A 65,160-nucleotide genomic window follows, 5' to 3' on the forward strand; every position below is an offset into this window, starting at 1 on the left:
TTCCTCTAACAACATCAGAGCAAGAACCCCGTTGCGTCCCGAGAGGGCCGTAACACCTCTAGAGACAAGGGAGTTAAGTTTAGGCTGCACAATGAAACTTCTATAGACAATTTTATAACTGCTGCTGATAATGTCAACTGGGAGTCCGAGTTAGGTAACATAGGGGACATCAACCTAGCAGTGCAATCTTTTCTTAAAAAAACTCAGCCTTTATAACACCCACTGTCCTATGCTTACAAAACAAGTCACAACCAAAAGGCTTAACAATCCTTGGCTTAAATCCTTTAATAAAAAACATGACCTTGAGAAGAAGTATAGGTTAGGAATTGTCTCCAAAGAATTCTCAAAGAATTACTCGTTATTGCTATCTAAAATAATTAGACGAGCCAAAACTAAATACTAAGAGGATAAATTTACCCAAATAAAGAGCAATATTAAAAAAACTTAAAACACAATTTTACAAATATTGGGATCTAAGAAAATTTTAAATAACAAACCAACACTCCTGTCCAATAACTATGGTCAGCTTTCAGCCTCTGATTCTGATATTGAGTTCAAAAATAATAATAATAATAATAATAATTTTTATTTAGGTAAAGGTACATACATAAAGAGATTTTACAAAGTTTGTTGGCTTTATAGATAGAGCTAGTACATACAATGCCTAAAGCCACTATTACGCAAAGCGTTTCAAGCAGGAAAAAACACTAATGACTAAAGCTTAAAACTAATGGGTAAAAAGAATAAAATGTGTTGAGTACAAATAAAAATAGAGGTAAAAGAGGGGGGGAACATTGTTGAAAAAGCAGCACAAATACAATTACAAATTATTACAGAAAATTACATTCAAACAGCGTTGATTTGAAAAAAAACAAAAAAACAAAACATACATGGGTTGACAACAGAGGGGTAAGGTAGGTTACAGGGAATTTATTAGGTATAGCTTCGTTTTTATCTTAAACTAGTTGAGAGGTACAGTCTTTAACATGGTTGGGAAGGTCATTCCACATTCTGGGCCCCTTGATTTGTAGAGCATTTCTGGTTTGATTAAGTCGTACTCTAGGAATATCAAAACTGTATTTATTTCTGGTGTGGTGTTCATGGGTTCTGTTACAACCTTCTATGAAGCTTTTGAGATCAGGATTGGCATTATAGTTTAGCGTTTTATATATGTATAATACACACGAGAGAATGTGCAGTGACTTAATGTCTAACATATTCAGAGATTTGAGTAGGGGTACCGAGTGATGTCTGGGGCCAGAATTGGATATTGTCCTAATAGCAGCTTTGTGTTGAGTAATTAGAGGACGAAAGTGATTTTGGGTAGTAGAACCCCAAGCACAAATACCATAGTTGAAATATGGATAGATAAGGGAGTAATAGAGAGTCACCAGGGCAGGGCGTGGTACATAATATCTGATCTTAGAAAGAATGCCCACAGTTTTTGAAACTTTTTTTGATATGTTTAGAATGTGTCCCTGGGAATTCAGCTTGGGGTCAATGAGAATGCCAAGGAATTTGCCATCTAATTTGTTACAAATTTGGGTATTGTTTATTTTGAGATTTATTTGATTAGAGGATTTATTGCCAAACAGAATATAGAAAGTTTTGTCAATGTTAAGGGTGAGTTTGTTGGCAGTTAGCCACAGATGGACTTTATTTAGCTCAGTATTTACTGTGGCATTTAGAGCAATAGGTTCTTCTCTTCCATTATGTCATCCCTTGCAAATGATATTCCATCTTCCAGTACTGATGTTAAGGACTATCTTACAGGTAACTATTCACAATCTCTGTACCTAAAGCCTACTAATTCCACTGACGTTAATGAGAATTCTTTCCCTTAAAACCAAGTCTAGTTCTCTTGAGGAGATACCAACTTTAATCTACAAAAAAGCCTCCAGATCTTTAGCCCCTGCTATTGCATTGCTCTTCAACAAGTCACTTGAACTCCAAACCTTTCCAGATATTCTAAAAAAAAGCGAGAGTGACGCCTGTCCACAAATGTGGTGATCTCACAGATGTTAGCAACTACAGACCTATATCAATCCTGCCTAACTTGTCAAAAATATTTGAAAAACTAATCTACAAGCAGCTTTACTCTTATCTTGCCAAACACGATATACTTAGCTCTTGTCAATATGGCTTCAGACCCAAAAAAAGCACTAACGATGCACTTATTAGTATGATTAACTTGATTCATGCAGCTCTTGACAAAAATGAGTTCCCTGTTGGGATATTTGTGGACCTGCGTAAGGCTTTTGACACTGTCAACCACCAAAACCTTCTTCTTAAATTACATCATTATGGAGTCAGAGGACACTCCCTGCAATACCTCAAATCTTACCTTACTGACAGGCTCCAGTATGTTTCTGTGAATAATTCAATTTCTCCCACCCTACCCATCAACATCGGTGTTCCTCACGGCAGCATACTTGGCCCTCTCCTCTTTCTCATCTACATTAATGACCTTCCAAATGCCTCCCAACACCTCAAACCAATTATATTTCCTGACGACACAACCCTTCATTTACTCCAGTCCTGACCCCCTTGCTCTAAATGCCACAGTAAATACTGAGCTAAATAATATCCATCTCTGGCTAACGGCCAACAAATTCACCCTTAACATTGACAAAACTTTCTATATTTTGTTTGGCAATAAATCCTCAAATTAAATAAATCTCAGGATTAACAATACCCAAATTTGTAACAAAGTAGATTGCAAATTCCTTGGTGTTCTCATTGACCGCAAGCTGAATTTCCAGGGACACATTCTAAATATATCAAAAAAAGTTTCAAAAACTGTTGGCATTCTTTCTAAGATCAGATATTATGTACCTCACCCTGCCCTGGTGACACTGTTATTCTCTCAATTATCCTTATCTCAACTATGGTATTTGTGCTTGGGGTTCTACTACCTAAAATCATTTACGTCCTATAATTACTCAACACAAAGCTGCTATTAGGACAATATCTCACTCTGGCCCTAGACATCACTCGGTACCCCTACTCAAATCTCTGAATATGTTAGATATTAAGTCCCTGCACATCCTCTCATGTGTATTTTATATATATAAAACGCTGAACTGTAATGTCAGTCCTGACCGTAAAAGCTTCCTAGAAGGTTGTAACAGATCCCATGAGCACCACACCAGAAACAAATACCTATTTGATATTCCAAGAGTACGAATTAGTCAAACTAGAAATGCTTTACAAATCAAGGTACCTCGAATGTGGAATGACCTTCCCAATTATGTTAAAGACTGTACCTCTCCCAACCAGTTTAAGATAAAAACTAAGTACTACCTAATTAACTCAATGTAACCTATCTCACCCCCAAAATGTCAACCCATGTCTTCTACTTTAAACAATGCTGTTTTGTTGACCAAATTGTATTTTTATTTTTTCTGCCATGTTCCTCCCCCTCCGCCCTTTTTCCATTCTTTTCTTATTTTTTCTCAACACAATTTATACTTTAATCTCAATTAGTATTAAGTTTTAGTCTTAGTGTTTTTCCTGCCCGAAACGCTTTGCGTAATAGTGGCTTTAGGCATTGTATGTACTAGCTCTATCTATAAAGGGCAGCATACTTGGCCCTCTCCTCTTTCTCATCTACATTAATGACCTTCCAAATGCCTCCCAACACCTCAAACCAATTATATTTCCTGACGACACAACCTTCATTTACTCCAGTCCTGACCCCCTTGCTCTAAATACCACAGTAAATACTGAGCTTAATAAAGTCCATCTTTGACTAACTGGCAACAAACTCACCCTTAACATTGACAAAATTTTCTATATTCTGTTTGGCAATAAATCCTCTAATCAAATAAATCTCAGAATAAACAATACCCAAATTTGTAACAAAATAGATGGCAAATTCCTTGGCGTTCTCATTGACCACAAGCTGAATTTCCAGGGACACATTCTAAATATATCGAAAAAAGTTTCAAAAACTGTTGGCATTCTTTCTAACATCAGATATTATGTACCCCGCCCTGCCCTGGTGACACTCTATTACTCCCTCATTTATCCATATCTCAACTATGGTGTTTATGCATGGGTTCTACTACCCAAAATCATTTACGTCCTCTAATTACTCAACACAAAGCTGCTATTAGGACAATATCCAACTCTGGCCCCAGACATCACTCAGTACCCCTACTCAAATCTCTGAATATGTTAGATATTAAGTCACTGCACATTCTCTCATGTGTACTATACATATATAAAACGCTGAACTGTAATGCCAATCCTGACCTCAAAAGCTTCATTGAAGGTTGTAACAGATCCCATGAGCACCACACCAGAAACAAATACAGTTTTGGTATTCCAAGAGTACGACTTAATCAAACTAGAAATGCTCTACAAATCAAGGGACCCAGGATGTGGAATGACCTTCCCAAGCATGTTAAAGACTGTACCTCTCTCAACCAGTTTAAGATAAAAACGAAGCAGTACCTAATAAATTCCCTGTAACCTACCTTATCCCTCTATTGTCAACCCATGTCTGTTTTCTTAAACAACGCTGTTTGTCGACCTATTTGTATTTGTGCTGCTTTTTCAGCCATGTTTCCCCCATTTTTATTTTTATTTGTTCTCAACACATTTTATTCTTTATCCTCAATTAGTATTAAGTTTTAGTCATTAATGTTTTTCCTGCCCGAAACGCTTTGTGTAATAGTGGCTTTAGGCATTGTATGTACTAGCTCTATCTATTAATCCAACAATCTTTGTAAAATCTCTTGTATGTATGTACCTTACCTAAATAAACATTTATTTATTTATTTATTTATTTATTATATTATTTTATAAATCCATCACCTTTTGTATCTTACCTTGTATGTATGTACCTTACCTGAATAAAAATTTATTATTATTTATTATTATTAATATCACAAATGCAATTCACAAATTGCATTTGTGAATTGCAATTTCTCAAATATTAACTGGGAATCTGAATTCAATAATACACAGGATATAAATTCATTAGCTAACCTCTTCCTTTCCAAAACTCTAAGCCTCTTCAACACTCATTGTCTCCTTCTCACCAAGCAATTAACTGGCAAAAGATTAAAAAGTCCCTGGCTCACAAGTGGCATATTCAAAGCAATCAACTAGAAACATGAATATGAAAAAAACTTAGGATTGGCCTAGTTACAAAGGAAGTAGTTAAGAGGTATTCATCAGTGCTTACCTGTATCAAAAGAAAAACAAAACTTTCCTATTATGAGAGTAGATTCAAAGAAGCAAAAGGCAACATGAAAAGCACATGGAGAGCCATCTCTAACATCCTAGGATCTAAACAACATTCACACAAGCTGCAGATAAAACTCTTCAAGCATGGTTATACACCGTCAACTGATTTAGAAACAGCAAAAAAATTTAATAGCTTCTTTTCATCGGTTGGTACTAACCTTGCCAGAAAAATCCCACAGACTTAGACACATACCACACATCTTTCAGGCAGCTACCCAAACTCTCTTCTCCTCTCATCAGTCAGCCCGACAGATGTGTCCATCATTCACACACTAAAAACCAAAGCTAGGACCATTAGTGAAATACCATCTGTGGTATTCAAGCCCTTGCGCCCCCATAGCTCTGCTGTTCAACGAACCTCTGGAGTGACATACCTTCTCTGATATCCTTGAAAAAGCAAGAGTAACGCCAGTTCCTAAAGGAGGCTATCCAGCAGACATATGACCTCTGCTTTGCAACAAAGCGGAGATGTTTCTGAAAAGGGGGACAAAGAAACATTTGCGCAGCGCCTTCCGCGGACTGCGCGGGAAGTTCTGGGAGCTTATAAATTGGGGTGGAACGAGAGGCTCTGCCTCGACCACTTGGTCCGGGAGACATCTCCCGTCACGCAGGGTGCAGTTGCGCCTCCACAGATCTCCAGTATCATCTTTTGATACTGGTAATGGCTCGAAAGGGCCACCACTTACGGGCTATTCATGCCCGTGCCACCTCTTGGGTGGCTTAATCTTCATCAATCAATCAATCTTGACCAGATCACCATCTGGTCACCATTTGGTCCGGGAGATATCTCCCGTCACGCAGGGTGCAGTCGCACCTCCACAGATCTCCAGTATCATCTATTGATACTGGTGATGGCTCAAAAGGGCCACCACTTACGAGCTATTCATGCCTGTGCCACCTTTTGGGTTGCTTCATCTTCATATTAACACATTCATAAGGGAGACATCTCCCGTCATGCAGGGTGCATTCGCACCTCCACAGATCTCCAGTATCAGCTCTTGATACTGGTAATGGCTTAAAAGGGCCACCACTTACGGGCTATTCATGCCCGTGCCACCTTTTGGGTGGCTTAATCTTCATCAATCATCAATCAATCGAGGCTCTGCCTCACTCTTACCGCCAATGCAGCTGCACTCGAAACTCGCCTCCCGACGTCGGACTACGCACGAGATGGACATCACGCCAGCTACCTCGGTCCCAGACCTCTCTCTATTGGACGTTATGGGACCCTCGACCTCCCAGACTGATTCGACAGGGGCTTCCTGCCCCACACTTCTAACACCAAGGTAAAAGTGAGGTTTTCTGTTTAAATTTAGTCAGGACCATCCCCAGTGTTGGCGTGTGCCCAGCGCCATCCCCCAGCGGTCTGTGCGTACCGCCTTAGCTAGTTCCCTTGGCCTCCTGCTGTCTCCGCTTGGGGAAGCAGAGACGCCCTTTGGGCCCGCGCCGGGCTCCGCCATGCTGTGCTTCCTGGGTTCGCTTTGCCTAGGGCCGGCGCCCTTGGCAACGACGCCAAGTGGCCAGGCGGTGGCGGCTCTCCGCCCTTGGGCCCACGCCACGTCGGCGTCGACACGTGGCCAGGTTCCGGGCCTGTTCTTGGGGCCCACGCCCTGGTCGTGATGCCCACGTGGCAAGACGCTCCTTGGAGCGCACGCCCTGGGCCGGGTTAAGCCCTTCCTGTCCGCCTCTGCCACGGGCCGGCGTGTGCTGGGCCCTGTCCTTAGCGGACTGCACCCGGCGTGGAATGTACATGCGCACGTATGCACGTACGTACTGTACGTGCCCTGGGGCCCCTAGCAGCATCCCGGGCACGGGTGTCGCCCTGCCTGGGCCCTGTGTGCCGCCCGGCGTCGCCATGCGGCCGGCTGTTGTGGTCCCTGCCGGTGGTCTCGCAGCCGACGGGCCGGCTGGTGGTGTCCCAGCCGAACATGTCCCCTGGGGGCCAAGCCCTGACTTCGGCTCAGCTGATGTTCTTGACGGTCTGGCGGATGTGTGTCCCGCCGATGACCCGTGACCTTATAATTTTGGTTGTTATTTTAATTACTCGTTGTGGCCATTCATCAATTATTCTAACACGCTATTTTAACCAGCTATTTATGGTTACTATTTACCCATTATGTTATGATGCCGATGACCCAGCAGCTGATGGCCCAGCTGGTGGTGTCCCAGCCGAGCACGTCCCCTGGGGGCCAAGCCCAGCTACTGACGTCGGCTCAGCTGATGATCCTGTCGGTCTGGCGGATGTGTCTCCCGTCGATGACCCATGACCTTATAATTATTCATCTATTATATACTTGTTATATTTAATTATTCGTTTGTGGCTTTTAATTAATTATGCAAACACGCTATTTTAACCAGTTATTTATGGTTAATAATTACCCATTATGTTATGCTGACGATGACCCAGCAGCTGATGGCCCAGCTGGTGGTGTTCCAGCTGAGTATGTCCCCTGAGGGCCAACCTCGCCCGCTGAAGTTCCGGCTGAAGTGGCCCCAGATGATGATCCAGCAGCTGTTGGCCCAGCTGCCGTGGGGCCCGACCCAGCGGCTGATGTCCCGGCTGAGGTGGTCCCAGGCCGTTCGTTCCAGACCTTAAGTCTGGCCAGTGTTGCCCAGCATCATTTAGTTATTTATGGCTAATAATTACCCATTATGTTATGCTGCCGATGACCCAGGACCTGATGGCATAGCTGGTGGTGTTCCAGCTGGGTATGTCCCCTGGGGGCCAAACCTGCCCGCTGAAGTCCCGGCTGATGTGGGCCCAGATGATGATCCAGCAGCTGTTGGCCCAGCTGCCGTGGGGCCCGACCCAGCGGCTGATGTCTTGGCTGATGTGGCCTCAGGCCGTTTGTTCCAGACTTAAGCCTGGCCGGTGTTGCCCGGCATTATTTAGTTATTTATGGCTAATAATTAACCATTATGTTATGCTGCCGATGTCCCAGCAGCTGCTGGCACAGCTGGTGGTGTTCCAGCTGAGCATGTCCCCTGGGGGCCAACCCCACCCGCTGATGTTCCGCCCGATGTGGCCCCAGACGACGATCCGGCAGCTGATGGCCCCGCTGCCATGGGATGCGACCCGTGGCAGATTATGAAGTTGCTGAAATGGTCCCTGCCGATGGGCCAGCTTGTGGTGTTACAGCTGAGCACGTCCCCTGGGGGCCGAGCCCGGCTGCTGATGTTGTCTCAGCCAATGCTACGGCAGCTCATGGCCTGTCCCGGATGCTGATGTCCTGGCGGATGTGTTCCCCGCCGATGATCCAGCAGCCGAAGGCTCAGCTGGCGGTGTTCCAGCTGAGCATGCCCTTATAATTATTCATCGCGGGTACGGTAAGTTTCAGCTATTGGTCAGTGCCACAGGTTCAGGATCCATCGTCGACGTCCCTCAAAAATTTATTACCATACTTTACGCCTGGAATTTGCTGCACATTTATGTTGCTTACTACTGGTTACATTTATGTTGTTTACATTTTCGGGGTAAATGTTTATACATAGGCTAAATGTTTACATTTAGCCTACCATAATTTAATCTACATTTGATGTTGTCTACATTTGATGTTGTGATGTTATTTGATGTTGTGTCCATCATACACTCACTAAAAACCAAAGCTGGGAACATCAGTGAAATACCATCCATTGTATACAAGAGTGCCTCCCACGCCTTTGCGCCACCTATAGCTCTGCTGTTCAGCAAATCCCTTGAGTGTCATACCTTCCCTGATATCCTTAAAAATGGAAGAGTAACGCCAGTTCATAAAGGAGGTAATCCGGCAGACATAAACAATTATAGACCAATATCAAACCTACCCATACTATCAAAAATATTTGAAAAAATTCTACAAACAGCTTTACTCCTACTTTGTAAAATTCGACATTCTTAGCCCCTGTCAGTTTGGCTTCCGCTCCCAAAAGAGTACCAACGATGCAATTATTAGTCTCCTTGATATAATTTACTCAGCCCTTGACAAAAATGAGTTTCCGATTGGACTCTTCATTGACCTGAGAAAGGCCTTTGGTACTGTTAATCACAATTACCTCTTACATAAACTCCATCATTGTGGAATCCGAGGCCTTGCCCTGGACTATATCCAATCCTATCTTAGTGATAGACACCAATGTGTAGCCATCAATAATATAACCTCTCCCACTCTACCAATAACCGCTGGAATGCCACAGGGCAGCCTTTTGGGACCTCTCCTATTTCTTATATACATCAATGAGCTGCGTAATGTCTCTAACATTCTGAAACCTATTCTGTTTGCTGATGATACTATCCTCATCTACTCTAACCCTAACCCACATACACTAAATAATGTTGTTAAGGGGGCATTAGGTTGGTGTTGGAAAAGTTGTTCAATGTCAACCAATAATATTTGACTAGTTGTATATGAAAAGTGCTGAAATTGTCCCAAGTTTCAGTACTGCAGCGTAAATAGAAAGGGAGATTTTGTTTTGTTTTTTTTCAACGTTTTTTACACATTTTCAAGTCTACACTTCAGAACACACGTTTCAGATATAATTATTCTGTGACAATTTTCTGACACATTAGCATATAATAAAGGACCTTGAGATAAAGAATTTTCAAAACATCTTTAGTTTTCCTAATACAAATGTTCAAAGTTCCCCCCAAAAATTATGCAAATATGGCATGTTTATTGCTATTATAAAATCAATAAATGAACTTAGAGAAAAATGAAATCTCACTAATGTAGAGAGATGCCCTCCACATATACTGTGTAAGTTTGATGTAAATTGAATAAAAAATGAATCAGTTTTGTAAACATTTGTGTCAATTGAAAAAAAAACAAAAATAATAAAGTCTAAGGTTCTAAAATCTGTGGCTGAGGTTGACATCAACCAATTTTCTCCAAAATTGGCATCCTTACAGATAGGCTTACGTACAATCAGGTGTGTAAATTTGATGCAAATCGTTAAAAAAAAGTGAAAAAAAAAAAATTTGAAAAAAAAAAATACTTTTTTTTCTCTTAAATTTGTTTTCCAATTAAACTAATTATAATATTTGTTTAATATATGCTATTGTGATAGCAAAGAGTCATAGCTATGATTTCAGTTGACACTTTTGATTGATAATCGATTTTGACCATTTTGGCATAATTTTCACGACTACTTTAATATTTTTTTTCTCCCTTCCTATTTATGCTACGATGCTGAAACTTGGACCAGATGAAACACTTTTCATATAAAACTTGTCAAAAAAGTTTGATTGAAATCGAACGAGTTTTCATTTATTGCATTTTTGGAACCTAATGCCCCCTTAATAATGAACTAAAAAAAGTCCACTTATGGATGTCAACCAACAAACTAACACTTAACATAGAAAGTGTTAGTTTTGTGAAAGTGTTACATAGAAAGTGTAGTAGGTCATAGATGACCTACTACATCTTATTTGGAAGCAAATCTACAAATGCAATTCAGCTTCAGATAGACAATGTAAACATTAGCAATAAAAATGATGGAAAGTTTCTTGGCCTATTCCTAGACAAGAGACTCAACTTCAGCACCCACATACAACACATAACTAAGAAAGTTTCTAAAACAGTTGGTAAACTCTCCAAAATCAGATATTATGTACCTAACTCAGCTCTCATCTCTCTATATTATGCACTAATCTATCCCTATCTTAATTATGGTATCTGTGCATGGGGTTCAACCACTCCAAACCACCTCAAGTCCATCATCACCCAGCAAAAATCTGCTATCAGAATAATATCAAATTCTGCCTTCAGACAACACTCAGCCCCCTTGTTTAACTCCCTAAACATGCTGAACATAATCTCACTTCACAAATTCTCTTGTGTCAACTACATTTACAAAACCCTGTTCCTAAATGCAAATCCTGCTTTGAAACTCTCCCTGGACAGATGTAATAGGACCCATTATCACAACACCAGAAATAAATATCTCTTTGATATCCCCAGAGTCAAACTTAATCTGTGTAAACACTCTATGCAAATAAAGGGACCCAGTCTATGGAACTCACTCCCTATTGAATTGAAAAGCTGTCCAACTTTTGCGTCATTCAAAAACAATACTGAAAAGTACCTAATTTCATCTTCATAGTTTTTTACCTTCTGCTTTAAAATTGCACTGTATCTATTGCTACCCAATCTCCAATCTTTATGTACCCAATCTGAACATCTTTATCATTGTGATCATTGCTGTCTTCTTATATGTGCTGTCAATCTGCTGTATGGTGTCTATTAATCTTGTTTAAATTACCAATCAAGCTGTCAATGTAATCAATCAGAGCTTTAATATACCAATGTGCTTTAATATACTTACTAATCTCTCTCATCTCATTTTTTTCTTGCAATGTATTTGTTATCATTTTATTAATTCTGATAGAATTTATCTACTTAAAATTATCTGTTAGATTAAGGACCTGCCCGAAACGCTGCGCGTACTAGTGGCTTTACAAGAGTGTAATTACTGTACTATGTATCCTCACAAACCCAATGTACCTTCTTGTATATAAATAAATAAATAAATAAATAAATGATGTGCTGCTCATGTTGCATGTTTATGTTATTTTGCTGTGTTTACAGTTTTGTTGTTTAACTTTAGCTTTGCCTTTAAGTTATTAACTAAGGTCAGCAAGGATGTGCTAGTTGCAGTGTTACGGGCCCTTGCCTCTTGCTCCAGGTTTCCTGACCCTGCATTTTGATTAGTTTCCCCAGAAATTTATATCTGTATTCTACGCTTAGCTCTTGATACATATGTATGTTACTTACTACTAGTTACATTTATGTTGTTTAACTCTGCTTGTTGCCTCAAAGCTACTAAGTCAGGTCAACTAGGATGTGCCAGTTGCTGTGTTACGGGCCTCATGCCCCTTGCATCAAGATTATACAACCTACTGTTTTACTTTACAGATTTTACATTCATGGTTGTTAGCTTTCGCTTCTCGCCAGTAACTTATTAAGTAAAGTCAGCTGGGATGTGCTAGTTGCAGTATTATGCCCCCCCCCCTGGCCTCTTGCTTAAGATTAATCTGGCCCTGCATGGAGGATTAGTTCCCTCAGCATTCTCCGCATTTTACGTTTCGTCTTACTGAATAGTTATTTTACTTATTCCTGGTTTAAATTACGTGTGTATAACTTACGCTTCTCCTTGTACGCTACTCAGGAAATCAGCCGGGATGCGCGGTTGTGGTGTCACGGGCCACATGCCTCTTGCTAAGTTTATCTGGCCTTGTTACGCTTAGTTCCCTCAGTCAAAACACATCAATGAAATCAAAAGCACAACTTTTGCTTCGCCATTAGGTTAATAAGAAAAATCAGCTACAGCGTGCTAGTTGCAGTGTTACGGGCCTTTGTCTCACGCTTTAAGATTTCTGGCCCTGCATTTACGATTAGTTTCCTGAAATTTATTACTGTATATTATGTTTAGCCCTTGCTGCTTATGTTATTTACTAGAGGTCCGTTTGTAGCCTACCATTTAGGGCCTAAATGTTTACATGCCGGCCCTAATGTAATGTACGCTGCTAACGTCCCAGTTCCATGGTTGATTCCCGGCAGCCGATGTACCGGCCGGTGGCGCTGCTGTTCCAGCCGCTGCTTTCCCAGCTGCTGATGCCACGGGTCATGAAGCCCAGCTGAAGCATTCCACCTGACGTTGTGCCTATCAATTTATCACTCTTTTCAGCCTTAGTGTAATTTATGGTATTCCCAGCTTCATGACTAGTTCCCGTTATTCTCTACTGACGGTTATATTCCAGTCTTTAGCCTAAATTGTCTTGCAGCCGGACTTCTACTTACCACCGAAGTCTTCCCTAGTAGCCAGTTGCCGCTATTTCCTATCTCCATCAGGTGTTGATGACCCAGCTGCTGATGTCCAGCTGCAGGTGTCCCAGCGGCGATGCTCCAGCCGCTGATGTTCCGGGGCACGATTTTGCAGTTCAACATTCGGCAACGGTCGTTAAGTTAATCCATTATTTGCCCAATTTTGACTATTGCTGCTTGCGTTATACACGTTAAGTTAATGTGGGTTTAGGGTTAAGGTACTACCATCGCTGCATGCTTCTTTAACTTATAAAACTCTTGCTCATTGTATTTGAGTTCACTAAGCCAGCTAGGTTGGGCTAGTTCAAATCAAAATCAAAATCAAAATGTTTATTTAGGTAAGGTACATACATAAAAGAGATTTTACAAAGAGTGATGGATTTATAGATAGAGCTAGTACATACAATGCCTAAAGCCACTATTACGCAAAGCGTTTCGGGCATAAAAACTTAAATGACTAAAGCTTAATACTAATTGAGCATAAAGAGTAAAATGAAACATGGAATGAAAACATGGCTGAAAAAGCAGCACAAATACAATTCTGTCGACAAACAGCGCTCTTTAAAAAAAAAACAGACATTGGTTGACAATAGAAGGGTAAGGCCGGTTACAGGGAATTTATTAGGTAAGCTTCGTTTTTATCTTAAACTGGTTGAGAGAGGTACAGTCTTTAACATGGTTGGGAAGGTCATTCCACAATCTGGGTCCCTTGATTTGTAGAGCATTTCTAGTTTGATTAAGTCGTACTCTAGGAATATCAAAACTGTATTTATTTCTGGTGTGGTGCTCATGGGTTCTGTTACAACTTTCTATGAAGCTTTTGAGGTCAGGATTGGCATTACAGTTTAGCGTTTTATATATGTATAATACACATGAGAGAATGTGCAGTGACTTAATGTCTAACATATTCAGAGATTTGAGTAGGGGGTACCGAGTGATGTCTGGGGCCAGAGTTGGATATTGTCCTAATAGCAGCTTTGTGTTGAGTAATTAGAGGACGTAAATGATTTTGGGTAGTAGAACCCCAAGCACAAATACCATAGTTGAGGTATGGATAGACGAGGGAGTAATAGAGAGTCACCAGGGCAGGGCGTGGTACATAATATCTGATCTTAGAAAGAATGCCAACAATTTTTGAAACTTTTTTTGATATATTTAGAATGTGGCCCTGGAAATTCAGCTTGTGGTCAATGAGAATACCAAGGAATTTGCCATCTAATTTGTTACAAATTAGGGTATTGTTTATTTTGAGATTTATTTGATTAGAGGATTTATTGCCAAACAGAATATAGAAAGTTTTGTCAATGTTAAGGGTGAGTTTGTTGGCAGTTAGCCAAAGATGGACTTTATTTAGCTCAGTATTTACTGTGGCATTTAGAGCAAGGGGGTCAGGACTGGAGTAAATGAAGGTTGTGTCGTCAGCAAATAGAATTGGTTTGAGGTGTTGGGAGGCATTTGGAAGGTCATTAATGTAGATGAGAAAGAGGAGAGGGCCAAGTATGCTGCCCTGAGGAACACCAATGTTGATGGGTAGGGTGGGAGAAATTGAATTATTCACAGAAACATACTGGAGCCTGTCAGTAAGGTAGGATTTGAGGTATTGCAGGGAGTGTCCTCTGACTCCATAATGATGTAATTTAAGAAGAAGGTTTTGGTGGTTGACAGCGTCAAAAGCTTTACGCAGGTCCACAAATAACCCAACTGGGAACTCATTTTTATCAAGAGCTGTATGAATCGAGTTAAGCATACTAATAAGTGCATCGTTAGTGCTTTTTTTGGGTCTGAAGCCATATTGGCAAGGGCTAAGTATATTGAGTTTGGCTAGATCACCAGTCTCCGTGGTGTAGTGGTAAAACACTCGCCTGGCGTTCCGCGAGCGCTATGTCATGGATTCGTATCCTGGCCGGGGAGGATTTACTGGGCGCAATTCCTTAACTGTAGCCTCTGTTTAACGCAACAGTAAAATGTGTACTTAGATGAAAAAACGATTCTTCGCGGCGGGGGTCGTATTCCAGGGACCTGCCCGAAACGCTACGCGTACTAGTGGCTGTACAAGAATGTAACAACTCTTGTATATATCTCAAAAAAAAAAAAAAAAGATAAGAGTAAAGCTGCTTATAGATTAGTTTTTCAAAAAATTTTGACAAGTTTGGGAGGATTGATATAGGTCTGTAGTTGTTAACATCTGTGGGATCACCACATTTGTGGACAGGCGTCACTCGCTTTTTTTTAGAACATCTGGAAAGGTTTGGAGTTCAAGTGACTTGTTGAAGAGCAATGCAATAGCAGGGGCTAAAGATCTGGAGGCTTTTTTGTAAATTAAAGTTGGCATCTCCTCAAGGGCACCAGACTTGGTTTTAAGGGAAAGGATTATCTCATTGACGTCAGTGGAATTAATAGGCTTAATAGTTGCTGTGTTACAGGCCTCATGCCTCTTGCTTCAGGTTCCCTGGGTTAACATTTACCACTAGCCTGCAACAATTTATTTCTACATTGGTTACTTGTCATGTTGCATGTTTATTTTACTTTTGCTGTGTTTACAGTGCGTTTGTTTAACTTTTGCTCTGACATTAAGTCATTAAGTAGAGTCAGCTGGGATGTTCTAGTTGCAGTGTTGCGGGCCCCTGTCTCCTGCTTTAAAATTTCCTGGCACTGCATTTATGCTTAGTTTCCTCTGAAATTTATTACTGTATATTACGTTTAGCTCTTGCATGATTATGTTAATTACTACTGGTTATGTTATGTCGTTTATCATTTATGGCCTAAATGTTTACATTTAGCCTACCACAATTTAATTCTACAATTGATGCATTGCTCATGTTGCATATCGTTTTATTTTGCGGTGGTTACAGTTGTCGTTTCACTTGCTTGCCATTTAAGTTATTAAGTAAGTCAGCGAGGAGGCGCTAGTTGCGGTGTTACGGCCCTTGCCTCTTGCATTAAGATTTTCTGGCATTGCAATTATGTTCGTTTCCCCAGGAATTTATTACCGTGTTTTACGCTTAGCTCTTGCTGCATAATTATGTTACTCACCGCTGGTTACATTTACGTTGTTTACTCTGCTAATTGCCTCTATACTACTAAGTACAGTCAGCTAGGATCGCGGAGTACCGGTTGCGGAGTACGGGCCTCATGCTTCTTGCTTTAAGTTCATTCACGTACTGTTCAATTTACTTTCTGGTTTCACATTTATGGTTGTTTAACTTTTGCTTATTGCTACATGCGGGCCTAGTTTACTCAGCAGTTCATCCCGTCAGTGTGGTCGGCGGGCAGGTGGGGGCCAATCATCCTAAGACCCAGCTGCTGATGCTCAGGCTGGTGTAGTCCCTGCTGATGACCCTGCAGCTGATGGACCGTCGAATATGGTTCCCGCCGACGATCTAGCAGCCGAGGGCTCAGCTGTCGGTGTTCCAGCTGAGCATGCCCCAGTCGCCCTCCTTATTTTATATATGAATTCTTTTTTCTTTTACATTTTGTCGTTCTTTGTATTCCTTTCTAATTTATGTATTATATATTGTTTTGTGTTGTTTCTCGGGGCCAGACCCAGCTGCTGATGTGCCGGCTGGCGTGGTCCACGCCGATGATCCAGCAGCTGATGGCCCAACTGGTAATGTTACGGCCGGTGATCGAGGCTCCAACTGCTGATGTTCCGGCTGACGAGATTCCAGCCGATGATCCAGCAGCTGAGGCTCCAGAAGGTAGTACCCACCCGAGGATGTCCCAGCTGCTGAAGCTGATACCTGCGGTGTCCAACCAACGATGCTGCAGCTGAAATGGTCCAGCTGCCGAGCCTGCAGATGGCGTGTCCCAGCGGAGGATTTTCACGGGGAAGAAGGGAAGATCACATTTCCTCTCCATTCTTAATATTAATTTCTTTACAGTTCTGATTTGTCTTATTTGTGCATAACTGGTTTAGCAGTTCCACGCCCCCTTACCATCCTCTTACATTGGCCTGTTGGCGTTATTTAGTATTTACCCGCTGCATAGCGATATGAGCATCGTCGTACTTTATTGCAGTCATTTGGGGCCACCTCCAGTCCACTGTCAGCTCTGTGTTTATTATTGACTTATGATTGGTCTTATTATTAGTAGTTGCTGTGCTGGAGCTTACTAACTACTGAACGCCGTCTTTCACTTTTTCTCTTAGTTCCTGCTGAGGAGGCGTCCGATTATTCCAGGAGTTAGGACTTATTGTATCTGGCAGTACCATTGCTAGGTTTCTAAGTTACTCCCCACTCAGTTATGCTTGGGACTTTATTCAAGTCTACCATACCTGCCTTTCGCAACAGGTGCCGCATCCAGTTAACCCCACTCTTGCAGCCTAAGCTGCCACCAGTACGCGGATGGTGTGGGTACTCCACAACGGTGCCTTTGCCTTACATGTTACCACTGCATGCCAGCTTCTGCCCACCCTTACTGCCTTAATACTTCCAGATCCACGATAGAACGCGTACGAGGAAAACCATGAATGATCGAGGACCACGTGGTGGGGCCCAAGAGACGGACCACGGAACTCATGCCACTGTGAGAGGTATCCTGGGAGACGACCTACATGCTTCTAAGCTGCCTTCCCCCCCCCCCCACATCCGTGGGGCTCGCCACAGCGACAACGACCGACACGGGGTCGACCCTGGGAAGTCGGCCTCTGTGTGGACAGCGTTCACTTTCCCACACCCGCCCTGGGGCCAGCCTTCCAGGACTGGTCTCTGTGAGGGCGGGCTCCAGCGACGATGATATACACGGTATCGACCAGTCATTTGCCATGGTGGAAAGCGCTCCCTACATGGGGTACAAACCCTGCAGTATGTACTTCTCCCAGGGTCACTGACGGTGGGCTATCCCGCCTCTCTACGCCCCATGGCTTGTCAAGATGGCGCTCCATCGGCCCACCAAGGAAGCTGTCGCAGTTAGCAGCAACTGCCTGTAGACCCGGAATGGTATCTTTTTCAGTCAGGGGCACCTGACTGTTTTTTAACGGCCTCTCCGGGCATACGGGCACGGTTACGGCCACGGTAGCGAGCTGGCATGGTCCTACTTATAGCAGCCAGCTCCCGCTCTGCCACCTCCCCTCCACATCCGTGGGGCTCGCCGCAGCGACAACGACCGACACGGGGTCGACCTTGTACATCCTACGTCAGGCGGGATGGTGTTGCTCTTCCACTTTGAGGCCGCCTCGCGGCCAGCGGGCCTCGCCCTTCAGGGGAGGGGGGGAGGGGATGAACCGGCCAGATGGCCTGCGGTGGGGTGCAGCGCCGGTCCCCAAGTGTCCCGCTATCCGCAGCTAATACTTTGCCCAGTCTAGGTGCTAGTAAGCCCTACCTTTAGTCAGGAAACCCTTCTACTTATTCCTGGTCAGCCTCCGTTAAGTGTTATGTGGCCTATTCACTTGGTTGAACATTTGTGTTTTGACTGTTATAACTAGTTTTATATAATTACATTACAATGACATTAGGTTTCTGCAGAACGTGTTTACCATGTCACTAGGCTAAGCTTACTCACTTAATACGGGTGTACATTTTAAGTTAAATATTAGTACTCAGTAGACATGGATATGTTACATTTGTTCCTACTTATATACATTTACATGTTCTGCAGAATTTAATTTACCATCTCCAATTTGTAATGAATAAGCCCCAAACTGTTGACGTCTTTTTTCCCCTGACCAAAAAATGACCTCTGCTTTGCAACAAAGCGGAGATGTTTCTGAAAAGGAGGACAAAGAAACATTTGCGCAGCTCCTTCCGCGGACTGCGCGGGAAGTTCTGGGAGCTTATAAATTGGGGTGGAACGAGAGGCTCTGCCTCACTCTTACCGCCAATACAGCTGCACTCGAAACTCCCACCAGCCTTCCCTTCATGCGTGGCAGTTCCCTGTCATGTTTGTGCCAGTATCCCTCCAGTCTTTCCCTCAGCAAGCGCGGAGGGGGGGGGGGGGGGAGGGGGGGTGCAGCGCCGGTCCCCAAGTGTCCCGCTGTCCGCAGCTAATACTTTGCCCAGTCTAGGTGCTAGTAAGCCCTACCTTTAGTCAGGAAACCCTTCTACTTATCCCTGGTCGGTCTCCGTTAAGTGTTATGTGGCCTATTCACTTGATTGAACATTTGTGTCCTGACTGTTATAACTAGTTTTATATAATTACATTACATTGACATTAGGTAATAAATAAATGTTTATTTAGGTAAGGTACATACATACAAGAGATTTTACAAAGTTTGTAGGATTAATAGATAGAGCTAGTACATACAATGCCTAAAGACACTATTACGCAAAGCGTTTCGGACAGGAAAAACATTAATGACTAAAGCTTAATACTAATGGGTATAAAGAATAAAATGTGTTGAGAACAAATAAAAATAAAGGTAAAAGAGGGGGGAACATGGCTGAAAAAGCAGCACAAATACAAATTATTACAGACAGTTACAGTCAAACAGCGTTGTTTTTAAAAAAACAGACATGGGTTGACAACAGAGGGGTAAGGTAGGTTACAGGGAATTTATTAGGTACTGCTTCGTTTTTATCTTAAACTGGTTGAGAGAGGTACAGTCTTAAACATGGTTGGGAAGGTCACTCCACATTCTGGGTCCCTTGATTTGTAGAGCATTTCTAGTTTGATTAAGTCGCACTCTTGGAATATCAAAACTGTATTTATTTCTGGTGTGGTGCTCATGGGTTCTGTTACAACCTTCAATGAAGCTTTTGAGGTCAGGATTGGCATTACAGTTCAGCGTTTTATATATGTATAATACACATGACAGAATGTGCAGTGACTTAATATCTAACATATTCAGAGATTTGAGTAGGGGTACCGAGTGATGTCTAGGGCTAGAGTTGTATATTGTCCTAATAGCAGCTTTGTGCTGAGTAATTAGAGGACGTAAATGATTTTGGATAGTAGAACCCCAAGCACAAATACCATAGTTGAGATATGGATAGATGAGGGAGTAATAGAGAGTCACCAGGGCAGGGCGGGGTACATAATATCTGATCTTAGAAAGAATGCCAACAGTTTTTGAAACTTTTTTGATATATTTAGAATGTGTCCCTGGAAATTCAGCTTGCGGTCAATGAGAACGCCAAGGAACTTGCCATCTAATTTGTTACATATTACAAAGGTTACAAACGTTTCTGCAGAACGTGTTTACCATGTCACTAGTCTAAGCTTACTCACTTAAGACCGTAAATATACGACGGGCTTGGCTAACGGGTTCCGCAACCGCGCCGTAAATAGCCGAATTAATATCTAACATATTCAGAGATTTGAGTAGGGGTACCGAGTGATGTCTAGGGCTAGAGTTGTATATTGTCCTAATAGCAGCTTTGTGCTGAGTAATTAGAGGACGTAAATGATTTTGGATAGTAGAACCCCAAGCACAAATACCATAGTTGAGATATGGATAGATGAGGGAGTAATAGAGAGTCACCAGGGCAGGGCGGGGTACATAATATCTGATCTTAGAAAGAATGCCAACAGTTTTTGAAACTTTTTTGATATATTTAGAATGTGTCCCTGGAAATTCAGCTTGCGGTCAATGAGAACGCCAAGGAACTTGCCATCTAATTTGTTACATATTACAAAGGTTACAAACGTTTCTGCAGAACGTGTTTACCATGTCACTAGTCTAAGCTTACTCACTTAAGACCGTAAATATACGACGGGCTTGGCTAACGGGTTCCGCAACCGCGCCGTAAATAGCCGGCCGATCTAAAAAAAACATATAAAATCAAATTCTTATTCGATCGATTTGGGGTTAGTATGAAAATGTTTGCCATTAAATTTCCGTTTTCTCTAATAGGCACCTGGCCTATTTGAGAAAACGGCATTGTATTGTAACTTAGAGGAGAGACTATTGAGTTGTTGACACAACGAGGGTAATCGCCCACTTCACACACTCTTGGTGTGGGCCGCGATCATGATTCTACATTTATATGCATATGTCTGTTTAGGGAATGTTATTGCGAGGTCAGTGATATAAAATATAACGCTGTAGGACTAATGTGGAGCTGACAACAAACAAAAGAGTATGAACATTTTGTTGCTGTTTGGGCGTCACGGCGAGTGATCTACGTTTTATTTATTTCGTGGTGGGATAGATAATGCTTTGGTGACATGAGAGAAGTGGCTGAGAAGTGCGTTCTGGCTACTAGGTACTCATATATATATATATATATATATATATATATATATATATATATATATATATATGTCGTACCTAGTAGCCGGAACTCACTTCTCAGCCTACTATGCAAGGCCAAATTTGCCTAGTAAGCCAAGTTTTCATGAATTAATTGTTTTTCGACTACCTAACCTACCTAACCTAACCTAACCTAACTTTTTCGGCTACCTAACCAAACCTAACCTATAAAGATAGGTTAGGGTAGGTTAGGTAGGGTTGGTTAGGTTCGGTCATATATCTACGTTAATTTTAACTCCAATAAAAAAAAATTGACCTCATACATAATGAAATGGGTAGCTTTATCATTTCATAAGAAAAAAATTAGAAAAAATATATTAATTCAGGAAAACTTGGCTTATTAGGCAAATCGGGCCTTGAATAGTAGGCCAAAAAGTGAGTTCTGGCTACTAGGTACGACATATATATATATATATATATATATATATATATATAAACATATGTCGTACCTAGTAGCCAGAACGCATTTTTTGGCCAACTATGCAAGGCCCGATTTGCCTAATAGTCTGAGTGATTTTCTTTATTTTCAATAAATTGTTTCGAATTAGTTTATTTGAATTATTATTCTTATATTATATTAGGAACATAAGTTATTGACTTATTTGTGTTAGTTTAGGTTAGGTTAGGTTAGGTAAGGCTGGTTAAGTTCGGTCATATATCTATATTAGTTTTAACTCAAATTTCAACGAATTAATTTATATATATTGAAATGGTCAGATTTATCATTTCATAAGAAAAAAAAATTAGAAAAAATATATAAATGCTGGAAAACTTTGCTTATTAGGCAAATCGGGCCTTGCATAGTAGGCTGAGTATGACGTTCTGGCTACTAAGTACAACACACATATATATATATATACATATATATATTAGTATATTTTGGTAGCAGTCTTTCCTGTAGACATATATTATTAAATATGACCGAAAAAGTAAGATTAATAATTCTAACACGAATTTTCTCAATCTTTCGTACATTACGCTTCACTGTTGGAGGTAAATCAAAAATCACTTCTCCAAAATTCATTTTTATTTCTAGTCTGACGCGACACGGGCGCGTTTCGTAAAACTTATTACATTTTCAAAGACTTCACAAATACACAACTGATTAGAACTTACGTATCTCTGCTATTATATCTACATTTGAGTGAGGTGGGAGGGATGATGTGGCATATAGTGATGTGGCATTAACACAAGACAGAACATGAGGGGATATTAATAGGGTATTAAAAGTATCAACACAAGACAGAACAGAAACAATGGGTATTGAATAGAAGTGTTTGTAGAAAGCCTATTGGTCCATATTTCTTGATGCTTCTATATTGGAGCGGAGTCTTGAGGTGGGTAGAATATAGTTGTGCAATAATTGGCTGTTGATTGCTGGTGTTGACTTCTTGATGTGTAGTGCCTCGCAAACGTCAAGCCGCCTGCTATCGCTGTATCTATCGATGATTTCTGTGTTGTTTACTAGGATTTCTCTGGCGATGGTTTGGTTATGGGAAGAGATTATATGTTCCTTAATGGAGCCCTGTTGCTTATGCATCGTTAAACGCCTAGAAAGAGATGTTGTTGTCTTGCCTATATACTGGGTTTTTTGGAGCTTACAGTCCCCAAGTGGGCATTTGAAGGCATAGACGACGTTAGTCTCTTTTAAAGCGTTCTGTTTTGTGTCTGGAGAGTTTCTCATGAGTAGGCTGGCCGTTTTTCTGGTTTTATAGTAAATCGTCAGTTGTATCCTCTGATTTTTGTCTGTAGGGATAACGTTTCTATTAACAATATCTTTCAGGACCCTTTCCTCCGTTTTATGAGCTGTGGAAAAGAAGTTCCTGTAAAATAGTCTAATAGGGGGTATAGGTGTTGTGTTAGTTGTCTCTTCAGAGGTTGCATGGCTTTTCACTTTCCTTCTTATGATGCCTTCGATGAAACCATTGGAGAAGCCGTTATTGACTAGAACCTGCCTTACCCTACAGAGTTCTTCGTCGACTTGCTTCCATTCTGAGCTGTGGCTGAGAGCACGGTCGACGTATGCGTTAACAACACTCCTCTTGTACCTGTCAGGGCAGTCGCTGTTGGCATTTAGGCACATTCCTATGTTTGTTTCCTTAGTGTAGACTGCAGTGTGGAAACCTCCGCCCTTTTCCATGACTGTTACATCTAGAAAAGGTAGCTTCCCATCCTTTTCCGTCTCGTAAGTGAAACGCAGCACGGAACTCTGCTCAAATGCCTCCTTCAGCTCCTGCAGATGTCTGACATCAGGTACCTGTGTAAAAATGTCGTCAACATACCTGCAGTATATGGCCGGTTTCAAGTTCATGTCGACTAAGACTTTTTGCTCGATGGTACCCATGTAGAAGTTTGCAAACAGGACACCTAGGGGAGAACCCATGGCGACCCCATCTACTTGCTTATACAAGTGCCCATCCGGGCTCAAGAAGGGTGCCTCTTTAGTACAAGCTTGGAGTAGTTTCCTCAGAATACTTTCTGGCATGTCAAGAGGAGTACAGGCTGGATCACGATACACTCTGTCGGCTATCATTCCGATTGTCTCGTCCACAGGTACGTTGGTAAACAGCGATTCTACGTCCAACGAGGCTCTTATCCCTGTGGCCCAGGGATAAGAGCCAGGGACTACAGCCGAATTAAAAGCAAAGGTCAACAAACTGATCGAAACTGTGAACGCCAAGAAATCCGGACTCCACCTGCCAAAGATCATTGGGGAATATAAACCTGGATATGCGTATGGAAATGTCAAGACGCACAAGCCTGGAAACCCACTTCGGCCAATCATTAGCCAGATACCCACACCCACGTACAGACTGGCGAAGCGACTCAACGGCCTGCTGACTCCTTATGTTCCTTGCGCCTTCAGCCTGAAGTCTCCAAAGGAATTTGTGGACTTACTGCGGGGCACACGGGCCACAGGGATAAGAGCCTCGTTGGACGTAGAATCGCTGTTTACCAACGTACCTGTGGACGAGACAATCGGAATGATAGCCGACAGAGTGTATCGTGATCCAGCCTGTACTCCTCTTGACATGCCAGAAAGTATTCTGAGGAAACTACTCCAAGCTTGTACTAAAGAGGCACCCTTCTTGTGCCCGGATGGGCACATGTATAAGCAAGTAGATGGGGTCGCCATGGGTTCTCCCCTAGGTGTCCTGTTTGCAAACTTCTACATGGGTACCATCGAGCAAAAAGTCTTAGTCGACATGAACTTGAAACCGGCCATATACTGCAGGTATGTTGACGACATTTTTACACAGGTACCTGATGTCAGACATCTGCAGGAGCTGAAGGAGGCATTTGAGCAGAGTTCCGTGCTGCGTTTCACTTACGAGACGGAAAAGGATGGGAAGCTGCCTTTTCTAGATGTAACAGTCATGGAAAAGGGCGGAGGTTTCCACACTGCAGTCTACACTAAGGAAACAAACATAGGAATGTGCCTAAATGCCAACAGCGACTGCCCTGACAGGTACAAGAGGAGTGTTGTTAACGCATACGTCGACCGTGCTCTCAGCCACAGCTCAGAATGGAAGCAAGTCGACGAAGAACTCTGTAGGGTAAGGCAGGTTCTAGTCAATAACGGCTTCTCCAATGGTTTCATCGAAGACATCATAAGAAGGAAAGTGAAAAGCCATGCAACCTCTGAAGAGACAACTAACACAACACCTATACCCCCTATTAGACTATTTTACAGGAACTTCTTTTCCACAGCTCATAAAACGGAGGAAAGGGTCCTGAAAGATATTGTTAATAGAAACGTTATCCCTACAGACAAAAACCAGAGGATACAACTGACGATTTACTATAAAACCAGAAAAACGGCCAGCCTACTCATGAGAAACTCTCCAGACACAAAACAGAACGCTTTAAAAGAGACTAACGTCGTCTATGTCTTCAAATGCCCACTTGGGGACTGTAAGCTCCAAAAAACCCAGTATATAGGCAAGACAACAACATCTCTTTCTAGGCGTTTAACGATGCATAAGCAACAGGGCTCCATTAAGGAACATATAATCTCTTCCCATAACCAAACCATCGCCAGAGAAATCCTAGTAAACAACACAGAAATCATCGATAGATACAGCGATAGCAGGCGGCTTGACGTTTGCGAGGCACTACACATCAAGAAGTCAACACCAGCAATCAACAGCCAATTATTGCACAACTATATTCTACCCACCTCAAGACTCCGCTCCAATATAGAAGCATCAAGAAATATGGACCAATAGGCTTTCTACAAACACTTCTATTCAATACCCATTGTTTCTGTTCTGTCTTGTGTTGATACTTTTAATACCCTATTAATATCCCCTCATGTTCTGTCTTGTGTTAATGCCACATCACTATATGCCACATCATCCCTCCCACCTCACTCAAATGTAGATATAATAGCAGAGATACGTAAGTTCTAATCAGTTGTGTATTTGTGAAGTCTTTGAAAATGTAATAAGTTTTACGAAACGCGCCCGTGTCGCGTCAGACTAGAAATAAAAATGAATTTTGGAGAAGTGATTTTTGATTTACCTCCAACAGTGAAGCGTAATGTACGAAAGATTGAGAAAATTCGTGTTAGAATTATTAATCTTACTTTTTCGGTCATATTTAATAATATATGTCTACATATATATATATATATATATATATATATATATATATATATATATATATATATATATATATATATATATATATATATATATATATATATATATATATATATATATATATATATATATATATATATATATATATATATATATATATATATATATATATATATATATATATATATATATATATATGTGTGTGTGTGTGTGTATATCACGAAAATAAACACGTGATTAAGAATGTGACAATGTCAGACCACGAAGGAAAAATGAAACAGGAAATTTCCTTAAGTACTTTCGTATATTAAATACATCTTCACCTTCTGAAGATATATTTAATATACGAAAGTACTTAAGGAAATTTCCTGTTTCATTTTTCCTTCGTGGTCTGACATTGTCATATATATATATATATATATTATTAAATATGACCGAAAAAGTAAGATTAATAATTCTAACACGAATTTTCTCGATCTTTCGTACATTTCTTTTCGCTGTTGGTGGTAATTCAAAAATCAATTCTACAAAATTCATTTTTATTTGTAGTCTGACGCGACACTTGAGCGCGTTTCGTAAAACTTATTACATTTTCAAAGGCTTTAGTTTACACACACACACACAACTTTAACTGAATAGAGCTTAAACATCTTTCGAGTTTTTATACCTACATTTATGTGAAGTGACATGTTACAATAGTTTTGGATGAGGTGAAAATAAACTTTTAACACAAGACAGAACACGAAACAATGAAATACAAACAGGTATTAAAGGTAGGTGACTGCAGAAGGCCTATTTTTATTGGCCCATATTTCTTGATGCTTCTATATTGGAGCGGAGTCTTGAAGTGGGTAGAATATAGTTGTGCATTAATTGGCTATTGATTGCTGGTGTTGACTTCTTGATGTGTAGTGCCTCGCAGACGTCGAGCCGCCTGCTATCGCTGTATCTATCGATGATTTCTGTGTTGTTTACTAGGATTTCTCTGGCGATGGTTTGGTTATAGGAAGAGATTATGTGTTCATTAATGGAGCCCTGTTGCTTATGCATCGTTAAACGCCTAGAAAGAGATGTTGTTGTCTTGCCTATATACTGGTTTTTTTGGAGCTTACAGTCCCCAAGAGGGCATTTGAAGGCATAGACGACGTTGGTCTCTTTTAAAGCGTTCTGCTTTGTGTCTGGAGAGTTTCTTATGAGTAGGCTGGCCGTTTTTCTGGTTTTATAGTAAATCGTCAGTTGTATCCTGTGATTTTTGTCTGTAGGGATAACGTTTCTATTAACAATATCTTTCAGGACCCTTTCCTCCGTTTTATGAGCTGTGGAAAAGAAGTTCCTGTAAAATAGTCTAATAGGGGGTATAGGTGTTGTGTTAGTTGTCTCTTCAGAGGTTGCATGGCGTTTCACTTTCCTTCTTATGATGTCTTCGACGAAACCATTGGAGAAGCCGTTGTTGACTAGGACCTGCCTTACCCGACAGAGTTCTTCGTCGACTTGCTTCCATTCTGAGTTGTGGCTGAGAGCACGGTCGACATATGCGTTAACAACACTCCTCTTGTACCTGTCTGGGCAGTCGCTGTTGGCATTTAGGCACAATCCTATGTTCGTTTCCTTAGTGTAGACTGCAGTGTGGAAACCTCCGCTCTTTTCCATGACTGTTACATCCAGAAAGGGCAGCTTCCCATCCTTTTCCATCTCGTAAGTGAAACGCAGCACGGAACTCTGCTCAAACGCCTCCTTCAGCTCCTGCAGATGTCTGACATCAGGTACCTGTGTAAAAATGTCGTCAACATACCTGCAGTATATGGCCGGTTTCAAGTTCATGTCGACTAAGACTTTTTGCTCGATGGTACCCATGTAGAAGTTTGCAAACAGGACACCTAGGGGAGAACCCATGGCGACCCCATCTACTTGCTTATACATGTGCCCATCCGGGCTCAAGAAGGGTGCCTCTTTAGTACAAGCTTGGAGTAGTTTCCTTAGAATATTTTCTGGTATGTCAAGAGGAGTACAGGCTGGATCACGATACACTCTGTCGGCTATCATCCCGATTGTCTCGTCCACAGGTACGTTGGTGAACAGTGATTCTACGTCCAACGAGGCTCTTATCCCTGTGGCCCGTGTGCCCCGCAGTAAGTCAACAAATTCCTTTCGGGACTTCAGGCTGAAGGCGCAAGGGACATAAGGAGTCAGCAGGCCGTTGAGTCGTTTCGCCAGTCTGTACGTGGTTGTGGGTATCTGGCTAATGATTGGTCGAAGTGGGTTTCCAGGCTTGTGTGTCTTGACATTTCCATACGCATATCCAGGTTTATATTCCCCAATAATCTTTGGCAGGTGGAGTCCGGATTTCTTGGCGTTCACAGTTTCGATCAGTTTGTTGACCTTTGCTTTTAATTCGGCTGTAGTGTCCTTCGTTACCCTTTGGAATTTAGTTTGGTCAGAGAGTATGAGGTTCATTTTCGCCAGATATTCGTCTTTTTTAAGAATGACATATATTGGCGACTTGTCGCCTCTCCTGACAACTATCTCCTTGTTCTCACGAAGGCTTTTAGCTGCCGCTTTGAGCTCGGGGGACAGTATGGTGCTTCTATAACTGCCTCGATTCTTTCCTCCTTCCGCAATAAGTTCTGCTTGTAAGGTATCTTTGGTAGTGACCTTCTTTTGTGTCTCGAGGTCGAAGGTCACTACCAAAGATACCTTATAAGCAGAACTTATTGCAAAAAGTTTTTTTGCTCCAGATGTTCGACTAGCTTTATTTGCACATTCTTTTTCATCATTTGGGATTTAATAATCGAAGTGTTAATAATAAGACACCTGGTGTTGCTCTTCTTTAGCTATTTCTTGCTCTGGTGAGGCACCATTTAGATTATGCAGTTCCGATTTGGTCGCCGTACTACAGAATGGATATAAATTCACTAGAACGTCTCCAACTTAGAATGACAAAGTTAATCCCCCAAATTAGAAACCTATTATATTAAGAAAGCTTGACAAGGAGTAAATTACATTTGCTGGAAAGGCGAAGAGTTTTTACATATATATACATATATATATATATATATATATATATATATATATATATATATATATATATATATATATATATATATATATATATATATATATATGTCATACCTAGTAGCCAGAACTCACTTCTCAGCCTACTATGCAAGGCCCGATTTGCCTAATAAGCCATGTTTTCCTGAATTAATATATTTTCTCTAATTTTTTTCTTATGAAATGATAAAGCAACTCATTTCATTATGTATGAGGTCAATTTTTTTTAATTGGAGATAAAATTAAAGTAGATATATGACTGAACCTAACCAACCCTACCTTACCTAACCTAACCTATCTTTATAGGTTAGGTTAAGTTAGGTAGCCAAAAAAAGTTAGGTTAGGTAGACGAAAATACATTAATTCATGAAAACTTGGCTTATTAGGCAAATCGGGCCTTGCATAGTAGGCTGAGAAGTGAGTTCTGGCTACTAGGTACGACATATATATATATATATATATATATATATATATATATATATATATATATATATATATATATATATATATATATATATATAGGAGTAAAATTATAATATATAAGAGAAATAAGAGTAAAATTGATAAAAAGTGTTTAACAGGTACTTTACAGCTTTACTTTACAAGTACAGATAATTTTAAGTAGGATAATTACAGTAAAATTGTCAAAAAATGTTTACAGGTATATAGTGTTTACTGGTGTATATAATGTATATATATACATGTTTACAGGCTATAGTGTTGGAGAGCATGTCCCAGTTCTTGTTCACATTGTTAACAATTGGAATGTTCACTATTGGAGGATTCATTACCTGCAGCCAATTGCCATAGATATCGATAATCCCATCCTAATTCTGGCAATTACAATGTCACTCTGTCTAGTTGATGTTTTATGCTGTCCGTACATATAATTCTCGGTTCTAAACATGTCATAGCTCTTTATACTCGTGCTTTCTGGCCTTTGTGTGTCAGTGACTGGTCTTCTGTCTTCCCTAATTTCCTAAGATATTGCGGCTTTAACAGTAAAGATTGGAGAGCGCATATCTAACTCAATTTCTGGCTTATCACATGCAGTTTTAGCTGCCTTGTCTGTGTCGTCATGCTGGACAACATCTATATGAGATGATATCCATAAAAATGAGACTCTGAAACTCTTGCTCTTTGCATTAATAATGGTGTTTATAATGGATGCTACAACATTCCTAGTGCCTATTTTGCATGTTGTGTTTTTAAGGGCCTGAAGAGCTGACTTTGAATCACATAAAAATAATCCTCCACTGTTCTTCAGTGCGTTAGTGGCCAGTTGTAGTGCAGCTAATTCTCATGTGTGGAGCTCAGCCAGTTATTGAGCCTCACACTTGTGGTCTGTGTGCATATGTTGTCTTTGTATATTGTACAGGCTGCTGCAGTGCGACCTGTTGACATTAACAGACCCATCAGTGCAAGCATAGTGCTCATGAGGCCGTAATTTACTATAAAGGAATCAATGGTTTCAAGTGTTCTTACTTTTAGGAGTGCTGGGTTTTCCTTGCTCTTTTTGCTGATGGGCGTGTATGACACTTGTATTTCAGGGTACAGATATAATGGTATACATTGGCTAGTACGTTGCATACAGTAGGAATATTTAGTTTAATGAGATTGGTGTTACGACCCTGGCTCCATGATTGACACTCTGTAGGAGCCAGGATGCTCATATCTATAATATAATAAAACATAGTGAACATCAACCTAGCAGTGCAAACATTTCTTCAGAAAACTCTAAGCCTCTATAACACCCACTGTCCAATGCTAATGAAACAAGCCACAACTAAAAGGTTAAACAATCCTTGGCTTAATTAAATCTATTAATACAAAACATGACCATGAGAAGAAGTATAGGTTAGGAGTCATCCTCCAAAGAAGTTTCAAGGCGGTACTCTTCAATGCTGTCTAAAATAATGAGGAGAACCAAAACAAAATACTATGAAAATAAATTTGACCATATTAAGGGCAGCATTAAGAAAACATGAGAGCACTGTTTCCCACATATTAGGATCATAAATGATTTTTAATAAGAAACCAATACTCCTATCCAATGACGATGGTGTGCTTCCAGCCTCTGACACTGCTATTAAAGTCAATAGTTTCTTCTCTTCCATTGTTACATCAGCAATAAAAATGATGGAAAGTTCCTTGGCCTATACTTAAACATAATACGCTTAACATGTTTATGGATTTAAACATGGGGGGGGGGGGGGGGGGGATGAGTGTTGTCTGAAAACAGAGTTTGATATTCTGATAGCAGTTTTTTTCTGGATGATGATGGGCTTGAGGTAGTTAGCAGTGGTTGAACCCCATGCACAGATATCATATGTAAGATAGGGATAGATTAGCGCACAGTATAGTGAGAGGAGAGCAGAGTTTGGAACGAAATATCTGATTTTAAAAAGTATACCAACCGTTGTACAGACTTTCTTGGTTATGTGTTGTATGTGAGGGCTGAAGTTGAGTCTCTTGTCTAAGCATAGACCAAGGAACTTTCCATCATTTTCATTGCTGATGTTAACATTGTCTATCTAAAGCTGAATTGCATTTGTTGATTTGCTTACAAATAAGGTGTAGTAGGTCATTCCTATGTTTAGTGTGAGTTTTGTTGGTTTTTAATTTTCTTTGAATCTACTATCATAATAGGAAAGTTTCGCTCTTCATATTATACTGGTAAGCACTGATAAGAACATGTTTGAGAAAAATTACTTGTGTGCACAAGCAAGTCTGTATTATTGCGTGCGTGTGCGTGTGCAAACCTCCAGGTACTTATTGATTTTGTGTGGGTGGCGCGGCCGACACTGCCAGCTGCTGCACACTACGATAATCTTCACACACGCCCGTTCATGCATGGTGCCCCCTTCCTTGCCCCCCTTCAGGCATGTTGTCGCTCCTGCCCCCTTCAGGCATGTTGTCGCTCCTGCCCCCTTCAGGCATGTTGTCGCCCCTGCCCCCTTCAGGCATGTTGTCGCTCCTGCCCCCTTCAGGCATGTTGTCGCCACTGCCCCCTTCAGGCATGTTGTCGCTCCTGCCCCCTTCAGGCATGTTGTCGCCCCTGCCACCTTCAAGCATGTTGTCGCTCCTACCCCCTTCAGGCATGTTGTCGCTCCTGCCCCCTTCAGGCATGTTGTCGCCACTGCCCCCTTCAGGCATGTTGTCGCTCCTGCCCCCTTCAGGCATGTTGTCGCCACTGCCCCCTTCAGGCATGTTGTCGCTCCTGCCCCCTTCAGGCATGTTGTCGCCCCTGCCACCTTCAAGCATGTTGTCGCTCCTGCCCCCTTCAGGCATGTTGTCGCCCCTGCCACCTTCAAGCATGTTGTCGCTCCTGCCCCCTTCAGGCATGTTGTCGCCCCTGCCACCTTCAAGCATGTTGTCGCTCCTGCCCCCTTCAGGCATGTTGTCGCCCCTGCCACCTTCAAGCATGTTGTCGCTCCTGCCCCCTTCAGGCATGTTGTCGCCCCTGCCACCTTCAAGCATGTTGTCGCTCCTGCCCCCTTCAGGCATGTTGTCGCCCCTGCCACCTTCAACCATGTTGTCGCTCCTGCCCCCTTCAGGCATGTTGTCGCCACTGCCCCCTTCAAGCATGTTGTCGCTCCTGCCCCCTTCCGGCATGTTGTCGCCACTGCCCCCTTCAGGCATGTTGTCGCTCCTGCCCCCTTCAGGCATGTTGTCGCCACTGCCCCCTTCAGGCATGTTGTCGCTCCTGCCCCCTTCAGGCATGTTGTCGCCCCTGCCCCATTCAGGCATGTTGTCGCTCCTGCACCCTTCAGGCATGTTGTCGCCCCTGCCCTCTTCAGGCATGTTGTTGCCCCTGCCCCCTTCAAGCATGTTGTCGCTCCTGCCCCCATCAGGCATGTTGTCGCTCCTGCCCCCTTCAGGCATGTTGTCGCCCCTGCCCCATTCAGGCATGTTGTCGCTCCTGCACCCTTCAGGCATGTTGTCGCCCCTGCCCCCTTCAGGCATGTTATCGCCCCTGCCCCCTTCAAGCATGTTGTCGCTCCTGCACCCTTCAAGCATGTTGTCGCTCCTGCCCCCTTCAGGCATGTTGTCGCTCCTGCCCCCTTCAGGCATGTTGTCGCCCCTGCCCCATTCAGGCATGTTGTCGCTCCTGCACCCTTCAGGCATGTTGTCGCCCCTGCCCCCTTCAGGCATGTTGTCACCCCTGCCCCCTTCAAGCATGTTGTCGCTCCTGCACCCTTCAAGCATGTTGTCGCTCCTGCCCCCTTCAGGCATGTTGTTTCCTCTGCCCCCTCAAGCATGTTGTCGCTCCTGCCCCCTTCAGGCATGTTGTTTCCCCTGCCCCCTTCAGGCATGTTGTCGCTCCTGCCACCTTCAAGCATGTTGTCGCCACTGCCCCCTTCAGGCATGTTGTCGCCATTGCCCCCTTCAAGCATGTTGTCGCTCCTGCCCCCTTCAAGCATGTTGTCGCCCCTGCCCCCTTCAAGCATGTTGTCGCTCCTGCCCTCTTCAGGCATGTTGTCGCCCCTGCCCCCTTCAAGCATGTTGTCGCTCCTGCCCCCTTCAGGCATGTTGTCGCCCCTGCCCCCTTCAGGCATGTTGTCGCTCCTGCTCCCTTCAGGCATGGTGTCGCCCCTGCCCCCTTCAGGCATGTTGTCGCCCCGGCCCCCTTCAGGCATGTTGTCGCCCCTGCCCACTTCAGGCATGTTGTCGCCCCGGCCCCCTTCAGGCACGTTGTCGCCCCGGCCCCCTTCAGGCATGTTGTCGCAAATGCCCCCTTCAGGCATGTTGTTGCCTCTGCCCCCTTCAGGCATGTTGTCTCCCCTGCCCCCTTCAGGCATGTTGTCGCAACTGCCCACTTCAGGCATGTTGTCGTCCCAGCCCCCTTCAGGCATGTTGTTGCCCCTGCCCACTTCAGACATGTTGGTGCCTCTGCACCCTTCAGGCATGTTGTCGAGCATGTCCTCTCCAGGCATGTTGTCGCCTCTGCCCTCTTCAGGCATGTTGTCTCCCCTGCCCCCTTCAGGCATGTTGTCGCCCCTGCCCCCTTTACGCATGTTGTCGCTCCTGCCCTCTTCAGGCATGTTGTTGCGCCTGCCTTCTTCAGGCATGTTGTCGCCCCTGCCCTCTTCAGGCATGTTGTCGCCTCTGCCCCCTTCAAGCATGTTGTCGTCCCAGCCGCCTTCAGGCATGTTGTCGCTCCTGCCCCCTTCAGGCATGTTGTCGCTCCTGCCCCCTTTTGGCATGTTGTCGCTCCTGGCCCCTTCAGGCATGTTGTCGCTCCTGCCCCCTTTAGGCATGTTGTCGCCCCTGCCTCCTTCAGGCATGTTGTCGCCCCTGCCCTCTTCAAGCATGTTGTCGACCCTGCCCTTCTTGAAGCATGTTGTCGCCCCTGCCCCCATCAAGCATGTTGTCGCCCCTGCCCCCATCAAGCATGTTGTGGCACCTGCCCCCTTCAGGCATGTTGTCGCTCCTGCCCCCTTTTGGCATGTTGTCGCTCCTGGCCCCTTCAGGCATGTTGTCGCTCCTGCCCCCTTTAGGCATGTTGTCGCCCCTGCCTCCTTCAGGCATGTTGTCGCCCCTGCCCTCTTCAAGCATGTTGTCGACCCTGCCCTTCTTGAAGCATGTTGTCGCCCCTGCCCCCATCAAGCATGTTGTCGCCCCTGCCCCCATCAAGCATGTTGTGGCACCTGCCCCCTTCAAGCATGTTGTAACCCCTGCCCCCTTAAAGCACGTTGTCGTTCCTGCCCCTTTAGGCATGTTGTCGCCCCTGCCCCCTTCATACATGTTGTCGACCATGCCCCCTTCAAGCATGCTGTCGCCCCTGCCCCCATCAAGCATGTTATGGCCCCTGCCCCCATCAAGCATGTTGTCGCTTCTGCCCCCATCAAGCATGTTGAAGCTCTTGCCCCTTTCAGGCATGTTGTCGCTCCTGCCCCCTTCAAGCATGTTGCCGTCCCTGCCCCCTTCAGGCAAGTTGTCGCCCCTGCCCCCATCAAGCATGTTGTCGCCACTGCCCCCATCAAGCATGTTGTCGCCCCTGCCCCCTTCAGGCATGTTGTTGCTCCTGCCCCCTTCAGGCATGTTGTCGCCCCTGCCCCCATTAAGCATGTTGTGGCCCCTGCCCCCTTCAGGCATGTTGTCGCCCCTGCCCCTATCAAGTATGTTGTGGCCCCTGCCCCCTTCAGGCATGTTGAAGCTCCTGCCCCGTTCAGGCATGTTGAAGCTCCTGCCCCCTTCAAGCATGTTGTCGCCCCTGCCCCCTTCAAGCATGTTGTCGCCCTTGCCCCCTTCAGGCATGTTGAAGCTCCTGCCCCCTTCAGGCATGTTGAAGCTCCTGCCACCTTCAAGCATGTTGTCGCCCCTGCCCCCTTCAGGCATGTTGTCGCCCTAGCCCCCTTCAGGCATGTTGTCGCCCTTGCCCTCTTCAGGCATGTTGTTACCCCTGCCCTCTTCAGGTATGTTGTCGCCCCTGCCCCCTTTAGGCATGTTGTCGCCCCTGCCCTCTTCAGGGATGTTGTCGCTCCTGCTCTCTTCAGACATGTTGTCGCCCGTGCCCACTTCAGGCATTTTGTCGCCCCTGCCCACTTCAGGCATGTTGTCGCCCGTGCCCACTTCAGGCATGTTGTCGCCCCTGCCCTCTTCAAGCATGTTGTCGCTCCTGCCCTCTTCAGACATGTAGTCGCCCGTGCCCACTTCAGGCATATTGTCGCCTGTGCCCACTTCACGCATGTTGTCGCCCCTGCCCCCTTCAGGCATGTTGTCGACCCTGCCCTCTTCAGGCATGTTGCGGCCCCTGCCCTCTTCAGGCATGTTGTCGCCTCTGCCCTCTTCAGGCATGTTGTCGCTCCTGCCTTGTTCAGGCATGTTGTTGCGCCTGCCCTCTTCAGGCATGTTGTCGCCTCTGCCCCCTTCAGGCATGTTGTCACTCCTGCCCTCTTCAGGCATGTTGTCGGTCTTGCTCTCTTCAGGCATGATGTCACTCCTGCCCCCTTCAGGCATGTTGCCGCTCCTGCCCCCTTCAGGCATGTTGTCGCCCCTGCCCCCTTCAGGCATGTTGTCGCCCCTGCCCCCTTCATGCATGTTGTCGCTATTGCCCCCTTAAGGCATGTTGTCGCCCCTGCCACCTTCAAGCATGTTGCCGCCCCTGCCCCCTTCAGGCATGTTGTCGCCCCTGCCCACTTCAGGCATGTTTTCGCCACTGCCCCCTTAATGCATGTTGTCGCCCCTGCCCCTTCAGGCATGTTGTCGCCCCTGCCCCCTTCAAGCATGTTGTCGACCCTGCCCCCTTCAAGCATGTTGTCGACCCTGCCCCCATCAAGCATGTTGTTGCCCCTGCCCCCATCAAGCATGTTGTGGCACCTGCCCCCTTCAAGCATGTTGTGGCCCTTGCCCCCTTCAAGCACGTTGTCGTTCCTGCCCCTTCAGGCATGTTGTCGCCCCTGCAACCTTCAAACATGTTGTCGACCCTGCCCCCTTCAAGCATGCTGTCCTCCCTGCCCCCATCAAGCATGTTGTGGCCCCTGCCCCCTTCAAGCACGTTGTCGTTCCTGCCCCTTCAGGCATGTTGTCGCCCCTGCCCCCTTCAAAAATGTTGTCGCCCCTGCCCCCTTCAGGCATGTTGTTGCCCCTGCCCCTATCAAGCATGTTGTCGCCCCTGCCCCCATCAAGCATGTTGAAGCTCCTGCCCTCTTCAGGCAAGATGTCACCCCTGCCCCCATCACGCATGTTGTCGCCCCTGCCCCCTTCAAGCATGTCGTCGCTACTGCCCTCTTCAGGCATGATGTTGCCCCTGCCCTCTTCAGGCATGTTGTCGCCACTGCCCGATTCAGGCATGTTTTCGCTCCTGCCATCTTCAGGGATGTTGTCGCTCCTGCTCTCTTCAGGCATGTTGTCGCTTCTGCTCTCTTCAGGCATGTTGTCGCCCCTGCCTCCTTCAGGCATGTTGTCGTCCCAGCCCCCTTCAGGCATGTTTGTCGCCCCTGCCCTCTTCAGGCATGTTGATGCTCCTGCTCTCTTCAAGCATGTTGTCGCTCCTGCTCTCTTCATGCATGTTGTCGCCCCTGCCCTTTTCAGGCATGTTGTCGCCCCTGCCCACTTCAGGCATGCTGTCGCCCCTGCCCACTTCAGGCATGTTGTCGCCCGTGCCCACTTAAGGCATGTTGTCGCCCCTGCCCTCTTCAGGCATGCTGTCGCCCGTGCCCACTTCTGGAATGTTGTCGCCCCTGCCCTCTTCAGGCATGTTGTCGACCCTGCCCTCTTCAGGCATGTTGTCGTTCCTGCCCCCTTCAGGATGTTGTCGCTCTTGCCCCCTTCAAGCAAGTTGTCGCCCCGGCCCCCTTCAAGCATGTTGTGGACCATAACCCCTTCAAGCATGTTGTCGCCTTTGCCCCCATCAAGCATGTCGAAGCTCCTGCCTCCTTCAGGCATGTTGTCGCCCCTGCTCGCTTCAGGCATGTTGTCGTTCCTGCCCCCTTAAGGCATGTTGTCGCCACTGCCCCCTTAAGGCATGTTGTCGCCCCTGCCCCCTTCAGGCATGTTGTCGACCCTGCCCTCTTCAGGCATGTTGTCGCCACTGCCCCCTTCAGGCATGTTGTCGCCCCTGCCCTCTTCAGGCATATTGTCGCTCCTGCGCTCTTCAGGCAAGTTGTCGCCCCTGCCCCTTCAGGCATGTTGCCGCCCCTGCCGTCTTCAGGAATGTTGTCGCTCCTGCTCTCTTCAGGCATGTGTTCGCTCCTGCCCTCTTCAGGCATGTTGTCGCTCCTGCTCTCTTCAGGCATGTTGTCGCCCCTGCCCCCTGCAGGCATGTTGTCGTCCCAGCCCCCTTCAGGCATGTTGTCGCTCCTGCCCTCTTCAGACATGTTGTCGTCCCTGCCCCCTTCAGGCATGTTGTCGTCCCAGCCCCAATTCAGGCATGTTGTCGCCCCTGCGCTCTTCAGGCATGTTGTCGTCCCAGCCCCCTTCAGGCATGTTGTCGCCCCTGCTCTCTTCAGGCATGTTGTCGTCCCTGCCCCCTTAAGGCATGTTGTCGTCCCAGCTCCCTTCAGGCATGTTGTCGCTCCTGCTCTCTTCAGGCATGTTGTCGCTCCTGCCCCTTTCAGGCATGTTGTCGCCCCTGCTCTCTTCAGGCATGTTGTCGTCCCAGCCCCCTTCAGGCATGTTGTCGCTCCTGCCCTCTTCAGACATGTTGTCGTCCCTGCCCCCTTCAGGCATGTTGTCGTCCCAGCCCCCTTCAGGCATGTTGTCGTCCCAGTCCCTTTCAGGCATGTTGTCGTCCCAGCCCCCTTCAGGCATGTTGTCGTCCCAGCCCCCTTCAGGCATGTTGTCGCTCCTGCTCTCTTCAGGCATGTTGTCGCTCCTGCCCCCTTCAGGCATGTTGTCGCCCCTGCTCTCTTCAGACATGTTGTCGTCCCTGCCCACTTCAGGCATGTTGTCGTCCCTGCCCCCTTCAGTCATGTTGTCGTCCCAGCCCCCTTCAGGCATGTTGTCGTCCCAGACCCCCTTCAGGCATGTTGTCGCTCCTGCCCTCTTCAGACATGTGTTCATCCCTGCCCCCTTCAGGCATGTTGTCGTCCCAGCCCCCTTCAGGCATGTTGTCGTCCCAGCCCCCTTCAGGCATGTTGTCGTCCCAGCCCCCTTCAGGCATGTTGTCGCTCCTGCTCTCTTCAGGCATGTTGTCGCTCCTGCTCTCTTCAGGCATGTTGTCGCTCCTGCTCTCTTCAGGCATGTTGTCGCTCCTGCTCTCTTCAGGCATGTTGTCGCTCCTGCTCTCTTCAGGCATGTTGTCGCTCCTGCTCTCTTCAAGCATGTTGTCGTCCCAGCCCCCTTCAGGAATGTTGTCGCTCCTGCCCTCTTCAGACATGTTGTCGTCCCAGCCCCCTTCAGGCATGTTGTCGTCCCAGCCCCCTTCAGGCATGTTGTCGCCACTGCTCTCTTCAGGCATGTTGTCGCCCCTGCGCTCTTCAGGCATGTTGTCACCCGTGCCCACTTCAGGCATGTTGTCGCCTGTACCCACTTTAGGCATGTTGTCGCCCCTGACCCCTTCAGGCATGTTGTCGGCCCTGCCCTCTTCAGGCATGTTGTCGTTCCTGCCCCTTTCAGGCATGTAGTCGCTCCGGCCCCCTTCAGGCATGTTGTCGCTCCTGCCCCCTTCAGGCATGTTGTCGCTCCTGCCCCCTTCAGGCATGTTGTCGCTTCTGCCTCCTTCAGGTATGTTGTCGCCCCTGCCCCCTTCAAGCATGTTGTCGTCCCAGCCCCCTTCAACCATGTTGTCGCTCCTGCCCCCTTCAGGCATGTTGTCGTTCCTGCCCCCTTCAGGCATGTTGTCGCTCCTGCCCCCTTAAGGCATGTTGTCGACCTTGCCCCTTCAGGCATATTGTCGTTCCTGCCCCCTTCAGTCATGTGGTCAACCTGCCCTCTTTAGGCATGTTGTCGCTCTTGCGCTCTTCACGCACGTTGTCGCCCGCGCCTACTTCAGGAATGTTGTCGCTCCTGCCCCCTTCAGGACATGTTGTCGCCCCTGCCCTCTTCAGGCATGTTGTCTCCACTGCTCTCTTCAGGCATGTTGTCGCTCCTGCTCTATTCAGGCATGTTGTCGCCCCTGTCCCCTTTCAGGCAAGTTGTCGTCCCAGCCCCCTTCAGGCATGTTGTCGCCCCTGCCCTCTTCAGGCATGTTGTCGCTCCTGCTCTCTTCAGGCATGTTGTCGCCCGTGCCCCCTTCAGGCATGTTGTCGCCCGTGGCCACTTCAGGCATGTTGTCGCCCCTGCCCACTTCAGGCATGTTGTCGTCTCAGCCCCCTTCAAGCATGCTGTCGCCCCTGCTCTCTTCAGGCATGTAGTCGCTCCTGCCCTCTTCAGGCATGTTGTCGCTCCTGCGCTCTTCAGGCATGTTGTCGCCCGTGCCCACTTCAGGCATGTTGTCGACCCTGCCCCCTTCAAGCATGCTGTCGCCCCTGCCCCCATCAAGCATGTTGTCGCCCCTGCCCCCATCAAGCATGTTGTGGCCCCTGCCCTCATCAAGCATGTTGTGGCCCCTGCCGCTTTCATGCATGTTGTCGTTCCTGCCCCGTTTAGGCATGTTGTCGCCCCTGCCCCCTCCAGGCATGTTGTTGCTCCTGCCCCCTTCAGGCATGTTGTCGCCCCTGCCCCCTTCAGGCATGTTGTCGCTCCTGCCCCCTTCAGGTATGTTGTTGCTCCTGCCCCCTTCAGGCATGTTGTAGCCCCTGCCCCCTCCAGGCATGTTGTCGCTCCTGCCCCCTTCAGGTATATTGTTGCTCCTGCCCCCTTCAGGCATGTTGTCGCCCCTGCCCCCTTCAGGCATGTTGTCGCTCCTGCCCCTTTCAGGTATGTTGTTGCTCCTGCCCACTTCAGGCATGTTGTCGCCCGTGCCCACTTAAGGCATGTTGTCGCCCCTGCCCCCTTCAGGCAAGTTGTCGCCCCTGCCCCCTTCAATCATGTTGTCGACCCTGCCCCCTTCAAGCATGCTGTCGCCCCTGCCCCCATCAAGCATGTTGTCGCCCCTGCCCCCATCAAGCATGTTGTGGCCCCTGCCATCATCAAGCATGTTGTGGCCCTTGCCCCTTTCATGCAAGTTGTCGTTCCTGCCCCCTTTAGGCATGTTGTCGCCTTTGCCCCCTCCAGGCATGTTGTCGCTCCTGCCCCCTTCAGGTATGTTGTTGCTCCTGCCCCTTCAGGCATGTTGTCGCCCCTGCCTCCTTCTGGCATGTTGTCGCTCCTGCCCCCTTCAGGTATGTTGTTGCTCCTGCCCCCTTCAGGCATGTTGTCGCCCCTGCCCCCTTCAGGCATGTTGTCGCCCCTACCCCCTTCAGGCATGTTGTCGCTCCTGCCCCCTTCAGGTATGTTGTTGCTCCTGCCCCCTTCAGGCATGTTGTCGCTCCTGCCCCCTTCAGGTATGTTGTTGCTCCTGCCTCCTTCAGGCATGTTGTCGCTTCTGCCTCCTTCAGGCATGTTGTCGCTCCGGCTAGCTGCCCCCTTCATGCATGTTGTCGTCTCAGCCCCCTTCAGGCATGTTGTCGCTCCTGCCCCCTTCAGGCATGTTGTCGCTCCTGCCCCCTTAAGGCATGTGTTCGCCCCTGCCACCTTCAGGCATATTGTCGCACCTGCCCTCTTCAAGCATGTTGTCGTCCCAGCCCCCTTCAGGCATGTTGTCGCTCCTGCTCCCTTCAGGCATGTTGTCGCTCCTGTCCCCTTAAGATATGTGTTCGCCCCTGCCACCTTCAGGCATATTGTCGCCCCTGCCCTCTTCAAGCATGTTGTCGTCCCAGCCCCCTTCAGACATGTTGTCGCTCCTGGCCCCTTCAGGCATGTTGTCGCCACTGCCCCCTTGAAGCATGGTGTCGACCCTGCCTCCTGCAAGCATGTTGTCGCCCCTGCCACCTTCAAGCATGTTGTCGCCCCTGCCCCCTTCAGGCATGTTGTCGCCCTTGCCCCCTTCAGGCATGATGTCGCTCCTGCCCTCTTCAGGCATGTTGTTGCCCTTGCCCCCTTCAAGCATGTTGTCGTCCCAGCCGCCTTCAGGCATGTTGTCGCTCCTGTCCTCTTCAGGCATGTTGTTGTCCCTGCCCCCTTCAAGCATGTTGTCGTCCCAGCCGCCTTCAGGCATGTTGTCGCTCCAGCCCCCTTCAGGCATGTTGTCGCTCCTGCCCCCTTTTGGCATGTGGTCCCCCCTGCCACCTTCAAGCATGTTGTCGACCCTGCCCCCTTCAGGCATATTGTCGCCCCTGCCCTCTTCAAGCATCTTGTCGTCCCAGCCCCCTTCAGACATGTTGTCGCTCCTGGCCCCTTCAGGCATGTTGTCGCTACTGCCCCCTTAAGGCATGTTTTCGCTACTGCCCCCTTTAGGCAAGTTGTCGCCCCTGCCCCCTTCAAGCATGCCGTCGCCCCTGCCCCCTTCAAGCATGTTGTCGCTCCTGCCCCCTTCAAGCATGTTGTCGTCCCAGCCGCCTTCAGGCATGTTGTCGCTCCTGCCCCCTTCAGGCTTGTTGTCGCTCCTGCCCCCTTTTGGCATGTTGTCGCTCCTGGCCCCTTCAGGCATGTTGTCGCTACTGCCCCCTTAAGGCATGTTGTCGCCCCTGCCACCTTTAGGCAAGTTATCGCCCCTGCCCCCTTCAGGCATGTTGCCATCCCAGCCCACTTCAGACATGTTGTCGCTCCTGGCCCCTTCAGGCATGTTGTCGCTACTGCCCCCTTAAGGCATGTTGTCGCTACTGCCCCCTTCAGGCATGTGGTCGCCCCTGCCACCTTTAGGCAAGTTGTCGCCCCTGCCCCCTTCAAGCATGTCGTCGCCCCTGCCCCCTTCAAGCATGTTGTCGTCCCTGCCACCTTCAAGCATGTTGTCGTCCCTGCCCCTTTCAGGCATGTTGTCGCTCCTGCTCTCTTCAGGCATGTTGTCGCTCCGGCTCTCTTCAGGCATGTAGTCGCCCCTGTCCCCTTCAGGCATGTTGTCATCCCAGCCCCCTTCAGGCATGTTGTCGCCCCTGCCCACTTCAGTCATGTTATCGACCCTGCCCTCTTCAGGCATGTTGTCGCTCCTACTCTCTTCAGGCATGTTGTCGCTTTTGCTCTCTTCAGGCATGTTGTCGCCTCTGCCCTTTTCAGGCATGTTGTCATCCCAGCCCCCTTCAGGCATGTTGTCGCCGATGCCCTCTTCAGGCATGTTGTCGCTCCTGCCCTCTTCAGGCATGTAGTCGCTCCTGCCCCTCTTCAGGCATGTTGTCGCTCCTGCGCTCTTCAGGCATGTTGTCGTCCCTGCCCCCTTCAGGCATGTAGTCGCTCCTGCCCCTCTTCAGGCATGTTGTCGCTCCTGCCCTCTTCAGGCATGTTGTCGCTCCTTCCCACTTCAGGCATGTTGTCGCTCCTGCTCTCTTCAGGCATGTTGTCGCTTTTGCTCTCTTCAGGCATGTGGTCGCCTCTGCCCTTTTCAGTCATGTTGTCGTCCCAGCCACCTTCAGGCATGTTGTCGCCCCTGCCCCCTTCAGGGATGTTGTCGACCCTGCCCTCTTCAGGCATGTTGTCGCTCCTGCCCCCTTCAGGCATGTAGTCGCTCCTGCCCTCTTCAGGCATGTTGTCGCTCCTGCCCTCTTCAGTCATGTTGTCACTCCTGCCCCCTTGAAGCATGTTGAAGCTCCTGCCCCCTTCAGGCATGTTGTCGCTCCTGCCCCCTTCAGGCATGTTGTCGCCCCTGCCCAATTCAGGCATGTTGTCGCTTCTGCCTCCTTCAGGCATGTTGTCGCTCCGGCTAGCTGCCCCCTTCAAGCATGTTGTCGTCCCAGCCCCCTTCAGGCATGTTGTCGTCCCAGCCCTCTTCTGGCATGTTGTCGCTCCTGCCCGCTTCAGGCATGTTGTCGCCCTGCAACCCGTTTCCACACAAGACAGCACATATATGACTTAATGCTTAAAGTCAATATGTTGAATGTGATTTAATACATATGTGATATATTCCCAGTTACCTTTTTTACCAAGGCCCAAACTCTTTCTCACGTACCAATTTACGTCTCACAGTACCCGTCCATCAACGTAGATAGCAGAATAGTCGTGATTGGTTCAATTATAATGAAAATTGTAGTTTTCAGGTCCCACATGGGTTGTGAAATTTACCTACTATTGTCCATGCTCTTAGAATATTACAGATCAGCTATATTCTATTGAAGGCTCGTAGTTTTGTTGTGAGAAATATTAGTTGTTCTTAGTAAATTATAATAAGCACTATAAATTATTACATAGAATAACAGTGCTTCACCAATCAATATTTTATACCATAGTTTGTGCTTTAAAAATCTTTAAAGGATGTTTTGTAGGAATGCTAACAGAAAACGATGTTACGTTGGAATGTTTATGGGGTAAACTACTGCAATTAGCATGGTATGGTGTCTACCAAATACCAAATATTGGATGCGTATAGGGTCCAATACCACCTGTTAGGTGGGTAAGGGGTCCAATACCACCCGCAGGATGGGTATAGGGGTCACATCCACCCACAGGATGGATATGGGGATCACTTCCACCCACAGGAAGGGTATGGGGTCCAATACCATCCACTGGATGTGTATGGCGTCCACTACCACCCACAGGATGGGTATGGGGCTCCAACCACCCACAGAATAAGTATGGGGTCCAATAACACCCACTGGATGTGTATGGCGTCCATTGCCGCCCACAGGATGAGTATAGGGTCCAGTATAGCCAACAGGATTAGTTTATAGGGTCCACTGCCGCCCACAGGGTCGGTAGGGGGTCCAATACCGCCCACAGGGTTGGTAGGGGGGTCCAATACCGCCCACAGGGTCGGTATGGGGTCCACTGCCACCCACATGGTCGGTATTGGGTCCACTGCCACCCACAGGGTCGGTATGGGGTCCACTGCCACCCACATGGTCGGTATGGGGTCCACTACCGCCCACAGGGTCGGTAGGGGTCCACTGCCGCCCACAGGGTCGGTAGGGGGTCCACTGCCGCCCACAGGGTCGGTAGGGGGTCCACTGCCGCCCACAGGGTCGGTAGGGATCCACTACCGCCCACAGGGTCGGTAGGGCGTCTACTACCTCCCACAGGGTCGGTAGGGATCCACTACCGCCCACAGGGTCGGTAGGGGTCCACTACCGCCCACAGGGTCGGTAGGGATCCACTGCCGCCCACAGGGTCGGTAGGGGGTCCACTGCCGCCCACAGGGTCGGTAGGGATCCACTACCGCCCACAGGGTCGGTAGGGGTCCACTGCCGCCCACAGGGTGTGTAGGGGGTCAACTGCCGCCCACAGGGTCGGTAGGGATCCACTACCGCCCACAGGGTCGGTAGGGGGTCCACTGCCGCCCACAGGGTCGGTAGGGGGTCCACTGCTGCCCACAGGGTCGGTAGGGATCCACTGCCGCCCACAGGGTCGGTTGGGGTCCACTACCGCCCACAGGGTTGGTAGGGGGTCCACTGCCGCCCACAGGGTCGGTAGGGGGTCCACTACCGCCCACAGGGTGGGTAGGGGTCCACTGCCGCCCACAGGGTCGGTAGGGGGTCCACTACCGCCCACAGGGTTGGTAGGGGGTCCACTGCCGCCCACAGGGTCGGTAGGGGTCCACTACCGCCCACAGGGTCGGTAGGGGTCCACTGCCGCCCACAGGGTCGGTAGGGGGTCCACTACCGCCCACAGGGTCGGTAGGGGTCCCGTACTGCCGCCCACAGGGTCGGTAGGGGGTCAACTGCCGCCCACAGGGTCGGTAGGGATCCACTGCCGCCCACAGGGTCGGTAGGGACCCACTACCGCCCACAGGGTTGGTAGGGGGTCAACTGCCGCCCACAGGGTCGGTAGGGATCCACTACCGCCCACAGGGTTGGTAGGGGGTCAACTGCCGCCCACAGGGTCGGTAGGGATCCACTACCGCGCACAGGGTCGGTAGGGGTCCACTGCCGCCCAAAGGGTCGGTAGGGGGTCCACTGCCGCCCACAGGGTCGGTAGGGAGCCACTACCGCCCACAGGGTTGGTAGGGGGTCAACTGCCGCCCACAGGGTCGGTAGGGGTCCACTACCGCCCACAGGGTCGGTAGGGGGTCAACTGCCGCCCACAGGGATGGTAGGGGGTCAACTGCCGCCCACAGGGTCGGTAGGGCGTCCACTACCTCCCACAGGGTCGGTAGGGATCCACTACCGCCCACAGGGTCGGTAGGGGGTCCACTACCGCCCACAGGGTCGGTAGGGGGTCCACTACCGCCCACAGGGTCGGCAGGGGGTCCACTACCGCCCACAGGGTCGGTAGGGGGTCCACTACCGCCCACAGGGTCGGTAGGGGGTCCACTACCGCCCACAGGGTCGGTAGGGATCCACTACCGCCCACAGGGTCGGTAGGGATCCACTACCGCCCACAGGGTCGGCAGGGTGTCCACTACCGCCCACAGGGTCGGTAGGGGGTCCACTACCGCCCACAGAGTCGGTAGGGGGTCCACTACCGCCCACAGGGTCGGTAGGGAGTCCACTGCCGCCCACAGGGTCGGTAGGGGGTCCACTGCCGCCCACAGGGTCGGTAGGTGGTCCACTGCCGCCCACAGGGTCGGTAGGGATCCACTACCGCCCACAGGGTCGGTAGGGATCCACTACCGCCCACAGGGTCGGCAGGGTGTCCACTACCGCCCACAGGGTCGGTAGGGGGTCCACTACCGCCCACAGGGTCAGTAGGGGGTCCACTACCGCCCACAGGGTTGGTAGGGGGCCAACTGCCGCCCACAGGGTCGGTAGGGGTCCACTACCGCCCACAGGGTCGGTAGGGGGTCAACTGCCGCCCACAGGGTTGGTAGGGGGTCAACTGCCGCCCACAGGGTCGGTAGGGCGTCCACTACCTCCCACAGGGTCGGTAGGGATCCACTACCGCCCACAGGGTCGGTAGGGGGTCCACTACCGCCCACAGGGTCGTTAGGGGGTCCACTACCGCCCACAGTGTCGGCAGGGGGTCCACTGCCGCCCACAGGGTCGGCAGGGGGTCCACTACCGCCCACAGGGTCGGTAGGGGGTCCACTACCGCCCACAGGGTCGGTAGGGGGTCCACTACCGCCCACAGGGTCGGTAGGGATCCACTACCGCCCACAGGGTCGGTAGGGATCCACTACCGCCCACAGGGTCGGCAGGGTGTCCACTACCACCCACAGGGTCGGTAGGGGGTCCACTACCGCCCACAGAGTCGGTAGGGGGTCCACTACCGCCCACAGGGTCGGTAGGGGGTCCACTGCCGCCCACAGGGTCGGTAGGGGGTCCACTGCCGCCCACAGGGTCGGCAGGGGGTCCACTACCGCCCACAGGGTCGGTAGGGGGTCCACTACCGCCCACAGGGTCGGTAGGGGGTCCACTACCGCCCACAGGGTCGGTAAGGGGTTCACTGCCACGCACAGGGTCGGTAGGGGGTCCACTGCCGCCCACAGGGTCGGTAGGGATCCACTACCGCCCACAGGGTCGGTAGGGATCCACTACCGCCCACAGGGTCGGTAGGGGGTCCACTACCGCCCACAGGGTCGGTAGGGGGTCCACTACCGCCCACAGGGTCGGTAGGGGGTCCACTGCCGCCCACAGGGTCGGTAGGGGGTCCACTGCCGCCCACAGGGTCGGTAGGTGGTCCACTGCCGCCCACAGGGTCGGTAGGGATCCACTACCGCCCACAGGGTCGGTAGGGATCCACTACCGCCCACAGGGTCGGCAGGGTGTCCACTACCGCCCACAGGGTCGGTAGGGGGTCCACTACCGCCCACAGGGTCAGTAGGGGGTCCACTACCGCCCACAGGGTTGGTAGGGGGCCAACTGCCGCCCACAGGGTCGGTAGGGGTCCACTACCGCCCACAGGGTCGGTAGGGGGTCAACTGCCGCCCACAGGGTTGGTAGGGGGTCAACTGCCGCCCACAGTTTCGGTAGGGCGTCCACTACCTCCCACAGGGTCGGTAGGGATCCACTACCGCCCACAGGGTCGGTAGGGGGTCCACTACCGCCCACAGGGTCGTTAGGGGGTCCACTACCGCCCACAGGGTCGGCAGGGGGTCCACTGCCGCCCACAGGGTCGGCAGGGGGTCCACTACCGCCCACAGGGTCGGTAGGGGGTCCACTACCGCCCACAGGGTCGGTAGGGGGTCCACTACCGCCCACAGGGTCGGTAGGGATCCACTACCGCCCACAGGGTCGGTAGGGATCCACTACCGCCCACAGGGTCGGCAGGGTGTCCATTACCACCCACAGGGTCGGTAGGGGGTCCACTACCGCCCACAGAGTCGGTAGGGGGTCCACTACCGCCCACAGGGTCGGTAGGGGGTCCACTGCCGCCCACAGGGTCGGTAGGGGGTCCACTGCCGCCCACAGGGTCGGCAGGGGGTCCACTACCGCCCACAGGGTCGGTAGGGGGTCCACTACCGCCCACAGGGTCGGTAGGGGGTCCACTACCGCCCACAGGGTCGGTAGGGGGTTCACTGCCGCGCACAGGGTCGGTAGGGGGTCCACTGCCGCCCACAGGGTCGGTAGGGATCCACTACCGCCCACAGGGTCGGTAGGGATCCACTACCGCCCACAGGGTCGGTAGGGGGTCCACTACCGCCCACAGGGTCGGTAGGGGGTCCACTACCGCCCACAGGGTCGGTAGGGGGTCCACTACCGCCCACAGGGTCGGCAGGGTGTCCACTACCGCCCACAGGGTCGGTAGGGATCCACTACCGCCCACAGGGTCGGTAGGAGTCCACTACCGCCCACAGGGTCGGTAGGGATCCACTACCGCCCACAGGGTCGGTAGGGGGTCCACTACTGCCCACAGGGTCGGTAGGGGGTCCACTGCCGCCCACAGGGTCGCTATGAAGTCAACTACCGCCCATAGTGTTTGTATAGTGTCCACTACCGCTCATAGTGTTATTATGGGGTCCACTACCCCTCATAGTGTCGGTATGGGGGTCCATTACTACCCACAGGGTGTGTCTGGGGTCTATTTTTTTCTGTATAGCAGAGGTGGCAATACTGCTTTTCCAATCTCAATTGTTGTTCAATGTAAAATATTTGTTGCTCGACTTCCAACAATTTATATATATATATATATATATGTCGTACCTAGTAGCCAGAACGCAATTCTCGGCCTACTATGCAAGGCTCGATTTGCCTAATAAGCCAAGTTTTCCTGAATTAATATATTTTCTCTATTTGTTTTCTTATGAAATGATAAAACTACCCATTTCATTATGTATTAGGTCAATTTTTTTTTATTGGAGTTAAAATTAACGTAGATATATGACCGAACTTAACCAACCCTACCTAACCTAACCTAACCTATCTTTATAAGTTAGGTTAGGTTAGGTAGCCAAAAAAGTTAGGTTAGGTTAGGTTAGGTAGGTTAGGTGTTCAAAAAACAATTAATTCATGAAAACTTGACTTATTAGGCAAATCGGGCCTTGTATAGTAGGCAGAGAAGTGCGTTCTGGCTACTAGGTACGACATATATATATATATATATATATATATATATATATATATATATATATATATATATATATCTATATATATATATATATATATATATATATATATATATATATATATATATATATATATATATATATATATATATATATATATAGTACCACCTCTGGCTGGAAGAAGGGGGACCCATAGCCTCGGAGGAAACCACACATAACGCATTGGAGGGAATGTAGGTCCGCTCCAATACAGTTTCTGTGTGCTTTTCTCCTACCACCCCCTTCCCTTTTTTTTTTCCTTTATTGTGTATTTAAAGGTTACAAAACATACAAGACAAATGCCTAAAGGTTATGGATCTCTTGAAGCTCCTCTGCTTCTGGACAGGAACCGAGGACGCAGCAAGCATTTCCCCTCTGGATCGCCACACTGAGACGCTGTATCAAAAAACTGGAAGCCCTTGGGTCTCTGGTGACGTCAATGAGCTTGGAACCCAATTCCTTGAGAAATCCCAAGGCACTCTTGCCCCATGAGCCATGCGTCTCAGACGCTATGGGAACAAAGAGGTATTGACCTTCCAGTCGCCTGTACTTGAGTGATTTTGCTGTTTCCCTGTGGTTGGCCGCCCCACCTGCTTGATCAGCTCCGAAGTGTACGTAGGTGTCAGCCAGGGTGGATACACATGTGTAGTCCCACACCAACTGTCTACCCTCCTTCCATGAGTATATGGTGATGCCATCAGGGCGAAGTGCGGGGAAATCCGGGTTTTGGACACCTAGGATGCGAGGTTCTCTCTCTGCTGGGCACCCAGCTGAGACGAGGCTTCTCTTGATGATGTCATTGACCTCGCTGTGTCTTGCATGCCAGCCCTTTGTGCTTCCGCAATGCAACCCATGCAGTCCGTATTGGTCTGCTTCCACCCTGTTGCAAATACACTTGTATTCAGTGTGAATTGGGGCACCAAGGCGGAGGGCCATATATATATATATATATATATATATATATATATATATATATATATATATATATATATATATATATATATATATATATATATATATATACAGTAAAGGCACTATACTATATATATATATATAGTATAGTGCCTTTGCAATAATGTACCAATGTGTGTGTATATTCATAACCCATTTTAAATTTTTGAAAAATATATAACTTCATAGTGAATGCAACTCAATGTATATTTATTTATTTATTTATTTATTTATTTATTTATATACAAGAAGGCACATTGGGTTAGAGAGAATACATAGCATAGTATTTGCAATCTTGTAAAGCCACTAGTACGCGCAGGGTTTTGGGCAGGTAGTTAATCAAACAGATAATTTTAAGTACGTAAATTCTAGCAGAATTAATATAATTATAACAGATACATTGCAAGAAAAAAAATTAGATGAGAGAGAGAATAGTAGGTATATTAAAGCTCATTAGTTTATTAAAGCTCTGGTTGATTACATTGACAACTTGATTGGTAATTTAAACAAGATTAACAGACACCGTACAGCTGATTGATAGCACATATAAGAAGACAGCAATGATCACGATGGTAAAGATGTTCGGATTGGGTACATAAAGATAGGGAGATTGGGTAGCGATAAATACAGTGCAATTTTAAAGCAACAAGGTAAAAAAACTATGCAGATGAGATTAGGTACTTTTTAGTTTTGTTTTTGAATGTCGCAATATTGGACAGCTTTTCAATTCATTAGGGAGTGAGTTCCATAGACTGGGTCCCTGTACTTGCATAGAGTGTTTACACAGATTATGTTTGACTCTGGGGATATTTATTTCTGGTGTGGTGATAATGGGTCCTATTACATCTGTCCAGGGAAAGTTTCAGAGCAGGATTTGCGTTTAAGAACAGGGTTTTGTAAATGTAGTTGACACAAGAAAGTTTGTGGAGTGATATTATGTTTACATTGTTAAGGGAGTTAAACAAGGGGCTGAGTGTTGTCTGAAAGCAGAATTTGTTATTATTCTGATAGCAGATTTTTGCTCGATGATGATGGACTTGAGGTGGTTTGCAGTGGTTGAACCCCATGCACAGATACCATAATTAAGATAGGGATAGATTAGTGCACAATATGTAGAGATGAGAGCAGAGTTAGGTACATAATATCTGATTTTGGAGAGTATCCCAACTGTTTTAGAGACTTTCTTAGTAATGTGTTGTATGTGGGTGCTGAAGTTGAGTCTCTTGTCTAGGAATAGGACAAGAAACTTTCCATCATTTTTATTGCTAATGTTTACATTATCTATCTGAAGCTGAATTGCATTTGTAGATTTGCTTCCAAATAAGATGTAGTAGGTCTTTTCTATGTTAAGTGTTAGTTTATTGGTTAACATCCATAAGTGGACTTTTTTTTAGTTCATTATTAACAACATCATTTAGTGTATGTGGGTTGGGGTTAGAGTAGATGAGGGTAGTGTTGTTCCGAACCATAATGGAAACTGGCCCAACTATGGGATGGGTTAACCCAAGTATCGCGTTTCCAAAAGGGTCGCCCATGTTGGAAAAGACGAACGCCGAAAGAATATTGTTGAAAACACCTTGATGACTTATTAAACCAAAATTATTTATTAGTCAGCAGAAAGACAAAAACGCGATCTATATGTAAAACTTCTACCAGACAAATATTTTAAGTAAAACTGATGATATTTGTAGTTTTATTAAAGGGGCAGTTTTCATCGCTCGTCGAGCTCGAAAACCGCAGCATTTATTTATTTATTTATTTATTTATTTATTTATTTATTTATTTATGCATTTACAAGAACATACATTGGGAATGTGAGGATACATAATATGGCAATTACAGTCTTGTATAGCCACTAGTACGCGAAGTGTTTCGGGCAGGAAATTTCAGAACCATGCCTATTTCACGCAGATTCCTTAATAAACGTAAGTGTTTTATATGTCACAAGATAGATATAATTATAAGCTTCATTCTAAATACCTTACCATGGGCATATTTAGATTTAAAGCAAAGATACGTGTACTTTTATAATAGCCGAGCTCCGACCCCGGACAGATTGATCGACCGAGCAACTCTCTCAGAACAATGTTTATTTCAGGTGAATTCGTTAATAAACATATATGTTTTATATGTCTCAAGAAAGGCAGACATATAAGCTTCACTTTAAACACTTTACCATAGACATATTTAAAGTTTAATGAAGATACATGTATTTTAAAAATTACGGAGCTCCCACCCCGTACAGACTGAACGACAGAGCAACTCTCTCTCAGATCAATGTTTATTTCACGTAAATTCGTTAATAAACACAAATGTTTTATATGTCTTAAGCAAGATAGAAATAAGAGCTTCATTTTCAATACATTACAATTGACATATTTATAGCTCAAGTGAAGATACATATGTTTTTATAGTAGCGCTCAGTAGCTTGTCGGGCATGGAGTGCAGACGCCTACGCACTTGCCGATATATTGTATAATTAACAAAGATACGCTAATAAAGCCTGAAATCTTATATGCCTCCTGAAAGACCGAGATATGAACATTATTATGATTGCACCAAATAAAATATATCATGTTCGAGAACAAAGATATATCAATTTTAAATTAAGTTTCGACTCTTGCTCGGGCGAGAGAGATGGGGCGACTCTCGCCCCATCTATTGGAGATTCTGTCCACTAAAGACCCAAAGCTACTCAAACCCTCCTAGCATTATTTAAGTAATGAAGTAATATGGTATATTTACTCACTATAATGTGGGTGCTGAATGCATAACATGAGAAAACATATATTTACTCCAAACTAATATAATTTCATTATGAAATAAGTAGCATCAAAGGAAGTCGACGGTCCAAGCGTCAATGTTGTGGAGCGACTTATGCAAGATATATCGTTGTTTGGAAAGTGTTTGTTGGCATATCCAGTTGTCGCACTTCTCTGCACAAATTATCACAAATAACATAACTAGCCAGAAAACATTTAACATTTATTAAAAATATATGTTTGGAAGTTAAATCGACTTCATAGGACAATAGTTTTGTTATATATACTCGTTATTCGTTGACATGCGTTCGCTACTTAAACTACCATGTACTGTACTTATGTAAAATCTCCCATGTCTCTTCGCTCATCTCACCGAACCCGGCCTACAGGCTCTGTGATATATTGTTAAATTAATTGAGATTCACAAATAAAACTTATAATTGTATATGTTATCAAAAAGGCAGAGCTTAGTTTAGTTCATTTATTATGCGCCCCATACCCATCCTATGAGCGATAGTGGAGTGTTACAGAGGCACATAATGGGCTCAGGGACTGAGCCAGGGACATGGGCTCAGGGACAATTCATATAGCCAAGCAAGTTATAATCTTGATAAGGTATCAAGAACGAACGTCACGTCAACAACACCTGTCGGCCCTGCCCTTCCTCCTCTTTTATCAGCTGATCCTTGAGCTCTCGGCTACCAACAAATGATGTAGCATCACCCGAAGGCAGCTAAGTACACAGTGACCTAAATGTGATTGAAAAAACCAACAAGACCAACCCGTAATTCTCTCATTTCGACCTCACTAGTGTTGCTCCCTGGAGCTAAGAAGCTGTACCCGACGTTCACTGCTGCCTATCAACGAGTCTTCCCTATTTGTTCCTGCCTACATTTATCCTGCTATCATGCAAAGTAAGACCGTTAAGACCCTTAAGAAAGATAGCACACCTAACAAGAATAACCCTACTAGCCAGGCTAACAACATGATTAGTTCAGCTATCTCCCCCTCGGTGGCCGCCGTGGGGGGTACCGACTCTCCCCCCGTCAACAATAACAAACAATCTCAGCTGGGCGCAGCGCCGTCTCCGACACGGGCCATGCAACAATTAGGTAGCCATATGGACCAACTTAAACGAGCTGCTGCCCTTTGTTCTGACTTCAAGCGCTTTGCTGATAACCCATGGCTCAAGTTATTAACTCAAGTACATGAAGATCAAATGACAGTAATCAAAGAGCAGTCGGCCTTAATAATGAACCTGCAAGGCTCATTATTATCTTTGCAGAATGAAGTTGTAGACTTACACAAGAACAATCAAGATCTAGCTACCAAAGTCGTCAACCTCGAACAAGAATTAAGCATTCTCAAGAACACAGTTACAAACTTTAATCCAGATGCAACCACTAAAAAACAGGAAGAAATATTGCAACAGTTTGAGAACCGTCTGAACAACCTACAACAACAACACACTGTTACCCAAGACGAGACAGACCAACATAAACTACTTGAGTCTGTAATTATCTCTTCAAGTGATTTTCCCCAAGAAACTGATGGTGAAGACTGTGCTGCCATCGTGATCAAAGTATTGCAGGATAAGTTAAGTTATTCGATCCAAAAAAATGACATCAAAGCAGCTTATAGAGTGGGTACCAAATCATCTGGTACTAATAATAGGCGAATTCGATTAAAATTAGATAGCTGCTCCCGCAAGACTGATCTTATCTCATCTGCAGTTGCTAGTAAATCCACTGTTTATGTGAATGAATGTCTGACCAGGTGCAGGCAAAATCTCTTTTTTTAAACTGCGTGGCTTCTGCAAAAATTCCCCTACAATTAAACACTGTTTTGTGCGAGATGGTAAAATTATAGCTAGGAGGACTGACACTGGAAAAACCTATTCAATAACCACAGGAGCTCACCTTTATTCTTTCCTCAGTGACTGTGGGATATCTGCTGTATAGCCTGAATTCAAATTATAATCTCATTTAACTACCTTTGTGTACTCGAGCTTGCCTTTCCCTTCAAAAGGTTTTAACTTTAGTTAAAAAAAAAAAAAAGAAAGAATAATATTGTCATCTTTATTATTGTCTTTTTTTCTTTTTACTCCCATGTTCCATGGTACACTGGCTTTGCCTGTGTCCTCTAGTATTAACTTCATTATCTAGTGTCCTGAGTGTATCTCTATTTAAACTACCTCAGTTTGTTTTAGTGTAACTTTAGTATTCAACTATAGTGTACTTATAATAGTAGGATGAACAAGACCAGCAAAAGCTGCTAGACTCTGTTATAGTGTCGTCCCAAGATATACCTGTGGAACATGATGGTGAAAACTGTGTCGAAATAGCTCTGCATCTCTTAAAAGACAAATTGCAGCTCATTCTAAACAAATCTGACGTTATTGCTGCCTACAGAGTAGGCAAAAAGAATCCATCAAGTCAAAACCAACGGAAAATTCGCCTGAAGCTGTCTTCCCAGTTCACGAAATCCAATCTAGTCCGGACAGCTGTAGCCCAGCGGAAGGGATTATACATCAACGAGTGCTTGACTAGGAACAGACAGCAACTCCTCTACCGCCTGCGTCAAATCCGTCAACAAAACCCAGATGCGATTCATCAGTGCTTCGTTAGAGATGGACTGATAAAGGTGAGAAAAACCGCAGAGGGCAAAATGTTCACAATTACTAAAGAAGAGAACCTCAACGCTTTCCTCTCCCAATGTGGTCTGTCTCAGCTCATTATCACTCCCAGTGAATTAACTTAATTAACCCCCAGTCAACTAGTGGGGCTAGGTTTCCTAAGTCTCATTGTTTCATTTTCTGACTTAATTTTTAACTTACTCTTAACTAGTCATTTACTGAAATTATTTAATTGAGTGCATAAATAGTTCTTCAGGTCTTATTAATTATACAGTCATAACTGAACTATTTATAGTTAATAATCATTAGCTTAAATTTGCCTATGCTTATTATTCAACTTTTCTTTGATTCCATTTATTACCTAGGTTGCCTAGCCTCGCCATGCTCCCTTACTCCATTGTACCCCTGGCTTTGCCTGCATCTCAAATTGCAAATTGTTACTTACAGTGTACCTGAAAGTACTTGTAAGCAATCTACCTCATTTTTCATTTTTGCTCAATTTGTTTTTGTATTGCTTAGTCTTGTTTATATTTTTGTTTTGTATTTCTATATCTTGTGTTTTGTATAGTCCATGTTTATATGTTTTTTCGTTAATCTCATTTATTACCTAGGTTGCCTAGCCTAGCCATACTCCCTTACTCCATTGTACCCCTGTAAGCCCCTTTTGAGTTTGCTTTGTTCTGTATTGTGTACATCTTTTTCCCTATTTTATAGCTTATTTCTACCTTGTTATTTGCCTTTCTTCCCTTGTTTTTCCTGCAATCAGTTTTTTTTATGCAGACAAGTATAGACCCTGAACTTAACCTCTTATCCACTATCTATGACAATTATCACTTTAATGATCTAAATTGCAGATATTTTGCAGCACATGACGTAAACAATGTATTAACTCATAATCACAATATCTCTGTAATCAATTTGAACGTTAGATCCCTAGGTAAACACTTCGATGATGTTAGTGCCTTGATTGAAGCTATTGACAACAAATTCTCTTTTATTATACTTACTGAAACATGGTTGAAAGAGGATACTACTCAGCTCTTTAACATGCCTAACTACTCAGCAATTCACAACTGTCGTCAACTTCAGAGAGGTGGTGGCACTGCTCTTTACTACCACCAAGAACTAACATGCTTAAAAGAAATTAGAACCAGAGACTGCTATGGGGAGTATATCTTCGCCAGCTTCAGAGTCAAGGGTGCCGAGTCTGTCCTGACTGTGGGTGCAGTTTATAGAATTCCTAACACTGATGTGTCCGAATTCAACTCAAACCTTAGAAATCTAATACTTGATAACAGACTGAACAAAAACGATCTAATTATCGCAGGGGACTTTAATATTGACCTCTGCGAGCCTGAACACCCCACTGCTGTTAGCTTCCTCAACTGTATGAATTCCTGCTTCCTCATACCCTTAATCACTAGACCTACTAGAATCACTGATAGCACTGCCACGACGCTCGATCACATCTGGACAAACATAACCTCTCCGCTTACTTCAGGTATAATCACCGATAGCACTACAGATCATTACCCCACATTTCTCTTAGCTAACATTAGCAAACCACCTCTTGAGTCAAGAGTGATACGTTTTAGACTACACAATGAAACTGCTATAGACAATTTTATAACTGCTGCTGATAATGTCAACTGGGAGTCCGAGTTAGGTAACATAGTGGACATCGACCTAGCAGTGCAATCTTTTCTTCAAAAAACTCTTAGCCTTTATAATACCCACTGTCCTAAGCTTACAAAACAAGTCACAACCAAAAGGCTTAACAATCCCTGGCTTACAAAGGGAATACTTAAATCTATTAATAAAAAACATGACCTTGAGAAGAAGTACAGGTTAGGAATTGTCTCCAAAGAATTCTCAAAGAATTACTCATTATTGCTGTCTAAGATAATTAGACGAGCCAAAACTAAATACTACGAAGATAAATTTACCCAAATAAAGAGCAACATTAAACAAACTTGGAGAACAATTTCTCAAATATTGGGATCAAAGAAGTCTTTAAATAACAAACCGACTCTCCTGTCTAATAACGATGGTCAGCTTTCAGCCTCTGATTCTGCTATTGAGTTCAATAGGTTCTTCTCTTCCATTGGTTCATCCCTTGCAAATGATATTCCATCTTCCAGTACAGACATTAATGACTATCTTTCAGGTAACTATCCACAGTCTCTGTACCTAAAGCCTATTAATTCCACTGACATCAATGAGATAATCCTTGCCCTTAAAACCAAGTCTGGTGCCCTTGAGGAGATACCAACTTTAATTTACAAAAAAGCCTCCAGATCTTTAGCCCCTGCTATTGCTTTGCTCTTCAACAAGTCACTTGAACTCCAAACCTTCCCAGATATTCAAAAAAAAGCGAGAGTAACGCCTGTCCACAAATGTGGTAATCTCACAGATGTTAACAACTACAGACCTATATCTATCCTGCCAAACTTGTCAAAAAATTTTGAAAAACTAATCTATAAGCAGCTTTACTCATATCTAGCCAAACTCAATATACTTAGCCCTTGCCAATATGGCTTCAGACCCAAAAAAAGCACTAACGATGCACTTATTAGTATGCTTAACTCGATTCATACAGCTCTTGATAAAAATGAGTTCCCTGTTGGGTTATTTGTGGACCTGCGTAAAGCTTTTGACACTGTCAACCACCAAAACCTTCTTCTTAAATTACATCATTATGGAGTCAGAGGACACTCCCTACAATACCTCAAATCCTACCTTACTGACAGGCTCCAATATGTTTCTGTGAATAATACAATTTCTCCCACCCTACCCATCAACATTGGTGATCCCCAGGGCAGCATACTTGGCCCTCTCCTCTTTCTCATCTACATTAATGACCTTCCAAATGCCTCCCAACACCTCAAACCAATTCTATTTGCTGACGACACAACCTTCATTTACTCCAGTCCTGATCCCCTTGCTCTAAATGCCACAGTAAATACTGAGCTAAATAAAGTCCATCTGTGGTTAACTGCCAACAAACTCACCCTTAACATTGACAAAACCTTCTATATTCTGTTTGGCAATAAATCCTCTAATCAAATAAATCTCAAAATAAACAATACCCAAATTTGTAACAAATTAGATGGCAAATTCCTTGGCATTCTCATTGACCACAAGCTTAATTTCCAGGGACACATTCGAAACATATCAAAAAAAGTTTCAAAAACTGTGGGCATTCTTTCTAAGATCAGATATTATGTACCACGCCCTGCCCTGGTGACTCTCTATTACTCCCTTATCTATCCATACCTCAACTATGGTATTTGTGCTTGGGGCTCTACTACCCAAAATCACTTACGTCCTCTAATTACTCAACACAAAGCTGCTATTAGGACAATATCCAATTCTGGCCCCAGACATCACTCGGTACCCCTACTTAAATCTCTGAATATGTTAGACATTAAGTCACTGCACATTCTCTCATGTGTATTATACATATATAAAACGCTAAACTATAATGCCAATCCTGATCTCAAAAGCTTCATAGAAGGTTGTATCAGAACCCATGAGCATCACACCAGAAATAAATACAGTTTTGATATTCCTAGAGTACGACTTAATAAAACTAGAAATGCTCTACAAATCAAGGGGCCCAGAATGTGGAATGACCTTCCCAACCATGTTAAAGACTGTACCTCTCTCAACCAGTTTAAGTTAAAAGCGAAGCTATACCTAATAAATTCCCTGTAACCTACCTTACCCTTCTATTGTCAACCAATGTCTGTTTTTTCTTTAAAGAGCGCTGTTTGTCGACATAATTGTATTTGTGCTGCTTTTTCATCTATGTTTTCATTTCTTGTTTTCATTCTACTCATTATGCTCAATTAGTATTAAGCTTGTCATTTAAGTTTATCATGCCCGAAACGCTTTGCGTAATAGTGGCTTTAGGCATTGTATGTACTAGCTCTACCTATAAGTTAAACAATCCTTGTAAATATTTATTGCATGTATGTACCTTACCTAAATAAAATTGTATTGTATTGTATTGTAGTATAGTAAGCAAGCTTTTCATCTTATAGATTTCAAAATTGTGTTTTTTACTTTTTTGGTCATCTATTGTTATTAATTATTCTAGTTAATTTTTTACATTCCTAGTTCCCATTAAGTTTTTTTTTTTTTTTTTTTTTTTTTTTTTAATTACCATTAAGTTTATTTTACTTTAGAATTTTTAATCTACTTTTTTCTTTGTTTTCTATTTTGTAATTTGCCATTCTTGCCTTGTTTTCCTGCAAACAGCCTTTTATGCAGACAAGTATAGACCCAGAACTAAACCTCTTATCCACTATCTATGATAATCATCACTTCAATGATCAAAATTGCAGATATTTTACAGCACATGATGTAAACAATGTATTAACAGATAATCACAATATCTCTTTAATCAACTTGAATGTTAGATCCCTAGGTAAACACTTCGATGATGTTAGTGCCTTGATTGAAACTATTGACAACAAATTCTCTTTTATTATACTTACTGAAACATGGTTGAAAGAGGATACTACTCAACTCTTTAACATGCCTAACTACTCGGCAATTCACAACTGTCGTCAAATGCAGAGAGGTGGTGGTACTGCTCTTTACTACCACCAAGAACTAACATGCTTAAAAATAATTAGAACTAGAGACTGCTGTGGGGAGTATATCTTCGCCAGTTTCAGAGTCAAGGGTGCCGAGTCTGTCCTGTCTGTGGGTGCAGTCTATAGAATTCCTAACACTGATGTGTCTGAATTCAACTCAAACCTTAGAAATCTAATACTAGATAACAGATTGAACAAAAACCATCTAATTATCGCAGGGGACTTTAATATTGACCTCTGCGAGCCTGAACACCCTACTGCTGTTAGCTTCCTCAACTGTATGAATTCCTGCTTCCTCATACCCTTAATCACTAGACCTACTAGAATCACTGATAGTACTGCTACTACTCTAGATCACATCTGGACCAACATAACCTCTCCGCTTACTTCAGGTATAATCACCGATAGCACTACAGACCATTACCCCACATTTCTCTTAACTAACATTAGCAAACCACCTCTAGAGACAAGGGAGTTAAGCTTTAGGCTGCACAATGAAACTGCTATAAACAATTTTATAACTGCTGCTGATAATGTCAACTGGGAGTCCGAGTTAGGTAACATAGGGGACATCAACCTAGCAGTGCAATCTTTTCTTCAAACAACTCTTTGCCTTTATAACACCCACAGTCCTATGCTTACAAAACAAGTCACAAGCAAAAGACTTAACAATCCTTGGCTTACAAAGGGAATACTTAAATCCATTAACAAAAAACACGACCTTGAGAAGAAGTATAGGCTAGGAACAGTCTCCAAAGAATTCTCAAAGAATTACTCGTTATTGCTATCTAAAATAATTAGACGAGCCAAAACTAAATACTATGAAGATAAATTTACCCAAATAAAGAGCAACATTAAAAAAACTTGGAGCACAATTTCACAAATATTGGGATCAAAGAAGATTTTAAATAACAAACCAACACTCCTTTCCAATAACGCTGGTCAGCTTTCAGCCTCTGATTCTGCTATTGAGTTCAATAGGTTCTTCTCTTCCATTGGGTCATCCCTTGCAAATGATATTCCATCTTCCTGTACTGATGTTAAGGACTATCTTACAGGTAACTATCCACAGTCTCTGTACCTAAAGCCTACTAGTTCCACTGATGTCAATGAAATAATCCTTTCCCTTAAAACCAAGTCTAGTGCCTTCGAGGAGATACCAACTTTAATTTACAAAAAAGCCTCCAGATCTCTAGCCCCTGCTGCTATTGCATTGCTCTTCAACAAGTCACTTGAACTCCAAACCTTTCCTGACATTCTAAAAAAGGCAAGAGTAACCCCTGTCCACAAATGTGGTGATCTCACAGATGTTAACAACTACAGACCTATATCAATCCTGCCTAACTTGTCAAAAATATTCGAAAAACTAATCTACAAGCAGCTTTACTCTTTTCTAGCCAAACACAATATACTTAGCTCTTGTCAATATGGCTTCAGACCCAAAAAAAAACACTAACGATGCACTTATTAGTATGATTAACTTAATTCACGCAGCTCTTGATAAAAAGGAGTTTCCTGTTGGGTTATTTGTGGACCTGCGTAAGGCTTTTGACACTGTCAACCATCAAAACCTTCTTCTTAAATTACATCATTATGGAGTCAGAGGACACTCCCTGCAATACCTCAAATCATATCTTACTGACAGGCTCCAGTATGTTTCTGTGAATAATACAATTTCTCCCACCCTACCCATCAACATTGGTGTTCCTCAGGGCAGCATACTTGGCCCTCTCCTCTTTCTCATCTACATTAATGACCTTCCAAATGCCTCCCAACACCTCAAACCAATTCTATTTGCTGACGACACAACCTTCATTTACTCCAGTCCTGACCCCCTTGCTCTAAATGCCACAGTAAATACTGAGCTAGAGAAAGTCCATCTTTGGCTAACCGCCAACAAACTCACCCTTAACATTAACAAAACGTTTTATATTCTGTTTGGCAATAAATCCTCTAATCAGATAAATCTCAAAATAAACAATACCCAAATTTGTAACAAATTAGATGGCAAATTCCTTGGCGTTCTCATCGACCACAAGCTGAATTTCCAGGGTCACATTGTAAATATATCAAAAAAAGTTTCAAAAACTGTTGGCATTCTTTCTAAGATCAGATATTATGTACCCCGCCCTGCCCTGGTTACTCTCTATTACTCCCTCATCTATCCATACCTCAACTATGGTATTTGTGCTTGGGGTTCTACTACCCAAAATCATTTACGTCCTCTTATTACCCAACACAAAGCTGCTATTAGGACAATCTCCAACTCTGGCCCCAGACATCACTTGGTACCCTTACTCAAATCTCTGAATATGTTAGATATTAAGTCACTGCACATTCTCTCTTGTGTATTATACATATATATAACGCTGAACTGTAATGCCAATCCTGACCTCAAAAGCTTCATTGAAGGTTGTAACAGAACCCATGAGCACCACACCAGAAATAAATACAGTTTTGATATTCCTAGAGTACGACTTAATCAAACTAGAAATGCTCTACAAATCAAGGGACCCAGAATGTGGAATGACCTTCCCAACCATGTTAAAGACTACCTCTCTCAACCAGTTTAAGATAAAAACTAAACACTACCTAATAAATTCCCTGTAACCTGCCTCACTCCTCTATTGTCAACCCATGTCTGTAATTTTTTTTTTGTTTAATCAACACTGTCAACCTATTGTATTTGTGCTGCTTTTTCAGTCATGTTCCCCCCTTTTTTTTATCTTTATTTGTATTTGTTCTCAACACTTTTTATTCTTTATGCTCAATTAGTATTAAGTTCTAGATATTAATGTTTTTCTTGCCCGAAACGCATTGCGTAATAGTGGCTTTAGGCATTGTGTGTACTAGCTCTATCTATATATCAATCCATTAATGTAACATCACTTGTATGTATGAATATGTACCTTACCTGAATAAACATATTTATTTATTATTTATTTAAGGTAGTTACAAAAGTCAATGCAAATTGTCACATCAACAATGGGCTCGAGACCGACCACAAGTACAGTTTATAATTTAAGCAACTGACATATATGGAGGGCTAGTGTCACAATTGATATGTTTATCCTACACATAACCCCCTCTCCCCCATCCAATGGGCAGCGGTGGATAGGTTACAATCAAGTCGTTTTGTGTTTTATTCAGAGATTAGATGTTATTGGGTGAGGAAAGATATTCATATTTTAAAGAAGGCTTCTTGGCTGATGCTCTCCATTGATGGAAAATATACAACCTTTTGAAAATCAATGTTAGTTTGATCTAGATATAGTAATTAACGAAAGTATTTATGTCATCAGAAAGGTAGAAATATAGGCTACATTTAAAATCCTTTGTCATAAATATAACTGAAGTGAAAACGAAGATATATGCGTTTTGATAGTTACTTGATGGCTAGCTCTGAGAGTGTGAAGCCCTGCACACCAGCCAATAATTTGTATAATTAGTTTCCATATATTTTAATTAATCTTAAAAATCTATATGTCCGAAGAAAGGAAGATGTAGCCGTTAATGTGACAACATTTAAAAATATATATCTCTTAAGTTAAATAAATAATACCAACTTATCGCCGGTGTCCGGACACATGAAAACTACCTAGGTATCAGTATCCAGCCAGGCGGGGATCACAGGCTGCACAATACTGATAAATTATGTAATGCACTACTTGTGTAGTGTAGAGAGGAAGTACACTACTTGTGTAGTGTAGAGAAGTAGAGAGAGGAACCCTAACCCGTGTTACAATCGATCTCGAACCCATTTATGATGTGACGACTTATAGTGAATTTTGTAACTCGCTCATCAAGATTGTAACTTGCTTAGCTAAATGAATTGTGGGGTTCGGTCCATTTATTTTCTTTCTTTATTATGCACCCCATAATACCCATCCCGTGGGCGGTGGTGTAAAGGGTTACAGAGGCACATGGTTCAGGAACTGAACCCTCTAGTTCGTTTAGCTAAGCAAATAACAATCTTTTGACGCAAGTTACAAAATTATTAATGTACACATACTTATGCATACATGTACATATACATACGTATATATACACATACATATTTAATCACCTACACAAATACACACATCAGTAATCTTTGTGTCACAAGTGATCAGCATGAGGCTCACAACAGTCACTATACAAGGCACTTTACATTTATGAGGAGTCGCACAGTTACAAGTCTTGCTCCACACCCACCCAACTGGGCGGCAGTTTTACAGTCATGTGCTGCATACTTACCCAACTGGGCGGCAGCTTTACAGTCATGTGCTCCACACCCACCCAACTGCCCAGCAAACATTTTCATGTTTTTAAAACATCCTAAAAACGACATTTCATTGTTTTCAGCACGTTTATAATTACGTTTAGAAAAGGTTTTTTGAGAACTTTTATATACAACCTTAGAACGTAAATAATTAACATTTCTAAAAACTTTTTTATGATCTTTTAATTACCTACATTAAAACGTTTAGGGTAAATTAGGGTATAATAATTTTGTAATTCATATCTGAAATAGAAAGGGAGAGAAAGAAAGAAGACATATCTGAGATAGAAATGGACATCCTATATATGTATGTGTAAATTACAAATAAATAGGGTACAAAAAGAGAATTAAAATATTATATTTATTTAATTAAGAATGAGTAATACAACAAAATATATGTAATGGCTCGAAATATATAGACTATATCTATAACAGAATATAAAAGTAAAAATTTAAAAATCTATAAAAATCTATATATGCAATATGTGAACACAATAGATTTTGTGATCAAGCAGCCTGTGATTCATGTCATGCTGAGATCAGTCTGACGTTACAAGCAGTTATTGTTACTTAAAACTAAAACAAGTAAAATTTTCCGAGTATACATATAACACTATAGTTTTTCTATGACTAATAATAAAAATCTATTAATCAAAAGTTTAGGACTAATTAACTAAAAATAAAAATCTACAAGTGAATGTAAACAGTCAAGTATAATATTCATGTAGAAAGAGAAAGAAAAAGAGAGAGAGAAGGAAAGAAAGAGAAAGAAAGAAAGGGAGAAAGAGAGAGAGAAAGAAAAGAAAAAAGTCATGTATAATATTCATATTAGCACCATGCAATATAACTTAGATTAAGTAAAAATCTCAGACATTTTTAAATCAAATGAAATATGAGAGCCAGAGAGAGAGAGCGTGAGCCAGAGCCAGAGAGAGAGAGAGTCAGAGCCAGAGAGAGAGAGAGAGAGAGAGCCAGAGCCAGAGAGAGAGAGAGAGCCAGAGAGAAAGAGAGAGCCAGAGAGAAAGAGAGAGCCAGAGAGAGAGAGAGAGAGCCAGAGCCAGAGAGAGAGAGAGCCAGAGCCAGAGAGAGAGAGCGTGAGCCAGAGCCAGAGAGAGAGTG

At 45.0% G+C, this 65,160-nt stretch overlaps 9 protein-coding genes across 9 annotated transcripts; all 9 read right to left on the reverse strand.

Annotated features, from left to right (window-relative positions):
• Window positions 1-29,877: 29,877 nt before the first annotated feature.
• On the reverse strand, window positions 29,878-34,105 carry LOC123749103 (collagen alpha-1(III) chain-like). The gene is made up of 4 exons (XM_069304169.1): window positions 33,418-34,105; window positions 32,665-33,124; window positions 32,090-32,550; window positions 29,878-29,990 (listed from the first exon to the last, which is right to left on the reverse strand). Exons 1-4 carry the CDS (start codon window positions 34,103-34,105, stop codon window positions 29,878-29,880), a joined length of 1,722 nt encoding a protein of 573 aa, XP_069160270.1.
• Window positions 34,106-34,205: 100 nt separating this feature from the next.
• Window positions 34,206-35,240, reverse strand: LOC123749102 (PE-PGRS family protein PE_PGRS16-like). Its single transcript, XM_045731211.2, has one exon. It carries the CDS (start codon window positions 35,238-35,240, stop codon window positions 34,206-34,208), a length of 1,035 nt encoding a protein of 344 aa, XP_045587167.2.
• A 9-nt stretch (window positions 35,241-35,249) lies between these two features.
• On the reverse strand, window positions 35,250-35,942 carry LOC123749101 (FMRFamide-related neuropeptides-like). The gene has a single exon (XM_045731210.2). The coding sequence runs from the start codon at window positions 35,940-35,942 to the stop codon at window positions 35,250-35,252; it is 693 nt and encodes a 230-aa protein (XP_045587166.2).
• A 1,932-nt stretch (window positions 35,943-37,874) lies between these two features.
• On the reverse strand, window positions 37,875-38,315 carry LOC138352012 (high mobility group nucleosome-binding domain-containing protein 5-like). The gene has a single exon (XM_069304186.1). It carries the CDS (start codon window positions 38,313-38,315, stop codon window positions 37,875-37,877), a length of 441 nt encoding a protein of 146 aa, XP_069160287.1.
• A 19-nt stretch (window positions 38,316-38,334) lies between these two features.
• LOC138352021 (high mobility group nucleosome-binding domain-containing protein 5-like) lies at window positions 38,335-39,180 on the reverse strand. The gene is made up of 2 exons (XM_069304196.1): window positions 38,601-39,180; window positions 38,335-38,468 (listed from the first exon to the last, which is right to left on the reverse strand). Exons 1-2 carry the CDS (start codon window positions 39,178-39,180, stop codon window positions 38,335-38,337), a joined length of 714 nt encoding a protein of 237 aa, XP_069160297.1.
• A 468-nt stretch (window positions 39,181-39,648) lies between these two features.
• On the reverse strand, window positions 39,649-40,233 carry LOC138352029 (RTX-III toxin determinant A from serotype 2-like). Its single transcript, XM_069304203.1, has one exon. It carries the CDS (start codon window positions 40,231-40,233, stop codon window positions 39,649-39,651), a length of 585 nt encoding a protein of 194 aa, XP_069160304.1.
• Window positions 40,234-41,067: 834 nt separating this feature from the next.
• On the reverse strand, window positions 41,068-41,670 carry LOC123749099 (FMRFamide-related neuropeptides-like). Its single transcript, XM_045731208.1, has one exon. It carries the CDS (start codon window positions 41,668-41,670, stop codon window positions 41,068-41,070), a length of 603 nt encoding a protein of 200 aa, XP_045587164.1.
• A 396-nt stretch (window positions 41,671-42,066) lies between these two features.
• LOC123749098 (high mobility group nucleosome-binding domain-containing protein 5-like) lies at window positions 42,067-42,561 on the reverse strand. Its single transcript, XM_045731206.2, has one exon. It carries the CDS (start codon window positions 42,559-42,561, stop codon window positions 42,067-42,069), a length of 495 nt encoding a protein of 164 aa, XP_045587162.2.
• A 74-nt stretch (window positions 42,562-42,635) lies between these two features.
• On the reverse strand, window positions 42,636-43,103 carry LOC138352048 (opioid growth factor receptor-like). Its single transcript, XM_069304226.1, has one exon. It carries the CDS (start codon window positions 43,101-43,103, stop codon window positions 42,636-42,638), a length of 468 nt encoding a protein of 155 aa, XP_069160327.1.
• Window positions 43,104-65,160: the final 22,057 nt, after the last annotated feature.

Source organism: Procambarus clarkii, chromosome 5 (assembly GCF_040958095.1).
Source record: "Procambarus clarkii isolate CNS0578487 chromosome 5, FALCON_Pclarkii_2.0, whole genome shotgun sequence".
Classification (NCBI taxonomy): Eukaryota; Metazoa; Arthropoda; class Malacostraca; order Decapoda; family Cambaridae; genus Procambarus; species Procambarus clarkii.

Bases quoted from the DNA above. Each gene is read 5' to 3' on its own strand.
- LOC123749103 (XM_069304169.1), bottom strand. From the start codon at position 34,105: ATGCCAAAAGGGGGCAGGAGCGACAACATGCCTGAAGGGGGCAGGAGC. The intron at 33,125-33,417 runs GCAGGAGCGACA...ACATGCCTGAAG, and splicing joins CGACAACATGCCTGAAGGGG to GGGGCAGGAGCGACAACATG. The intron at 32,551-32,664 runs GTGCAGGAGCGA...TGAAGGGGGCAG, and splicing joins GGCGACAACATGCCTGAAGG to GAGCGACAACATGCCTGAAG.
- LOC123749102 (XM_045731211.2), bottom strand. From the start codon at position 35,240: ATGCCTGAAGGGGGCAGGGGCGACAACATGCTTGAAGGTGGCAGGAGC.
- LOC123749101 (XM_045731210.2), bottom strand. From the start codon at position 35,942: ATGCATGAAGGGGGCAGGGGCGACAACATGCCTGAAGGGGGCAGGGGC.
- LOC138352012 (XM_069304186.1), bottom strand. From the start codon at position 38,315: ATGACTGAAGGGGGCAGGGACGACAACATGCCTGAAGTGGGCAGGGAC.
- LOC138352021 (XM_069304196.1), bottom strand. From the start codon at position 39,180: ATGCCTGAAGGGGGCAGGAACGACAACATGCCTGAAGGGGGCAGGAGC. The intron at 38,469-38,600 runs GCAGGAGCGACA...ACATGCCTGAAG, and splicing joins CGACAACATGCCTGAAGAGA to GGGGCTGGGACGACAACATG.
- LOC138352029 (XM_069304203.1), bottom strand. From the start codon at position 40,233: ATGCCTGAAGTGGGCAGGAGCAACAACATACCTGAAAGGGGCAGGAGC.
- LOC123749099 (XM_045731208.1), bottom strand. From the start codon at position 41,670: ATGCCTGAAGGGGCCAGGAGCGACAACATGTCTGAAGGGGGCTGGGAC.
- LOC123749098 (XM_045731206.2), bottom strand. From the start codon at position 42,561: ATGCCTGAAGAGGGCAGGAGCGACAACATGCCTGAAGAGGGCATCGGC.
- LOC138352048 (XM_069304226.1), bottom strand. From the start codon at position 43,103: ATGCCTGAAGGAGGCAGAAGCGACAACATGCCTGAATTGGGCAGGGGC.